At 38.0% G+C, this 72,089-nt stretch overlaps 1 pseudogene; it reads left to right on the forward strand.

Moving 5' to 3' along the window:
- Positions 1-6,711: 6,711 nt before the first annotated feature.
- On the forward strand, positions 6,712-44,105 carry LOC122241898 (annotated as a pseudogene).
- The last annotated feature ends 27,984 nt before the right edge of the window (positions 44,106-72,089 follow it).

Genomic DNA, 72,089 nt, shown 5'->3' on the forward strand with positions numbered 1-72,089 from the left:
ATTTTAAATGCTAAAAGCATTTGCTAAATCTGTGGTAGCACATCTATGAAGAGAAGGAGGAGGCAACCAGAGAAACTGATTTCCCTGTATATTTCCCTTCTATTTCCTTTTCTGCAGTCATTCTATAATCCTCCACAAGTAAGGATTACTTCTTGCAATCTTGGAAGAGATGGATATCATAGGTAAGTATAACAACAAAATATGGCTGATAACAATGGTTATTATACAATTTACATACTTGTAAAGTGTTTTCTTAGAAGGCTATATGCTCTATCTTTGTAGATATCCAGAGTTTCTGTAACATGTATAGAGGATGCTTTAGAAGACATTTTATACTGAATGTGAAATTGGGCATCAGGACTTTTAAAAGCTCCGTATAATCCTCAATTAAGTCAAGCCTCCAATATATGGGGAATCAGTCTTATTGCAATAATTTTCTCTGTGATATCTTTGGGTGTGTGCTTTAAAAAAGTTAAATAATGCTAGAATATTTTGCAAGAGATTTACCATTTAAAACATATTAAAATAATATACAAATATTTTAAAGTTTATTTATTTTGAGAGAGAGAGAGAGAGAAAGAGAGAGAACATGCATGCTTGTATGCATGCATCAGCAGGGGAGTGGCAGAGAGAGAGGGAGAGAGGGAGAAAGAGAGAGAATCTCAAGCAGGCTCCATGCTGTCAGTGCATGAAATCATGACCTGAGCCCAAACCAAGAGTCAGACACTTAACTGACTGAGCCAAATAATATATTAAAATATATTAAAATATATAATATATATATATAAATATATATTACAATAAATATATTTAAAAATTTTTTAATACATTTATTCATTTTTAAGAGACAGAGAGAACAGAGTGTGAGTTGGAGAGGGGCAAGAGAGAGAAGGAGACAGAATCCAAAGTAGGCTCCAGGCTCTGAGCTGTCAGCCCAGAGCCTGACACGGGGCTCGAACTCACTGAGCCGAAGTTGGACACCCAACCAACTGAGCCACCCAGGCGCCCATAAAATAAATATATTTCTAAAGCAATTTTCTCTTATTCACATTTAACTTAATAAATGCTATTATCAGTATTATTGTCTTCTTCTTATGGTCGTCATGACTTTTTGTGAAATCAAAGACCAGCTTGTGCTTGACCCCATAAGGCATGCCAATGTCTTGGCAACATGAGATGCTATGCTTGAAACCCATCTCAAAGAGGTGAGGATTTATAAACCTTAACTAAGCCAAGGTCTTTCCCACCCTGCAGCTTCTTTAACGATTCCCTTCTCAATTGTTCCTGGCCTCATCACTTATGTAACCCATATCCCATAAATAGAGTGCTCTCAGGGAAACTCTCAGAGTTGGCATTGGACTTTGTCTTTGAGAATCCCATTTGGTGATTTCCTGAGTCATTGCTATGCCAAGTACTCATCATCAACAATCGGTATTTGAAAACTTCCGTGTGTGTCAAGACACTCTAAGAGTCCAAGTCCTCTGAGCACTGCACAGAGCTATTCGCATCCCCCTAAAAATGTGACGTTAATGCTAAGCTAGGATTGCATAGATTATGCAAAACCAAAATGAAGACCACATATTTTCAATACTAAACTAGACCTGACATACAAAATGCAACTATAGAAATTCTGAAGTCAAAAGATAATGAAGAACGTCAGACAGCAGCACTAATTATCTGAAGAAAATAGCCAACAAATGGTAATGGTAACTATCATTACTATTAGTAGAAAATGGACAAAGATAACTATTTTCTAATTTTGCTTTTACCAATCCCTAAATATTTGGGTGCCATCTTTGATGTTTGCTTGATTTCTGCCTTTGTAACAATGAAAATGTATTTTTAATGAAAAAGAGGTTTAAAAATATGGGTTGTTAGAAATTCATCATTTTGAGCAGGGGACAAAGCTTTTAGGAATATATAATAAAGACATCTTATCACCCAGTGAAATTCCTGAAATGCAGGAAAACTTTCTGAGATACAAACAAACAAACAAACATTTTAGGGGTGCCTGGGTGGCTCAGTCCATTAAGCATCTGACTCTTGGTTTTAGCTCAGGTCATGATTTGGCTCACAGGTTTGTGAGACAGCCCCACGTCAGGCTCCATGCTTGGTATTCTCTCTCCCTCTCTCTCTGTCCCTCACCTGCTCTCTCTCTCTCTCTCTCAAAATAAATAAATAAGCTTTTTGTTTTAGAAAAGAAATAAACACTTTGAAGACTAAACTGTGAAAATACTGATTATGAGATAGCTTTTGTGATTAGTCATCTTTAGATCATGAAACTCAAATCTGCTTACAGATACTTTCTCAAATGGGAGATTTCAGTAAATTATAACCCTGAAGAGTCATGAAATGTATTTCTATTTTGGAAGAAGCAGAAATGGCACAAATATCACTATCTCGTTTGACAAAACAAGAATAAGCTGAAGAGTTTTCTAGGTGAGACATTAACATATTAAGAGCCACTCTCATGGAACCACAGGCATATTAAAAAGCCCAAATCTTGTTCCTAATATTTTATTTCACTTTTAATTATGTTATTATTAACTTATTTTTAAATTATAAATGACATACAACACAAAATTTACTATTTTAACTATTTTTTAAGCATACAGGTCACTGGCATTCACATTTTTGTGCAACCACCACCACTATCCATCTCCAGAACTTTTTTCATGTTGCAAAACTGTCACTACACTCTGTACTCATTAAACACTAACTACCCATTCGTCCCTCCTCTCTGGCCCCAGCAACCACCATTCTACTTTTTGTCTCTATGAATTTGACCACTCTAGGTACCTTATATCATACAATATTTATTCTTTTGTGACTGGCTTATTTCATGCAACATAATGTCCTCAGGGGTTATCCGTATTCTGGCATGTGTTAGAACATCCTTCCTTTTAAAGGCTGAATAATATTCCATTGCATGGATATACCACATTTTGTCTATCCTTTCATCTGTCAGTGTGCACTTGGCTTCTTTTCACCTTCCAGCTCTTGTGACTCATGCTGGTAGAAATATGGGTGTACAGATACCTGAGTCCCTGCTTTCACTACTTTTGGGTATATGCCAAGAAATGGAATTCTGGATCAGTGGCAATTCTATATTTAACTTTCGGAGGAACCACCAAACTATTTTCCAAAGTGTCTGCATCATTTTACTTTCCCATCAGCAGTGCCCAAGAGCTCCCATTTTCCCACATCCTCACCAACACTGTCATCTTCCTTTAAAAAAAAAAAATCTTAATTAGTGTGAAGTGGTATCTCATTGTGGTTTTTATTTGCATTTCTCTCTTCATTAGTGATGTTGAGCATCTTTTCATGTGATTATTGGAAATTTGTATATCTTCTTTTGAGAAATGTAGATTCAAGTTCTTAGTCCATTATTTAATTAGGTCGTTTTGTCGGTGTTGACTTCTCTTTATATATTCTGGATGTTTTATCAAGACCGTTATCAGATAGATATGTTATTTGCAGATATTTTCCCCCAATCTGAGGTTGCTTCTTCACTCTGCTGATACTGTCCTTTGATACACAAATATTTTGTGTCGCTCTAATATTTTAGCAAAATGGCAGTCAGTTAAATTGGCCTTGGTTAGGGTCAATTATACCAGGATGGAGTGTTGCATATAGACTAGATCAAATTGAGCATATTTTGATTGCACATTCTGTTACCCACACATTCTGCAGAATTGGTATGCAGTTTCAGCTGAGTACAGGCAGTTCTTATTTTTTGTAATTTTTTTCTTTTGATTTCTATTTTATTTAAAAATCTTCATTTAGGTCAAGAAACACAGATTCTGAAGCAGATATTTTTAGTCACCATCATACTTCTTGGAATTACTATATATGAATGTCCAGAAATTTACCTCTGAGGCTGGACACTATTCAGATCCATTTGTTCTGCAGTTACTTCGGTTTCCAGTCACATGTTGTTTAAGTACAGGAGAGATGCTAATATCTCCTGGAACTCTACCCTGCCCAAAGGATTCCAGATTTTTAGGAAGAGAGTCCATTTCAAAGATCTCATTATAGTTTAAGTCCATTGCATAGTGCTTTAATTACACACAGGTAAACAACTCCTAGATTAAAGCAAGTACTTGGTCCAATCGACAAAGTTGGAAAGCTTCCTCACTGCACATACAGGTGTGCATGTATGTATACATGCATACACAATAAGGAAAGTGGAAATAATCCAGTGCTTTTAGCCAGTAAGCTAACTACAGATATTTACAAAAGTGGTGGATTTCAAGAATGCATTAAAACAAAGAAACTAATAGATTGTCCAATTTTCTACTTGAGTGGGGGTTCCTTTTTAACATTTAAAATGCCTAATGTTTGGCATTGTCTAAATCAGTGTTAAGGCTGTGAGTAGTTTCCAAATGCTCACATATTACATGTAGGAGTTTTGAAAATGTGTATTTTCAGGAGGATTTAATATAAGAGAGAGAAAAATAGCTTGTTTACACACTGACTACTAGTTAGTAGGACTTCAGGATTTCTAGATAAGTTGTCCAATGAAAAAATATGAAGATATTTCCTTATCTTTTGTAACTTAAACAAATTCTTTTCTTATACACCCAGTTGTTTGGGTTTCCCAGCATCCCCTGTTGAAAGCTAACTCTCGAAGAGTTGATATCATTATCAGTTGAAGGAAGCCAGAAGCCAGTCAAGAGTTCTGGTGGAAAAATAGAGGACCGAGAGGTCAAAAAGTTCTAAGATGGAAGAGAGACAGGTTAAAACAGGATGTGCATTTGCACCCCACACAACGAGAATTCAGATGAATTAAAGAGTTAACATTAAAAAAAAGTTAGAATAAGAAAGTTTCAATAGTTATTTTTCAGGTATCTGAGTTGGAATGGCTTTCTGACATAAAAAGAAAATGATATTACTACCAAATAATCACTATTCAAAAAACTACAAGTAAAATTAAAAGAAATAGTGGGAAGACATCACCAATCACCTCAGAGAAGAGAGTTGATGATTTTTAAATTGATTTTTAAAAACCCAAGACCTGAGATTTTAAAAAGAGCAAATTTTCTGAGGAATAAATGTCATACACTTCAGTCCTTGATCAACTGACTTAATCACTGGGAAGAATGCACAACTCCAAAATGATCATCTTGTGTTGACAATAAGTGATTTAAAAAACAAATACGTGATGTAAAAGTCTGTAGTTCACTCATGGGGTCATACCACTTTTCCAGTCAGGATAATTCACTTGGATCAGAGGTGTTTCTAAACAGATCCTTCCTGAGCTATTTCTCAAAGGCCATTAGGACAGAAATAGTAAACAAAGGGTGATTAATGGTGTCATGGCTGTTGTCACTATTGTGACAGTGTAAACATAGAGCTTTCCTGAGGACTTCACACATTAAATTTTCATTGGGATGTATTCTATAGGGAACATGTCTCTTATATGCCTGCATTATTCTGTGTAAATTGGGGAGATAATTCTCAGGGGTTGACTTATTTTATGGTGAAAGACAGCACTTTTTTGTGTTTTCCTTTCTCTGTAGTCTTTTCCCCAATAACTTGTTAAAAGCAATAAGAAGAGTTAACAAAATACATGTGTATATACTTTTTTAACCTCTTCATTAACCTCATTATAGCCTCTTTCTTGCCTCAACTCCACAAAGGTTATGTCCTAGCAATAGACCGCCATGTCAGTTTTCCCCATGTTATCTAAGTTACATATTGTCTGCTCACCAACTATTATCCCTTACTCTAGTTATGTCTAGCTTAATTAACTATGTTCTTTTTCTCTAAGGAAATAAATCTCAAATACTCTCTTCTTCTGTTGTCTTAGCCATAATTTTAATCTTATAGTAAAAGGGAACTATAGGTTGGAACCATATATGTTTTTCTCATAAATAAGCACAAATTAGAATTTACTTTAGACCACATTGTCTCCTATTGAAGCCAGCAAATGGTATCTTAAGGCTCCCAAACTGCTCCCAACAAATTCTGCGTCGTCTAGATTTTCACCTTAAAATGAAACACCCAGTCACATCACTGCCCAAATCTGTACTGGGATATGATAATGTGTTTGTGGAACACAAAAGCTTAATCACTGCACAATGAAGGTTTCACAGCACTTGAAATAGAGGAGACTTGAGTCAATCAGTACATCTCCATCACATCACAACAGTTGCTTTACGCAAATGTTTCTAATACTGACTTGCAATAACAGCAACAGTAAGTGGGCACTAAATGTGCATTGAAGAAATTTGCTGCTCTCAATTTTGCAATTAACAAAATATAGGCATATCTCATTTTATTGCACTTTGCTTTATTGTGCTTTGCAGATATTGAGATTTTTACAAATTGAAGGTTTTGATCACCCTGTGTCAAGTAAGTCTATCAACATCATTATTCCTACAGCATTTGCTTACTTTGTGTCTCTTTGTCACATTTTGGAAACTCTCACAAAATTTCCAACTTTTTCATTATCACTACATTTGTTATGGTGATCTCTGATCTCTGATGTTAGTTACTATTGTAATTGTTTTGTGGCACCATGAACCGTGCCCATGTAAGTTGGTGAACTTAGTCAATAACTATTAACCGTTATAACCAACCTAATCAATAACTATATAACTGCTACAATTACCGGCCATTTCCCCATCTCTCTCTCTCCCTTTCCCTGGGCTTTGCTATTCCCTGAGACACAACAATATTGACATTAGGCTGATTAAGAACCCTACAATGGCCCCTAACTGTTCCCGTGAATGGAAGAGACACACCATCTCTCACTTTAAGTCAAAAGCTAGAAATAGTTTAGTGAGGAAGGCACGTCAAAAGTTGAGATAGGCCAAAGCTAAGCCACTTGTGCCAAACAGCTAAGTTGTGAATGCAAAGAAGTTCTTGCAGGAAATTTACAGTGTTCCTCCAGTGAATACACAAATGTTAAGAACACGAAACAGCCTCATTGCTGATATGGAGGATGTTTTAGTGGTCTAGAGAAAAGAGCAAACCGGCCATAACATTCCCTTAAGACAAAACCCAATCCAGAGTAAAGCCCTAACTCTCCTCAATTCTATGAAGGCTGAGAGAGGTGAGGAAGCTGTAGAAGATAAGTTTGAAGCCAGCAGAGGCTGGTTCATGAGATTTAAAGAAAGAAAACATCTCCATAACAAAAGTTTCAGGTGAGGTAGCAACTGTTGGTGTAGAAACTACAGCAAGTTACCCAGAAGCTCTAGCTAAGATAATTCATGAAGGTGGTTACACTAAACAACAGATTTTCAATGTAGACAAACCAGCTTTATATTGGAAGAAGATGTCATCTAGGACTTTCATATATAGAGAGGAGAAGCCCATGCTTGGCTTCAAAGCTTCCAAGGACAGACTGACTCTCTCTTTAGCAGCTAATGCATCTGCTGTCTTTAAGTTGAAGCCAATGCTCATTTGCCATTCTGATAATCCTAGGACCTTTAAGAATTATGCTGAATCTGCTGTGTCTGGGCTCTGTGAATGGAACAACAAAGCCTGGATGACAGCACATCTGTTTACAACATGGTTTACTGAATATTTTAAACCTACTTTTGAGACCTACTGCTCAGGTTAAAAGATTCCTTTTAAAATATTTTTGCTCATGACAATAAATTTCCTATATTAAAAAAAAATAAAATATTTTTGCTCACAAAGTGAGCCTGTGTGGCTCAATTTGTTAAGCTTCTGACTTCGGCTCAAATCATGATCTCATGGTTTGTGAGTTCAAGCCCCGCGTAGGGCTCTTTCCTGTCAGCGCAGAATCTGCTTCAGATCCTCTGTCTCTGTTTTCCTCAAAAATAAAATAAACATTAAAAAAATAAAATATTACTGCTCACAATGCACTTGGTCACCCAAGAGCTCTGATGGAGACAAATAATGAGATTAACATTTTCATGCTTGCTAACATAATAATCATTCTATTGATGATCATGGTGTAATTTTGACTTTAAAGTCTTATTATTGAAGAAACATATTTCATAAGCTGCCATAGATAGTGATTACTCTGATGGATCTGGGCAAAGTAAATGGAAAATTTCTGGAAAATATTCACCATTTAGACACTATCAAGAACATTTATGACTTAAGGGGAAAAGTCAAAATGGCAACATGAACAGGAGTTTGGAAGAAGTTGATTTCAACTCTCATGGATGACTTTGAGGGATTCAAGACTTCAGTGGAGGAAGTAACTGTAGATGTGGTGGAAATGGCAAGAGAACGAGAATGAGAGGAGGTGCCTGAAGATGTGACTGAATGGTTGTAAATCATGATAAAACTTGGATGGATGATGAGTTGCTTCTTCTGGATGAACAAAGAAAGTGGTTTTGAAAAAAATTTTTTTCGGAGCGCCCGGGTGGCTTGGTCGGTTAAGCGTCCGACTTCAGCTCACGTCATGATCTCACGGTCCATGAGTTCGAGCCCCGCATCTTGCTCTGTGCTGACAGCTCAGAGCCTGGAGCCTGTTTCAGATTCTGTGTCTCCCTCTCTCTCTGCTGCTCCCCTGTTCATGCTCTGTCTTTCTCGGTCTCAAAAATAAATAAACGTTAAAAAAATTTTTTTTAAAAAGAAAAAAAAAAGAAAAAAAATTTTTTCTTAAGTTTATTTATTTTGAGAGAGAGAGTGTCTGAGCAGGGGAGAGAGAGAGAATCCCAAGCAGGTGCCATGCTGTCAGTGCACGTAGTGCTCAAATGTGGTGCCAAATGATGCAGGGCTCAAACTCACAGACTGTGAGATCATGACCTGAGCTGAAACCAAGAGTCAGATGTTTAACCAACTGAACGGCGCCCAAGAAAGTGGTTTCTTGAGATGGAATTCACTGCTGGTGAAGATGCTGTGAAGATTGTTGAAATGACAACAAAAGATTTAGAATTTTACATATACTTAGTTTATAAAACAATGACAAGTTTTGAGAGGATTAATTCCGATTTTCAAAGAAGTTCTACCATCTATAAAACGCTACTAGCCAGCTACAGATGATGTAGCCAGCATCGCATGCTACAGAGAAATTGTTTGTGAAAGGAAGAGTCAATCAATGCAGCAAGCTTCCGGATGTTTTATTATAGCTACCCCAACCTTCAACAACCACCACCCTCATCAGTCAGCAGCCATCAACATTGAGGCAAGACCCTCCACCTGCAAAAAGATTATGACTCACTGAAAGCTCAGATGCATGGCTAGCATTTTTAACAATAAAGTGTTTTTATTTTTTTATTTTTATTATTTTTAAAAATATTTTTAATTTTTTTTAAATCTCTGAGAGACAGAGAGACAGAGCATGAGCGGGAGAGGGGCAGAGAGAGAAGAAGACATGGAATCCTAAGAAGGTTCCAGACTCTGAACTGTCAGCACAGAGCCTGACATGAGGCTCGAACCCACGAACCATGAGATCATGGCCTGAGCCGAAGTCGTACACTTAAGCTACTGAGCCATCCAGGCGCCCCATCAACAAAGTATTTTAAAATTAAGGTATGCACATTTTTTTAGACATAACGCTATTGCACATTTAATAGCCTGCAGTATGTGTAAACATAAGTTTTATAGGCCCTGGGAAACCAAAAAATTCACTTGCCTTGCTTTGTTGTGATATTCATTTTGTTGTGGTGGCATGGAACCAGATCTGCAATATTTCTGATGTGTGCCTGTGGAAGAATATTAAATGTCTATTTCAACAGAGCCACAATCTTAACCTGAACTTTAAGTAAACACAACAGGTTTACTCATTTTTCATGTGTTACATTGGCATTTGAAGATTGCTTGTTGAGTAGATTGTCATTATTCTGAGCTTGAAACTTTATACTTCATAAAATATACATATGGGAATTGACAATTCTTACATTTTAGGATTTATGTAAAAATATACAAACAGATCAAATCTAGAACAAATCTAAGGCTGCGTCTATTACTCAGTATCATCTGTCATTAATCATGATTTTGAATATTTAAAATATTGGTTTGGTTGTACTTAACTTGAAATTTTCTTTATGTCTCAACATATGCTATAAATATGATGTATCTTTAGTTTTATTCCTATTTAACACTATATCTAAAAGATTTTAGTTCAACCATTTTTTAAAAGTTGGATCCAAATATTATTCAGAATTGAGAAAAAAAAAGCTTCTGCCAAAAAAAAATACATCTCTTCTCTTTCATTATTATTTCATTACTAAGAAGAAATTCCAACTCAAAAAAAATAAGTAGCCTTGGGAAAAGATGGAAACATTCCACACATTCAAGCTGTATTAACACTTGTGTTAGCCAGATAAAATATACATTTTTGAAAATAAACATTTTGTTTGGTGATTTTCCAGCATCACAAGAGTTGATGATGGTAGCCAGAGATTCTTTTTGACTGTATATTTTCAAATGACAAGTAACCCTGTAGTATCCCAAGTAGGAGAGTGACAGGAGTTTAGTTATTGAAGCATAATAGAATGGCCAAAATTACTTTACATCAGCTTCATACATAGCAATGTCTTAAGAAATCCTTTTTTATTTTTGAACCTAAATTCCTATTTGCTTATTTATGGTTGCTGTGTGGAGAGACGTGCCTTGATTATTACCTAATGATGCTTCAGGCATTTTAGTCGTGATAAGTTTAAGCCAAATACAGGACATACTAACATTGCTCCTGAAAACACGAGGTGCTTTTACTATTTTATGCCTGGAATGTCCTCTCCTCCCTTTTTGACTGGCTGGTTTCTCCTTAAATGCCAGCTCAACACTCTGGTGATTTCCCACTAACTGCCTTAGGCAGGGTTAGTGTCTCTATCCGTGCTCCCGCTAAGCATTTTGTTCAGGCCTCCAGAAGATCGATCATTCCTTGCGTGTAATGTTCTCATAGAGTTGATAAATATAAAGAAGAGAAACAAATCATCCATTATTTCCTTACTTATAGAAAACCCCATTATTGTTGTTTTGTTTTTCATATTATGGGTTTTTACGGTGTAGAACTGTTTGAAAAAAAATCCAGTAATCCTAAAATACGTATAAGTGCCTTCTGCTTCCTCCTGTCTTAACTTAGTATCAAGTAGTTTCCCATTTCATGTCTTTGAAACGATCAGGTTTTAATGTCTGCATAGGATGCTATCAAGTAACTATAACCACCATTTATTTAACCCTTCCCAGATCATCCACAATATGTTCTTTTTTTAGTTCTGTCTTAATCATATTCGCAACTCCAATATTGTCACTGAGCGTGGACTTGTTAAATATTCAATAAATGAATGTTAAAAAAATCTTCTGTCTAGGAAACTTAGCTATTCCTCTATTATCTTACCGTTTTGAAGAATTTTAATCTCAAGCACATAATATTAACTGAAAATTTGCCATAGAGTCAGGGAGCATGGGAAAAGCGGAAAAACCATCTGAAGATTTTAGTTTGGAGCTTTTCTTGTGGAAACGTGCCAGATTACACTTCCTGTGGTTATCATGCCCATTCCAGATAGGTTATTGATGTTTGCAAGTGTTTACACTTCCATGAAATACTTAATTTGACTCTGTTAATAACAGAAACTATCAGTTCTGCCGAAGGAATGGAAAGGAAGAAACACAAACATCTTTTCCAAACCATCGAATAGGTTATGTGTGGATATATATCAAGCTTGTGGCATGCAAATATTAAGAAAAACTGTTAAATTATTTGGAAAAGGCTTATTCCTTTGGAAAGGGCAGAACCATCTTGGAGCTCAAGGAAATGTCACAGAATGAATAAATGAGAACTAATTATAGAAACTCTTGCTTCAATTTCTGACTTTTTTTTTTAACATCAGGATTTGCTTCCGCACGGCAGTGGAAGGTAAGGGGGAATGGGGTAAGGGTGAGTGGGGGACGCACTTTCCATTTGACCATATATATACGTGTATATATATAAACGGTTGTAAAGCTAGCTGAGCAATAACGGACAAATAAGTGCTGCAATGATTTATATGGAAAAATATTGACATTGCATTTTATACTTTGGTTTTCATCAAATAACAGGAAACGATGTGGCAAGAAAGTCCACAAATAATAGGAATCTCTAAAATGAAACCCTTAATTGCATAAAGTTTGAGACAGTATCTGCCATGACAGTCTACACTTGATTTAATTCTGTCTGAAGGCTCTAATCCAAGTCTTGTAAACTCCTCTAGCAAATAAGGTCTACCAACCAAAGAGCATAACTGTGCTTGCATTCTTTATGCTTAGAATATTTTTCTTCCCAAAGATCTCAGTAGAAAGAGCTTTGGTTATTCAAGAGAGAACAGCGAGTTCGCAAATAAAGCCTCTTCCTCCGTGCCTTGTTCTTTCATCTGGACAAAATACTAATGAACATAAGGGAATGGCAAACCCCTTTGGAAGCCAGCAAAGGCATATTAATGGTATAAAAGTGGAAGTGGGAAATTAGACGAGAGAGAGAGTGGGTATGAGTTGGGTATTTCTTTAATTAAAGTATACCATCAGACTAAGTTTGGGGATTCTAAGAGGAGCGTTGGATATTAACTTTCTTCCCAAATGGAACACAGAGAAAGTAAAATCAATATAATTTGTCAGGGATTAGTTTAGTATCGTGTGAATGACTGTGACTGATTCTAAAGAATGATTCTGAATTAATTTCTATTAAAGTAAGTGCAGTATCTTTTTAAAAACTATAATTTTCTTTCTTAAGTTGGGCTCCTTTAGCAAATACACTTAAACCAGAGAGGGAGTTTGCTAGCTGGGATACATAGGAAATACCAAGAATGGATGTTTAATCTGAGAAAACAACTAAGGCCCTTTTCCCGAAAAATTCCCTCCCTCAGATTTCTGTGAATGTTGGTATCATCCCATCCTGCCCCTATCTCTTCTCCAGAGTAAATAGGACAGGCATCATTTTCACCATTATTCATAGACCCCTAGTATTCTGCTGCTGCCTTAAATAACATCTTTTCATTTTTGAGAAGATAAGGCTTTTTCTCATTTGGTGTCCCTAATCATTTAGAATGATGTTGTTGTCTGTTCCATGACTAAGTTAAATGAGGTCAAGAGTGTTTAAGTGTGTCCAGTGGCACACTGTTAGTGAGTAAGGAATGTGATAAATGAAGTCTTCATAAACCCTAGTCCATATGCTCACGGACTTATCGAATCAACCCATTTTCTTCTTTGAGGGCTTCACATAACAGCAGCAAGGATGACATATGGGCAGGTAGACATTCATGTTGGGACATTGGGAGTTACGATGTACACAAAAAAAAAAACAAAAAAAATGAAAAACAAAACCAAAAACGGCAATAAATACTGTTGGCCTAAATTGGTAGAGTTAGCCCGAATAAAGACAGCAAGTTTGAGAACATCAGGTCAAGGAAGCAGAATCAATGTGGTTGTTGTTAGCCGGTGGTGAGAAAGATCACATAGAACAAATAGGATTCCAAAAACACAGAAGGCACTCTTCGGTAATGCCTCATATTGATCTCAGGCCAGCATGTAAGGAGACAAGAATATCTTTTCTATTTTCTAGTGTGAATGAATGTCAAGCAGAGTCTCAGTGGTTAAGATGATTTTGACTATTCCACAAATACCTAAACACAGTCATTTGTTGTCAGTCATCTTCAATTTGGCTGAGACATAAATTTGATCACACAATATGAGCTGAGACAGTCCTTACCTGGTAAATGATTCTAGGTCACTACCCAGTACTCCCATCAAGTTTTGTTCTTTCTTTCTTATTTTCTACCTCTTGTGGTAACTTTCAAGGATGGCCAAATATTGTTGAGGCCTTCAGGGGAGAGTTAAACTTGAGTACAAAGTAGATATTGTAATAAACAGAAATGACATGATTTTTGAGAAAAATGAAATTTCTGAGAAAGCCAAGAGACTGAATTAATATGTATTTATCTGGGTTTTTCTGGGGATTTTCTGAGATATTGGTACACAGCCCTTGACAAAGTCGAGTTTACAATATCACCATCTAGAATACACACTAGACTTCTTTGAATTTGGTTAATTTATATAAAGTTCTCTTTCTCATACAGAGGAGAGAGGCTTAAGGAATTGCAGCAAAAAGACAGAAATGAGTTTCGAGGCCCTAAGATACAGTTAAACACGTAGCTGACTTCATGGCAATCACCCTGCAGGGGCTGTAATAAGCATTACATGATCAAGAAGTGGCAATTTCTATTCAAAATGACCCCCTGCAGATGACCTATTATACATTAATGTGAAAATGATTTCCTGCGTCAAACAACTGCTTTGATTCAGAAGATGACCAACTTCTGCTTTTAGTGCCAAGACACGCCTGCTCAGTGATGAATGACCTCCCAGTCCATTTCTCATAGACAGATGGTCGGCCATGGCCTGACCTTGGCTCCATATGGTCATATGGATACTTCTTCACACCAACCATAGTGGGGTCAATTGAAGATTTAGAGGCTTACAACGATAACATGTGAAACTTCATAATTTTTATTTGGTAGATCTTTATTAAAATGGAGAAAATTGAGGTATAAGGGGGAAGGTGGGGGGAATACCTCTGTTTTCCTAGGAGTACTGTGATGTGAAAAGAATTTTATGACATCCCTCAGAAAACTCCTATTGGTCATGTGCTCCCTTGAAAGATAACCAAACAAGTGATTCCCAGTAATGTTTATATGAATCAATGATCAGACAAGACAATTCTCTTAATTCTGAGCTTTAGGCATTTTTAATGATTGAATTAATTGATTAAAAAACATCTGTATTTGAATCAAGTGTCGTGCATAAGTAACCTCTGACTCTAGCCATTTCTTGGCTGTATTTTTTCAGAGTTGTATAGCATGTTTTGTGAACTCATTTAATAATGTTGTCTTCTTTACACATTCCATTAAGTATTCAAGTGCCCCATTTTCCTGTCAAACTTCTTTTCCTTAAAATGGATTCCTGGCATTTCTAAAATTAAATACTGCCAGGGGAGAAAAGAACTTTGCATTTATCATGTAGAAAATTATGTGCTCTGACTGCCCAATAGATGTTGTACTGGCACCTACCCAAGGTTCACATTTGTGGTCTCAGTTTGGAATTTGGATTCAGGAAGACTTCATGGTAGAATGGTCTACTCCCAAGTGTCTTCCCCAACCCTGATTGTTAGGATCACTATAAAACCCCAACTGTACTCATTATAGCATTTACCATATTCATTCTTCCAACTGTGCTCATTTTTTACACATGAAATAAAGTTCTCCAGAGTATCTTTGTCATCTTTGCATTCCTTCACTGGACTTTTGACCAAATAGGTGCTCATTAGTGCTCTGTACTGTTTGTCCTATGATAGGTGTGATAGAGCCAAACTTTTTATTTCAGTCTACTCCTTCCTTGGTTACTCACATGCTCTCAAGTCAACCAGCAAATGGTTCCAGAATATGGCAGATGTCTAGTTAATTCAGAAAAATGGGGAGCTGTGGTATAAAATAGTGCATCTGAGTTTTGGGAATCATGCTGTGAAAACACACTTTTTCTCCCTTTTGCTATTGGCCATGTCTCCTCCCTGAAAAGTACTCCATTGTTGGTTGTATGCATTGCAACAATTCGCTTGTTTGAACTCTTGAGCTCCAAGGAGGTCAATTATTAGAGCAAAAAGTACTGTTAAATTAGAGGTTAATGTTTCTCCCTAGCTTTTCTTCTAGTGACTTCTTTGTTACTTAATGGTGAGCATAAGTTAAGTGTTATTTTAACAGCAGTCCTATGTTATAATTCCTGACATCCTGGCATTCTAAGAGCCAAAAGTGCATTTTTCTTTCATTTTTAACGATGGTAAATGTGTTCAAAACATGCCACCCTACAATATGCCCTTTGACATATTGATTATTTTGAGCTGAAGGCATTTGAGAAATAGATGGAGGAAGGACTCTCTGATGTCCCCCTTTCTACTTAAAAGCAGGTCATAATATTTTCCATGAGAAAGGGGCCTGGACTACACTAGGAAGAAAAGAAGAGTATTATCACTGGCGACTGGGAGTTGATGCTAAAATGGACCCGGACAAACAATTCTACTAAAGTAACTCTAATCTTCCATTAGTTTTCCCTGTATATTTCTTAGTCACGTTCCCATAATTTACTGCCCATCAAACTTCAGCTCTTTGCGTTCGTCTTGTCATTTTTCTGCAAGTTTATCATTCTTTGTTTTAAAAAAATCATATAAGTTTCTAGTCTTATTTTTTTCAAGTTTTAATCTTTCCTCTATTTTTGTGAAGGTTCCTGTGTGCACATGAAAATATTAAATAAAACGTCTATGCTTTTCTTCTCTTAATCTGTCTTATGTCCAGCTAATTCTCAGACCGGCCACAGAATCTAAGAGGATAAAGGAAGATTATTTTTCTTCCACTATATTGGCCATGGTTCAAGTTCCTTACCATGGCCTTTTGAATAAGAGACAGAAATGATATACTTGAGGAGATAAACAGCCGGAATGTGATATTGCACATGCTATTCCTAATTAACAAAGTTCATAGAATGGGTTCTCTTGACTTCTTAAACACAAATCTCAACAAACTAGAAAGACATGTATGAGCCAACCTAAGTGATGGCAAGTATGTGCTCTTTGTAGAGCCACATTTCCACATCTGAAGAATACCCTTGTCAGATTGGAGATAAAATGCCTCACGTTTGAGCCTAAGAACCAAATAATTAAATTATTTTACCTGGCTATTATGAGGTTAACAGACAATAAATCATCATTATCAACAACAAAATGAGATTCCTTAGAAATCAGTGATAGGCTATTTCTATAAAGTTACTTTGAAGGCTATTTTGTAAGTTCAGGAATGGAACTGGAGCTCTATGTCATAAAGGGTTAGTTTGTAACCACCAGCTAGCTGAATATGAACACTATTTTCCTTAATTATGGGTGTGGATGGAATGTAGCCAATCTTTCATAATAACCTCAAACATTTCAGGAATGCAGCACGACCCTTCTCAAAGATGGGATGGTCAGCAGGGAGCATTACCATGTGGGATGAAGATTCTTGACTTATTTCCCCAGAGGATATCAAATGAAAGGTTTATGATTCCATTTTCAAGGATTCTGCTTTGGCTCAGTTCTGGGAACTCCCTTGTATAATGATAATGGCGTCTTTCCAAAACATGTCGATACTAAGATGAGGTTACTATATCTTAGAACGGGAAGCTCTTTACATCTCCCGTATTGTAAAAATGGCCTGTTCAACCTAACTGGTCCTATGTTTCCTATATTTGGAAAAATTTCTGAAACACCAGGTAAAAATTAGAAATGACACAACTTTTGGAATAAGTAGGGCTTTCAAAATCCATAAAAACCCCGGGTTTGAGTTCTTTCTCTACCACTAGTTACTCGATCTTCAGTAAACCATCATCTATTTATCTTTTAGTCTCTAAACTTGAAGTGAGGATAATAAAGCATACTTAGTCATTGATGTAAGAATTCAGTAGTATGCAAAAAATCTAATGATCCTTGGTATCAAGGAAAAACCAGAGTTGGATAGTAATTAAAACAGTAAAAACATTTTATTCAGAACTATTACTATAGAGGAAGAAAGACTTCCTTGTAGACGTGAGCTGAACTCGAAATACAGCATGGGCAAGTGGGAATCTTTAGCCAAGGAGCGGGGTAGAAGGAAGTGGATGAAGAATTATTAAGAGAAAACATTGGAGGTAAAGGAGACTTTAGACAGACAAAGTGACCCAATAAGATCGTTGCTGAAGATAGGCCAGGGTGATCGGACATAACTTGGGTGACGCTGGAGGATGAGAAACCCCATGAGATATGGAGGCTGAACAGACATAAAGGATGGGGGATTCTTGCTAAACTGGTCTAGTAGGGTTCTTGCTGAAACTGGACTTTACAGGGAAGGACACAGCTAGGAGAAGGTTCCGGAACCTAGCTAAAGTTGGTCAAGCAAAGAATCTTTGTCATTGGTCACAATATGATCAGTAGGTCTTGTTTTCTGCTATATCCTATTATCTTAGTATTTGGGAAATCTTTTTGCATTAATATGTAAAAATAATTTAGTAAGATAAGCGTGTTTTTATTTCTTTGACATACTGACTTATTTTAGATTTCCAAGAAAGTAAGGCAATAAAAAGGCACTGAAAATGAGTTTAATATTTCTTTAAAAAGTTCATATTTTGGGGTTCCTGGGTGGCTCAGTTGGTTAAGCGTCTTACTCCTGGTTTCAGCTCAGGTCATGATCTCACAGTTTCATGGGTTTGAGCCCCGCTTTGGTCTCTGAGCTGGCAGCCTGCTTGGGATCTTCTCTCTTCTCTCTCTGCTCCTCCCCCACCCACACTGTTTCTGTCTCTCTCAAACTAAGTTTAAAAAGTTCATGTTTTTATTTCTAGGATTAATGCCACAAACTTATATCGGACATCTATTAACAAGTGCCACAGTTATTGAGAAACATTAGTAAACACTTTGAAATTTAGATTTTTTTTCTGTTTCAAAGAGTGTGTGCACTCAAAATGTGATGAACTCCTGTGCATAAATCCCTTGCACACTCCCACAGAAGGTTCCCATTATGCCTTGACAACAGCTTGTCATCCATTTGGCAAAAATTTTACCCTTTGAAAATAACCGAATTTCATATTGTGGAGGTGTTTATTTTTTTTATATATTTTTTAATGGGAGCTTTGATTTTATTTCTTTTTCCCCCTATGCACAGAGTAAAAGGAAATTCAAATCCCTAAAGGTAAAGAATTTAATGAGGCTAAATTTTACATTTTGATCTGTGTTCTATGTTTAAAATGTGACACCCAAAGTGCATTGGTTTGCAATTACTTTATAACAAAGAGGTACCACCCATTGAATTTAAACTGAAACATCCTTTTTCATGGGCCTGGCAACAAATTTCATGCTTGAGAATGGCTTTGGATTTCCATGGCCTTGTGTACAATACTTAGTTTGAAATCTTTAATCACAAGAGTTTTTCATCTTAGTTTTTCTCCAATTATCCTCACTTTCACATTTAAGAGTTAAAAAATGGAACACAAGTATACCAGGATGACTTGGAATGAATAAGAATGAATGAGAATGAATGATTTCCAATGACTTCCAATGAATGGAATGAATGAGAAACTTGGAATGAATGAGAAACTAGTTCATCCAGGAACTAGATAAACTTTTAATCACTTTTTCCATACAGACCAGGCACAAGTTTGGCTCATGTGTAAGATTCTAACTTCTTAATTGACTATAATTCTATATTTTGACTTTAATCGGGTCAATGCATACCTACGTTACTGACTTGGTATATTCACTTTCTGTGATGCTACAATAGACTTACTGGGTTCTCTGAATGGTAACCATTGATCCTAAAACTCAAGTTAAGCAAATGACTTAAGTCAGATGACAGAAGCAAACATTTCAGAAATGCTATTTTGAAGGAAAACTATAAACACATTTCATAAGTCTGTTTTCATTTTCATAAAGAATTACAGGTACTTCAAATATCTATAATTACAGTAGGCTCTGTCAATGCAGAGACAAGAGCTTTGACAATAAAAATGTAAAAATCATTAAACATTAAAATAGTCCTCTGGAAATCTGATAATTACACACACACACACACACACACACACACATTGCTTCTCTCTCACTAGATTTTATTCAGAAATAGGTATTTTATCTGCCAGGTGCTAACCCAGTCAAGATAGTTTTTGTTTTATTTTGTTTTGTTTTGTATTTGTAAAGAAGAAAACTGAACTTCTGAGAAATTAATTAATTTTGCTAAGGTCACACAACTAAACGGGGAAAGCTGGAAGGCTACTCTAGGCTTGCCTAATATCACTACTTTTATTTGTTCTACCATGTTCCATGCCTTGAAATCAACAGTTAAGCTGAGTTCTCGGCCTTCAAAAATGCTGTCTAAAGGGAGAGACAAATATGTTAACAAGCACTTGTAAGGGGTGCCTGGGTGGCTCAGTTGGTTAAGCGTCCGACTTCAGCTCAGGTCATGATCTCGCGGTTTGTGAGTTCGAGCCCAGCGGCGGACTTTGTGCTGACAGCTCAGACCCTGGAGCCTGCTTTGGATTCTTTGTCTCCCCCTGTCTCTGCCCTTCCCATGCTCGTGCTCTGTCTCTATCTCTCAATAATAAATAAACATTAAAAACATTTTAAAAATGTAAATCTTTATTTAAAAACAAAACAAAATAAGCACTTACCATATACTTGAAAAGCAGGGTAAGTTTTACTAGTTTCATGGGAACTTTTTAAAAATTTGTTTTATTATTTTTTATTGAGATATAATTGACATATAACATTGTGTAAGTTTAAGGTATATGTTAATTTGATATATTTATATATTGCAATACTCCCTCTGTAGCATTAGGTAATACTTTGGTCTCATCACATAATTGTCATTTCTTTTTTTGTGGTGAGGACATTTGAGATCTAGTCTCTTAGTGACTTTGAAGTAAATAATACTGTATCATTGACTATAATCACTATGCTGTGCATTAGATCTCCAGAATTTATTCATCTTCTAACTGTAAGCTTGTAGCATGGGAGTTTTTTGGTGGGTTCAATTTATTCTGTTTTGAGACCTCAGGCAAGATTTCATTGAGGAGCAGGCCTGAGGAAGAGTAGAAACATTCAAGACAGAATAAGAAGGAGGGCATGACAGCAAGGGATAATAGCACATGTAAACTATTTGAGACATAAAAGAACTTTTCAATGTTATGATCACAAAGAGGTACATGTGATAAGAACCTAGAAAAGAAGAGGATGCATGAAGTCATAAGGTCTTAGACATCATGCTCAGAATTTGGACTCTATACCATGGACGACTAGAAGGCATGGGAGGGTTTTAATCATCAGAGGAAATTTCAATTACTCAAAAAATGTGCTTATTATTACTAGGCACTATTCCTATTCATAAGTTAGAATGATTTCAGACAAAAACATGAAATACAGACCATAAGTGGAAAAGACTAGAGACTATTTTAAAACCTCAGGCAAAAAATGATGAGACACAATTGAGGTAGAGACTAAGCCTATTTCATCTTTGGGTTAGCTATTGTCAGAGGGTACAGTAACACCAAGCGTGATTTCAGTGGTTCTCTCTTCTTATCTTTGTTCCCCTTACCTGCCAAGCCTCCTAAGACTTTCGGTGTCCCAGCAGACCTCTAGGGGGACAGAAGTTTCTCATGTGTGCAGATACTGCTATCTGACTTGGCCCAGTCACCAGTTTTTTTCATTACCTTGCCTGAGATGCCATCTCAAGAGGGAGACAAGCTCAGGAACTAAACTTTTAAGACAATTCACCCAGTACAAACCTCCACAGGCTTCTGTTTATAGTCCAGGACTATAAAGTTCTTCTGCTTCATACAGTGAAGTCCTTTCCAAGAAGCTTAACCAGGAGCACCACTGTATGTTTGGCTCAGTCCTCAGTCCTTTCATGAAGAAATGAGGAAGGTCCTTCTCTACCTCTCCAGACATTTTATGCTACTAACACTTTAATTCATATATTTTCTTTTTATATCTCCTGCATTGTGTTCTCTTCACATTTCATTTATTGAAATGAAAGTTTTATCCATGGGCCTCAGTGCCCAGGTCTGTGGTTAATAATACAGATTTTCAATTTTTTAAAAAATGTTAGTTTATTTATTTTGAGAGAGTGCGAGAGAGCACAAGAGAGTGTGTGAGCTAAAAAGGAGGGGTAGAGAGAGAGAGAGAATCCCAATGTGGGCCTCAATCTCACACACCGAACTATGATGTCATCATGACTTGAGCTGAAACCAAGAGTCAGATGCTTAATCGACTGAGCCACCCAGACACCCCCGATTTTAAATTTTTTATGGGACTTTATTTTTTAGGGAAGTTTTAGGTTCACAGTAAAAATGAACAGAAGGTACAGAGATTTTCCCACATATCTCCCATCCCCATCCATGTACAGCTTCCTCCTTATCAACATTCCCCACAGTGTGGTGTATTTGTTACCCATGATGAACCTACATGGACACATCATTATCATCCAAAGTCCATAGTTTATATTAGAGTTCACTCTTGGTGTTGTATATCCTATGGACAAATGTATAATGCTGTGTACCTAAAATTATAGTATCACACAGAGTACTTTCACTGTCCCCAAATCTATGATGCCCAGGCTATTCATCCCTTCAGACAGTCATCTTTTTGTTGTCTCTGTAGTTTTGTCTTTTCCAGATATCACATAGTTGTAATTATATTGTATGTAGTCTTTTCAGATTGGCTTCTTTTACTTAGTATATGTGTTTAAGTTTCCTCCATGTCTTTTTTTTTTAATGTTTTTATTTTATTTTTGAGACGGAGAGAGAAAGCATGAGCAGGGGAGGGGAAGAGAGAGAGGGAGACACAGAATCTGAAGCAGGCTCCTGGCTTCCAGCTGTCAGCACTGAGCCCGAAGCGGGGCTCCAACCAAAGAACCGCGAGATCATGACCTGAGTTGAAGTCAGATGCTTAGCCAAGTGAGCCACCCAGGAGCCCCTTAAATTCTTATCACTTCTTTCCTTATCTTTACTTTGGATTTAATGTACTCTCCTTTTTCTAGTTTTATAAAGCAAATGCTTAGATTATTGATTCTGGGTCTTCTTTTCTAATATGAGCATTCTAAATGCTCTAAATTTCCCTCTCACCACTACTTTCACTATCCTACAAATTTTGATAAACTGCATTTTTATTTTTATTTGGTTCACATATTTTAAATTTTCTTTTGAGATTTATTCTTTGATCCACGTGTTATTTAGACCTCAGGCGAAAAATGATGAGACACAATTGAGGTAGAGACTAAGCCTATTTCATCTTTGGGTTAGCTATTGTCAGAGGGTACAGTAACACCAAGTGTGTTCTTTTAATGTCCAAGTATTTTGGTACTTTCTAGTTATCTTCCTGTTATTGATTTCTGATTCAATTCCATTGTGGTCTGAGAGCAGATATTGTGTAATTCATGCTATTTTAAATTTGTTAAGGTATGTTTATGGCCCAGCATGTAGTGTATTTTGATGAGTGTTATGGGACCCAGAGAAGAATGTGTATTCTGTTGATGTTGGATGAAGTAGTCTACAGATGTCAATTATACCCAGTTGATTGACGGTGTTTTTGAGTTCAACTGTGTCCTTACTGATTTTCTGCCTGCTGTCTCTGCATTTCTGACAGGGGTATTGAAGTATCCAACTATAATAGTGGATCATCTATTTCTTCCATACAGTTTTATAAGTTTTTGCCTCACATATTTTGATGCTCTGTTGTTAGGTGCATATATGTTTTCCTGGAGAATTGACACATTTATCATTTTTTTGGACACATTTATCATTATGCAATGTTCTTCTTTATCCTTAATAACTTTCCTTGCTCTGATGCCTGCTCTGACTAAAATTAATATAGTTATTTCCTCTTTTTTTGTTTAGTGTTAATGTGCTGTATCTTTCTCCACTTACTTTTATTCTATATGTGGCTTCGCATTTTTGTGAGGGTATTTTTGTAGACAGCATGTCATTGGGTCTTATTTTTTGATCCTCTCTACAATCTGTGTCTTGTAATTGATGCATTTAGACCATTGATATTCAAAATGATTCTTGATATAGGTGGATTAATATCTGCCACATTTATTACTATTTTCTACTGTTGCCCTTATTCTTTGTTCCTATTTTGTCTTCCACTCTTTTCTGTCTTTTGTAGTTTTAACTGAACACTTTATATAAATCCATTTTCTTTCCCTTCTTAACATATCAGTTATATTTCTTTTTTATTTTTAGCTGTTGCTCTAGAGCTTGCAATATACACATAACTAACCCAAGTTCACTTTCAAATAACACTAAACTGCTTCATGGGTAGTGTAAGTACCTTTATAATAACAAATTAATCTAATTCTTCTCTCCCATCCCTGTATCATTGCTTCATTCATTTCACTCATATATGTTTGAATCTATTGTTGCTGTTGTTATTTTGAACAAATTAGTATCTGCCAGACAAATTAAGAATAAGAAAAAATATGTTTTTACTTTAACTTCACTTATTCATTCTCTGATCCTCTTCCTTTTTTAATATAGATCTGAGTTTCTGGCCTGCATTGTTTTCCTTCTTTCTTCTTTCCTTTCTTTCTAATGAACAGCTTTTAACATCTCTTGCATGGCAGGTATACTGGCAACGGATTCCCTCAAGTTTTGTTTGTTTGAGAAAGTCTTTATTTCTCTTTCACTTTTGAAGCATAGTTTCACAGGTTATAGATTTCTAGGTTCATGCTTTATTTCTTCAACACTTGGAATGTTGCAGCCCACTGCTCTTGCTTGCATGACTTCTGGAAAGCCAGATGTAATTCTTTTTTTTTTTTTTTAAGTTTATTTATTTCGAGAGAGAGAGGGAGAGAGAGAGGGAAAGAATGAGCACACATGGGGGAGGGGCAGAGAGAGAGGGAGAGAGAGAATCCCCAGCAGTCTCTGTCTCTCTCAAAATAAATACATAAAAATTAATTTGGGAGAAATTCTCTGCCTTTATTTCTTCAAATACTTACTCTTTTTCTCGTTTCTTCTCTGTCTAGGATTCTATTACATATATATTACACCTTTTGTAGTTGTCTCATAGTTCTTAGATAGTCTGTTCTGTTTTCCTCAGTTTTTTTTTTAATCTTTGCTTTTTAGTTTTGGAAGTTTCTATGGAGATGTCGTCATACTCAGAGTCTTTCCTCAGCCATGTTCAATCTGTGAAGAAACCAATCAAATGTGTCTTTCATTTCTGTTACAGTGTTTTTGATCTCCAGCCCTTCTTTTTAGTTCTTTTTTATACTTTTTTTCTCTCTGCTTATATTGCCTATCTATTCTTGAATACTGTCTACCTATTAGAACCCTTAATATATTAAACATAATTGTTTTAAATTCCTGGTCTGATAATTCTAACACCTCTGTGAGATTTGAGTCTGGTTCTGTCTTGCAGACCATGTGTGTGTTTTTTGTTTGTTTTTTTCTTTTTTTTTTTTTTTTGTCTTTCGACATGCCTTGTAATTTTCTCAATAGTAGGACATGATGTATAAGGTAAAAGGAATTGCTGAGAACCAGTTTTTAGTAATGTAGTGGGAAAGTGTGGAGGGAATAGAAATGTTCTACAGTCCTGATTAGGTCTCAGTCTAGTTTAATGAGTCTATGCACTGGACTATGAATTTTACCCCTAAGGTGAGACAGGATGGCTAGAGTTGACTGGAGTTGTTTTTTTTCCCCTTCCCACAAGTCAGTGAGGCTCTGGTTAAATAGTTTCTCCTGAGGGAAGTAAAGAATGATATGGTTGTTTCATGATTTTTCCCGTCCCCCTACTGGAAGCACAAAGAGATTTTTCTCCTCTACTTACTGTGAGAATTTGGTAGAGCTCCAGAAGGTAACAGTCATAAAATTGTGGGGGCCCCCTGATGGCTGGGTCCCTCTGGAGTTTTTAATCTCTCGGAATTGTCCACACTAAACCTCCAGCAACTCAACAATTGCAGCTCAGTTTTCCCAAACACGAGACTGCTTCCCATGGCGGTTTCTACCCTACTAAGTTGTGGTTCTCTTAATTTGTCTGTCTCTTCAGTTTTGGAGACAGCAGTTTGCTCCATGACCTCACTTCTCTTAGGGATCTAAGAAGGGCTGTTGATTTTTCAGTTGGTTCCATTTTTAACTGTTGTTAGGATACAGTGGCAACTTCTAAGCTGGTGTCACTGACCAGAAGCCAGAAGTCTCTGACAGTAGATTTTATTCAATAAACTTTATTAAGCAGTGTCTTAGGAGTAAGTAACTAGAAATATCTGTACAATTCAATATCATCCGGCATTTGCAAACCCCTTCAGATTCCTAATTATGTGAGAAGGGGGACATCGTATCACAAACCATATCTCCTTCATTGTTTTTACTGACTCCTCCCTTAGCGTTCTTCCAAAGGATCCCGCTACTCCCTGACAACCTTCCAAACAAAGACAATGGAAATACAGTGTAGGCTTCTCCTCTCACTGGGCTTTCTCCACCAAGGAATAGCCCCAGCAATTCTGGGAAATTTGTTTTTCTCCACTTTGTTGCTCACCTGGTGTTTTTAGCTTAAGGGCAAGTCTTCATTATATTATGAATTTCAGAGAAAAAATGTAGTGGTGATACTGGATTATAGGACCTCAGAATCTTTTGTTGTCGTTGTTGTGATTTAAGAATGAAGTTTTAGTCCCATTAGAAGCATGTAGGGTTTGTAAAAATATTTTGGAGAATCTCCTTCTTTTCCACCCCACGTTCCCATAATCTGTTCAGTATGGTACTTGACACTGAGGGATCCTCAAGTGGTAGCGTTTATCAGACAAAATATTAGGTGCTGGAGAATGAGCATGAACCAGTCCAACAAGGCTTTATTGCTCATTCTTTTACACTCATAAAACTCCCCCAGAGGGCTATAAGGAGGGTACCCTGGAGATCATACTGGAAAATGCTACAGTTTATTAAAAAGATGTTTCTTTATTTGTATCACCCCACAATTCAGCTTAAGCTATGGACATAGATAGCACGATAAAATTATCCATTTTATAAGGATTTTTAACTTCCAGATGGAGGTGTGTTCTGAAAACAGAGGCAGTTCCTCTCAGGCTTTGGGCAAAAAAGTCTTAATGCCCCATGTCACACTTTCAGATACTTTTACCTGAATGTAGCAATTTGGAGATTTTTTTCCCCCAAGTGTTTAAACGGGGGTGTAATGAATGCCCAGTTATACATATTTAACTTACAAGGGATCACATGCAACAGATTCAGCTTTGGGGTTCAAAGTTGGGCTTGAACAGATATTTCCAGTAATAGCAGAATACGTCTCCCCCTATGTTAATGAAGGCAGAAACATTTATCTAGCAGTATTACAAGTCAAAATAATAAGAAAAAGACACATAAAGAAAAAAAAAAAACACCTGTTCTCTCTCTGAAACAGAACTTGGGGGAGGGAGCTAACTCATCCTTACCACCACTGCTACCAACAACAAAATTCGTTCTAACTCCTGCTGCTACCTGTCTACTCATTTGTTACTTACTATATGATCTTCTATCCCTAAATATCTCAAACACTTCTCTCTTCAACTTCATCGGGAACAAGTGATGATTCATTTAGGATTCTATATACATGTGTTGAAAAATTATCACAAAGTGTCTGGAAATGTCAAAATCGAGTAAGCAAACGTGCTTTGATTACTTACATATTCAATAAATATAACATATGAGCTACAGCACAGAGTTCAAAATTTTCCCACCCTTCATGAGGGTGTATAAATAAAAGAAGCTTAATGAAACTTCATCAAACGTTTCTGGAATTAAAACAACTGGGCTATTTGCCACGCCCCACGGTTTGGAATGTAGACAATCAGGATCTAGGGGGTGTAAGGCTCCAGCCAAATTAAGATGATGCAAGCCATTGTGTTAGATGATGGAGAAGGTCTGCTTTACTCCTACTCAAAATGCCTGGGAAACAGGAAATACGGGTTCAATTAAGATGGCCCTTTTGTAGTAGAAAGTAATTGTTGCATGCCAGAGAACAGTGAATGGGTATTATTGATGATTCTGTGACTAAAGAAGACTTAGCTTTTGCTATTATGACAGCCATTTGACTGCTGCCTTGCAAATCAACACAAATTAATATGTTCATGACGACTGAACAATTACAATGGAAAAAAAAAAAAAAACTTACTCTTGATCCTTGCTAGGGGGAGGAGAAAGGTCAAGACATGTCCAGGATGGAAGTAATTCAGAGCTCTCTCTAAGACATGTGAAAGTTAGCCATGCTAGAGGGCATTTTAGTCAATGTGGGGACTATGCTGCTATAAAGATACCTAAAATTTTAGTACTCACTTGCATTTTGAGGCTGTCTAGTATCCTATTTGGGGTTAATGTCCCATGGTATATAACCTTGTTGGGAGGCAGTATCTTATTTCCTGCTACATAGGGAAATGAGAACAGGGTATACCCTGGTACTCAGGTAGTGATAACGATTTAATGTTTTCAATTGGATGTTTCCACACATGGCTTGGGATATTTAGTCTGCGATACATACAAAGGTAGAAGCAAGCCATTCTAAACAGCAGTCCCACATCTGGGTTAGATGAGATGTTAAGAGATACCCCTTTAGGTGAGTCTTCTACCAAAGTAGTTAGTTCCTGATACCATGTATGTATATATATATATATATATATATATATATATATATATACATATATGCATTTGTATGTATATATACATATATATATGCATATATATATATATATGCATATATATATATGCTTGAATCTCCTTAAATATATGTACACTTAAATACAGGCATATTCTTGAATATCTATCTATCTATCTATCTATCTATCACCTTAAGCTAGTCTCAACATATTGCTGCTACTTATTGTAAGACAATGTAATTGATACATAGATTACACCAACATAAGCAAAATATTCCTGGGGAAATATGGAGAAAAATGAGATTATCTGCTTTGGGTGCATACAGTTAGAAGTCCTATAATATTCTGGTAGGGGAATTTACTAATCCATGGCAAAGAGTTGTGAAACTTCCACTTCAATCTTCCTGTGTTCATTTGAGGACAAGGTCTAGGAGACGACGTTGCTGCCACCAGAGAGTGACAGCAGAAATTCAAGGACTGCATGGTGGCATGGTTCCTTTTGATAGAATCAGATGGTTTGAAAAATAGGAATTACAGTTTCAAATATCTGAATTTTGAGAGCTTGAAATAGGATACTTAAGTGGTTTTTTCCCACCTTCCATGAAACATCCTCTGTCCTCTGAAGCAGATTCCCCTTTCTTGCCTCATGGTTCATTCCCAGTTGCTTGAAGATTATTCTGTTACCATCTCACCTTAGTTAGTGATTTCATAGAGAGGAAACCTATTACCTGCATGTCAGTCCCCATGCATACTTTATCTAGACCTGTTACTAGAGTTAGGTGTCAGGATAGCAAAAAACATAAACTACAAGTAAAACCTTGCAAATTGGGTTGATGTCATATACATGAAGAAGAATCACAGTCGTGACTCTAATTGGAAAAAACCTGGGGGATCTGTATAAGAACAGATTTTAGGGTGCTCACACAAAGCTGAAACATTTTTAGATCACCAATACCAGCTGCTAAGGTAAAACTCTCTCTTGCCATACTGTGAACATTGATATTTGTAAAACTTTGTTAAAACTTTCTCATGTGTGTTCAGAGAAACTAATGTAGTTAGTTGATCATCATCTCCAAGGGACTATATAAAGAAACATTTGAAAAATTATAAGTCTGATGGATTGTGCAATTTTGAACATTTTGTTAGCTGTTCTCTTTTCAGTCCTGCCGTATCCTCCCTTTGGTCGCCTACACTTGGTTTATTTTCCATCACAACTATCAGTGATATATTCAGTCTCATTAGGTTTCAAGGAAGAATTAAGGAGCAGCCAGACTTGCGTACCTTTTAGAATTCTTTCATCCTATTGTTTGAAACTCATCTTTCCTTCCATCTGGCCACACAGGACGAGAGAGTTGAGAATGAAAATATCAAAACCTGTTCTCATACATTCATCAATAACCTCTGTCCTAGATTTCTCCATTCCAAACTCTTCTTTTTCGACAAAGTATTTTTATTTTCTCACACCACAAACATTGGCCTTGTGATGGTCCTAACACTCAAGTCTTTGCTACATTGCTCTTGATAATAATTCTCTGTGAACTGTTTTAGAGAATGGGCAATATTTCTTTCCATCAATTTAAACATATTGCGATTTAATGTTTTTCAAAATAGAAAAAAAATGGCAGTAGTTGTTTTCATGAATGAAAAAAAGGAAAACCATTGGCCTGAAATCTACAAAGGACCATGAGATACATAATTATAATTCTTTCATTTACTAGGAGAGAAAAAGAATACCCTTAATGCTCTTTAACAATTAGTATGAAAACAAGAGTAAGACTGAGAAGAAACCTAGGAGGGTCAAAAGGACATATCCTCTTGGAGAATTGAAAACAATTACACATATAAGTAGGTTGTAGTATGTGGTATTATGCCCTTGTTTTAAAAAAATACAAAGACATAATTTTACACGATCACTCTGAGAATGCATGCTAGATACATCATATAAATTTACACACTGTATTACAACTGCCTATTGGAAATTTATTGCATGCACCTTCATTCTATAACTTAGGGGGTGCATTAGTGAGTTCCCCAGAGAAACAGAAGCAATAGGATATATACATATTTATATAGAGGGAAAAATATTCTCAGGGATTGACTCACATGATTGTGGGAGCAAGCAGGTCTAAAATCCGTAGGGCAGAAAAAAGCTGGAAATTCAGCTAAGAGCTGATGTAATCTTGAGTCCAAAGACCAGAAATTCAGGTAGAATTTCTATAATGCAGTTTGAAGACAGAATTCCTTCTACTTTGGGAAACCTTGGTCTTTGCTCTTAAGAATTTCAATTGTTTGGGGGCGCCTAGGTGGCTCAGTCGGTTAAGCGTCCAACTTTGGCTCAGGTCATGATCTTGTGGTTCATGAGTTTGAGCCCTGCATAGGGCTCTGTGCTAACAGCTCAAAGCCTGGAGTCTGTCTTCAGATTCTGTATCTCCCTCTCTCTCTGTCCCTTCCCTGCTCGTGCTGTCTTTCTTTCTCTCAAAAATAAATAAAACATTTAAAAAAAATTAAAAGAAAAGAATTTCAATTGTTTGCATGAGTCTCACACTCTGGAGGATAATATGCTTTACTCAAAGTCTACTAATTCAAATTACATCTAAAAAATATCTTTACAGCAACACCTAGATTGTTGTATGACCAAACAACGGCGCACCATCGTCTAACCAAATTGACACATAAAATTAACCATCATAGAAGGTTTTGGGGGAAAGGACACTATGTTTTGACAGAGAGAGAGAGGAAGAAAGAGAGCGAGGGAGCGAGCATGTGTGCAAGTTGGGGAGGAGCACAGGGAGAGGAAGAGAGAATCTTAAGCAGGCTCCACACTCAGTGCAGAGCCTGACTGGCAGCTTGAACCATGAAATCATGACCTGAGCTGAAATCAAGAGTTGGGTGCTTAACCAACCGAGTCACCAGGTGCCTCAGAAAGAAAAATGTGTATCTAATCTGCTCATAGTTGCTGGTGGTCTTTTCTCTTATAGTCATTGTTCTCAATTGATTTTATTAAATATTTACAACTGTTTTGAATCTGTTATATACAGATGAATGTTTAGTACATTGTACTCTAATATTCATCCACGGCAGATTTTTCTACTGAATGTACATGAATCCATTAGGTCCATGATTTTCTGCAACTCAGCATCTGGTGGCTCGTGCTTTGCTTCATCACTTCAGCAGCCTACATACAAAAATAGTGTAAAGAACAGAGTAGACAAGTACTAATTAAAATTATACAAATAAGAATTGTGTCCCCAAAGATGAAAGAATGAGAACATTTTGTTCTGACATATTGAGAATCAGAAAAAATGAATTCAACAGGAAGACATAGCAGGATATTTTAAGTAGAGTAGCAGATTATAAACCTACATAGTAACCGTCATGTGTTACAAGCCACTTCTGTTGCTTAGCAGAGCCTACTCTTAGTTATACCTGGAGAATTGTGTATCAAGAACTTCTGCAAATATCCCTGTCTCAAGAAAATCCACCTCCGCCCAAACTAATGGTACAAGGCTAACTGTATTGTTTCTTCAGAAACCGGATCGGCTTCTCTCTGATAGGACTTGATAATTCATGTGCAACTCAGAATTATTTTCGTTCTACATCTTGCAACCAATTCCCACATACAACACGTTAGGAAAGTCATTTCAACAGATTGTCAAGTAAAGAAGATAACAAAAGAAAGCCAAATATATGAATGACTCATGTTTGGATTCCTATAAAATAGCTTTATTTTTGTTTGTTTTTGTTTTTATAATGAGCAAAGATGCAATATTTTGCTCTGAATCCTTTCGTGTGGTAGCTAAAATTCTCTTTTGCAGTACAAATGGTAAGACATTTTATATTATCTTGGGAGTTTCATGAATGTCTTTTCTCATTGAGATTCCATCTGTATCCAGTAGAAGGAGCACTCAGCTAAAAGGAAAACAAAACAGACTTCAAGCAAAATTTCTAAAATGCTAGCAGCCCTAGACACTATTTCAGAGACAGCTGCTCTGAAGAGAGGCTGTAGTCTGTGGATGGACAGTTTTACTTGAACTTGATTCAGGATGAAGCTATTAGGCAGCAAATGAAAATGTGGGCCTGGACTTTACCTTTGGTGACTTTATCCCTGGGAGGCTCTCGAAACTGCTGGTCAGGCTCTCAGTAGTTAATGTATCCAGAGGAAAACTTGTCCCCAAAGGTAGGGTCACCATTCTGGACTTTTATCTTCTTTTGGATACTGACTTGATTAATTCTTTACTACAGTAGTTCCCCTCTTATCTGTGGGGAATATTTTCCAAGACCCCCAGCAGATGCCTGAAAACGCAGATAGTACTAAACTCTGTATATACTATGTTTTTTCCTATACACACCTACCAATGATAAAGTTTAATTGATCAATTAGGCACAGTAAAAGATTAACAGCAACAAATAATAAAATAGAACAATGATAACAATATATACAGTTATCAAAGTTATGGGCATGTGCTCTCTCTCTCAAAATGCCTTATTGTACCATACTCACCCTTCTGGTGATAATGTGAGATGATAAAATGCCCATGTGATAAGATGAAAGGAAGTGAATGACGTAGGCAGTGTGACAGATCAGGCTACTGATCTTCCGATGACATGTCAGAAGGGGGGTCATCTGCTTCCAGACCGAGGTTGACCCTGGATAACTGACACCATGGAAAGCAAAACTACGTGTAAGGAAGACTAAGTATTTTGTGAGCTTTCCAGTGTTGTGTAGCTAATGCTTTTATATTGCGTTTCGATTTTTTCTGTTAGCAATCTTGGCTCAAAATATGTAGTCCTACCAGGCACCTGGTGTCTCTGTCGGTTAAGCATCTGACTCTTGATTTTGGCTCAGGTTGTGATCTCACAGTTCATGGTGCGGAGCCTGCTTGGGATTCTCTCTCTCCTTCTCCCCCACTCTCTGTCTCTGTCTCTCTCTCTTTCTCAGAATAAATAAATAAACTTCAAAAAATGTATTCTTACCTTACCAGAAATAGAGTTCATCTTCATTTCTTAACTCTTTTATATGCTTCCTGTGTCTCTTAAATTTGGATGTGCACAATGACCACTGTATTGAAGATCAAAGTCAAGTTTTATGAAATCTAATTTGCACACTGTAATGTGGATAATGTTGGTTTTAACATTATTTATCTCATTTTGCTGAGTTGTAATTGTGCTTATTAATTGATTGCCTTTGAGCTTTGGTTGGGGCTTTCTTCCAATTTAAAGAGCCTCCCTATCTGAAAGTTGCCTATTCTCTCCTGCCCATATTAAAAAGGCTTATTTCCAAGCCAATTCTATCCACGACTTCTTCTACACCTCATTCTTATTTGATCACTTCTTATTCTGAAATACCATTTAATTATTCTCTCTGATATACATGGTGTTTCTACTCATTAAGGGTTAACAATTGTGGCAGGCAGGATGATTTTGTTTGCAGCCCTGGGTTGCAAACTCTCCTAAGACAGGGTTTAAGCTCTTAGTATCTTTCTATGAATTTATTTGTGTGCTTTAGTTAAAATAGGGAGCCTAGATTTATTAGAAACATCACTTTGAATATCGCACTACATGTTAGAGTTTTCTATTGCTCTCTGGACCCTATAGAAGCTTCTGAACATTCATTACCTTAATTCAGTGTGTTTCACTAGAGAATTTTAACTGGTATGTGGTGAGTTTCTTTCCTCCATTTTTAACTGTTATGACTTTTAGTGCATATAAAAATAGCATGAAACCCACGATTTCACAAATATGGTTATGGTAACATGGGCATCATGAATAATAGACATGTTAGTGAGAAGATAAAGGGATTTTTTTTGAAATTCACGAATAGGTAGATGGATGTGTAGGCTGATGATAAAAACAGTTCCCGTTTGCTCACAATGTGACTTCACCAGTCCTTGCATCAGGAGGCAGTGTTCATTTCCCCGCCTTTGAATCTCAGTTATCCTTGTAATTTGTTTTGGCCTATAGAACGTGGTGGCAATGACAAGACACTGGTTCCAAACTGAGGCTTCAGAAGACTTGCTTCTTTGAAAACTTGCCAAGAAATTAGAACTTGCAGAAGTTAGTTTGGTGGATTATGAGAGAACAAATGAAACTGAGCTGCGTCTTCCCAGATATGGACATGCAGGGCTACCAGCTCTCGGGTGTCCTTCCCCCCCTTCCCCCGCCACCCCAGCCCCCACCAGCTGCAAATGCATACCTGAGCCCAGCCAAGGTCAGCTGGGACTTGTTTCAAATCAACAAAACCATCCAGCTGACTCACAGACTCAAGGAGGGAAAACAAATATTTATTATCATATGCCACCGAGGTTTTATTAAGTAGTAGTATGGTCACAATGGAGAATGAATGCAGAGAATGACCAAAATTTGAGGAACACTGACTTATGTACTTTATTAACTATAATCTTTGTTGTTTTTTTGAAAAAAAATTATTTTTATTTTATTAAAAAAATGTTTATTTATTTTGAGAGAGATAAGAGCACAAAAGGGGGAGGAGCAGAGAGCGAGGGCGAGAGAGAATCCCAAGCAGGCTTTGCAGTGTCAGTGCAGAGCCCAACGCAGGGCTCAAACTCACGAACTATGAGACCATGTCCTGAGCCCAAATCAAGGGTCATACGCTTAACCGACTGAGCTACCCAGGCTCCCCTAAGACTTTATTTTTAAGTAATCTCTACACCCAATGTGGGGTTTGGGCTCATAACCCCAAGATCAAGAGTTGCATGTTTTAGCCACTGAGCCAGCTAGGTGCCCTTATTGTCTTTGATCTTTTGATGTGTATTTATAATATCGCATGCTTCAGAATCAATTCCTGAGCAGATTGTGGAGAAAAACAGATTAAAGTAAACTTCAAGGTCTATTTCTTCTACTTTTCTTCCCTATGGAATTCTCTTCCAAATACCTTTCCTGACCATTACTCTAGAATTTTAAAGCACTGGCTAGGTAGGGATGGATAACTAGTGTGGTATAAAAGAGACCATCAAAGGGCAGGAGACATTCCAACCAAAATTGCTTCAATAAATGTTCATTAATCTCTGTAATTGCTTAGAAGTTTGAACTCCAACTATGATTGGTAGTGACCCTTCTGCTTCTACAGGAGATCTGAACTATTATTTCTCTCTTTAACTAGAACTATTATTTTGGAGGTCCCACATTTATTCAGATTCTTGTAGAAAGGGGGAAAGATTGAGTTTGGAGCCAGACATGTCTGTTTTCTGTCCTGGATTTACTATTGCCTCTGTGAGTTGGGGGAGTTACTTTAACTGTGAGCTTCAATTTCCTCCTCTGTAAAAGCAGGATCATATGACTTTTTAAAGGATACTTAAGATACTATACACAAAATATCTGGTACAAATATTTATATAAAAGATTTAGCTACTTCCTCCAAGGCAGCTGATTGTATCTTAGACACTGAATACCTATAGGTACTCATTCTTGACTGGGTAACCTACCTCTCCAACCACCCAATCTTAGTCCATTTGGGCTCCTGTAACAAAATTCCAGACTGAGTGGCTTATACACAACAATTTCTTTCTTTCTTTCTTTCTTTCTTTCTTTCTTTCTTTCTTTCTTTCTTCTTCAAAGTTTATTTATTTTTGAGAAACAAAGACACAGCGTGAATGGGGAAAGGGCAGAGAGAGAGGGAGAGGGAGAATCCCAAGCAGGCTGTGTGCTATCAGCACACATAGAGTGCCACCCACAAAACTGTGAGATCATGACCTCAGCTGAAACCAAGAGTAAGACGCTTACCCGACTGAACCACCCAGGTGCCCCTGGAAATTCAGTTCTCACAGTTCTGGAGGCAAGAAGTCTGAGATTAGGGTGCAAGCCCAGTCAGGTTCTGGTGAGAACCCTCTTTCTGGTTGTTGGTTCTCTTTCAGGTTCTGGAGAACCCTCTGCTCTCCTCTCTCTGTATCCTCAGATGGCGGTAAGAGGGCAAGAGAACTCTCTGGGGTCCCTTTTATAAGAACACTAATTCCATTCATGAAGCCTCCACCCACATGACCTAGTTACTTCTCAAAAGCCCCACCTCCTAACACCATTACTTTGGGGGTCAGGATTTCAACATATGAATTTGGGGGAAGACAGACATATTCAGTAGATAACTTGTCTCAAAACACAATATTAAACTGATCAGAACTCTCTTCTTCCAAAGTCACTTTTATGAGATTAGGGACAGGAACTTGGACTTGACTACAGCCATATCCCCAATTTACCCTGCTGAGACAGTTCACTTGTGCTGCAGTATCCATTTTATTGAAGTTGTTAAATTGACCACATTTCCCACTATTTTCCTAGGTTTGAAGCTAAGTCAAACAAGATGGTTATCCCACAATGATTATTCTTCTTTTAATATTTAAGGGATTGCTACTGTCTTTATCTTTTTGTTTAACTGCAGATATGTCTTTCCAAAATCATCTTGGGTTCCTATTAACTAAGGTTTTATTAGATGCAATTGCATTTTGAGACCGCAAACTTAAATATCAGTATAAACTAGAGCTTCAAGACTGGAAGGAATCTTAAAAGAACACTCAGTACCATGTTGTCTGGTCAGCATTATTTAGAAGCTCGCAATTCAAAGATTTCAGATCCCCTGAGTTCAACCTCCTTGTGTTGGTTGAGTTCTCCAGACAAATAGAACCAATGAACAGATTATCATAAGGAATTGACTGACAGATTATGGAGACTGACAATTTCAAAGTCTTCAGAGCAGACACCCCAGTTTGAAAGCCTGTAGGCAAGAGAATCCTCTCTTACCCGGGGAAGAGTCCACATTTTGTTTAACATGGTCCTTCCACTTACTACACAAGTCTCACCCACATTATGAAGGACAATCTGCTTTACTCAGTTTGCCAATCTAAATGTTAATCTCATCCAAAAACACCCTCCCAGAAACACCTGGTATAATGTTTGACCAAATATCTGGCCACCCTGGGGCCCAGGCAAGCTGACACATAAAAATTTAACCATCACGTTGCTCCTTCTTCAATGAAGATCTGAGGCCTAGTGAGGTGTAGAGATTTTCTCAAGATACAAGTAGTGACATGTAAGATCACAACCATTGATGTGCTGATACATGTGTGAGGCTGGATCACCAACAGAGGAAAAAAAAGATAGGAAAAAATAGTGTTGGCTTGGAACATTTGCCAATGTCCATGGTGGAAATGAATGATGGGAGGGAAGGGAAAAAGAATAAAAAAAGAGAATTTTTTTCTTTTTTAATTTTTTTTTTTAACGTTTATTTATTTTTGAGACAGAGAGGGACAGAGCGTGAATAGGGGAGGGGCAGAGAGAGAGAGGGAGACACAGAATCTGAAACAGGATCCAGGCTCTGAGCTGTCAGCACAGAGCCTGACGCAGGGCTTGAACTCACGGACCGTGAGATCATGACCTGAGCTGAAGTCAGACGCTTAACCAACTGAGCCACCCAGGCGCCCCCAAAAAAGAGAAGTTTTGCAAGAATAAAATGTGCCATTTTTATTAATCTTATGCCATTGGATTTCTTCTAGAAACAGAAGACAGAAAGAAAAAAAGCTATAGCTGACGTCTAATTACTCAGCCAGCATTAAGTGATAAACTACATCACATCATTGCTTGAGGGGTCTGAGGATATGACCACAAATTAGAGACAGGAATCCACTGGAGTGGTTTTTACTATTAGAAGAATGGGGTTCAGGTCAACTTACAGAGCACATCAGTGCTTTATCACTAAACAACTCTTTATGAGCAACAAAGTCAGTCTCTGTAGGTGTGACTTAACATATCATTCCCCACCCATCCCCCCGGACCCCCCACTCCCCAATTCATCCAGATAACATCGAGGTTTTTCATGGACCCTGGCAAGTGGGCCTTAGAGGCGCTTTTGAAGTAGGCAAGCCCATTCTCATGACCTCTAACCTTACTATTAGAAAACAGACAGAACAAAGTTGACTTCTAATTATAAATTTTAAATCGTCAAAACTAAAAACTGGGAAAAACTATTCTAATTTTAAATATGCAAACTCAAAATCATTAGATTTCATACCAAAAGTGAGAAGGAATGTCACAGATTTGAGAACCAGTCCTATTGATGTTTGAAGCTTAAATGATTACATAACTCACCATGCAAAATGTAATATATAAAATGTATAGAAATCCACATCAAATAATGAATTCCAGTATTTTCTTTTTTTTTTTTTAATTTTTTTTTTTTACGTTTATTTTTGAGACAGAGAGAGACAGAGCATGAACGGGGGAGGGGCAGACAGAGAGGGAGACACAGAATCGGAAGCAGGCTCCAGGCTCTGAGCCATCAGCCCAGAGACTGACGCGGGGCTCGAACTCACGGTCTGTGAGATCATGACCTGAGCTGAAGTCAGACGCTTAACCGACCAAGCCACCCAGGTGCCCCCAGTATTTTCTTGAGCTATTCTTATTTTCAGACATTTTCCCAATGTAGAATTGTTGCAAACAGGAAGTCATTCAGAAAAATGTTTTGGAGTTCAAAGGACTAAAGTTCCAGTTTAAAAAACAAATACCTGTTTAACTGTGGATAGAATCCATTGTTCTGTGTGTTTGCATTCCGGGAAGGATCCTGTGGTATAAACATCTCTTCTCCCAAAGCAGAGCATCATCTCCTTGCCAATATGACCTCAGAGATGGTAGTGAATTAGTAGACCTGTGGATCTCAAAATGTGGTCTACTGGCTACCAACGTCAGCAAATTCTTGTTATATCTGCAAATTCTTGCTCCCACCTGAGACCAAGTGAATCTGAAGCCCTGGGGGTGGGGCCCAGAGTAGCTTAACAAGCCCTCCAGGTGATTCTGATGTATCTAAAGTTTGAGAATCACTGCATTAGGTGACACTTTTCCTTTGTAAGACCAATGCCCTCCAGAAACCAGTTTCTCATTCTCCTCTCATAAGGCAAAACTCAGCAAAACAGAATTTGTAAGGGAAAGAGGGTTGTATTTTATCCAGGAGTTAGGTTATACATTTTCAGCTTATCACTCACCACTTGCCCCTTCTCTCTCCTAACCAAACAAGTTTGAAGGGTCACAGCACTGTCACGTCATTTCTCCTGAAGGGCTTACAGGATTCAGCATATAGCTGTACTCACAGGTATGATTTATTGCAGTGAAGGGAAGTGATTCGCACAATCAGTGAAGAGAAAAGGCATCTGGGACAAAAGTCTGGAGGAAACCAGGTGCAGGCTTCCAAAGGTCCTCTCCCAGGGGAGTCACACGGGATGTACATAATTCCTGCAAGGAACTAGTTGGGACAATACATGTGAAATCTTGTCAAATATGGAAGCTCATTAGAGAACCCTTGCTCAGGGTTTATATTAGGGGCTGATCATGTAGGCACCTTCTCCCTAGCATCTGCTAAAATTCTAGGCTCCCAGAAGGAAAGCAGGTGTTCATCAAAAGCCAGACTGTTTGTGTAAATAGTTAGGCAGAGTGAGCCACCCTTACCAGTTCTGGGAATGGTGGGAACCCTTCAAAACACAAGTTTCCAGATGCCAGTCAAGAGCCTTTTCAGAAAATAACCGGCTTGTTATGTTAACTATTTTCTGTACAACTCCTTTCAGTTTCCTTTATCCGTAAAATGGCATAATGATTAAATGAGATAATAGATATAAAACATGTAGAATTCTGGCTCAGAATGATCCCTTAATAAATATTAGCTAAAGTTAATACAATTTGTGTTGAAGAATACATCTAAGCCACCAGAACCAGATGTTGACAGTCAAGCATGGGTCATAGTTAATCTTTTTTCTCCTCCCAGGTCTCACTCTCTTGTCCACCACATGGCCGCTACTCCTTAACGTGATGATGTGTTTTCTAATCTCTCTGTTTGACTTTTCAAGTCCTCCCATGTGGACTTTCTTAATAACCGGTTGAGTCTTGAGTCAGTCTCTAGAATGTACCACTGTATAGAAGACTTACTTTCCATGGTTACCAACAACAGACTTTTCTCCAAAATTATACAAAAAAATAGGTATCGTTTTTGCCTTGAACCTTCTAGCTCCTGCCGTAGTTCACGCCTCAACCTTTTCTGAGCTCATATTCAGGTTATTGTCTGTCTCTTGCCTGAGACTTTCTAAGTCTAAAACTGAGATAATCACCATCATATTTTTTTTTTAAGTTTATTTGTTTATTTTGAGAGAGAGAGTGAAAGCAGGGGAGGGGCAGAGAGAAAATCCCAAGCAGGCTCCATGCAGTCAGCACAGAGCCCCATGAGGAGCTTGATCTCACGAACTGCAATATCATGACCTGAGCCAAAATCAAGAGTCAAAAGCTTAACCGACTGAGTCACCCAGGTGCCCCAATCACCATCATTTTTAAAAGAGCCCCCTTATTTCTGTTAGTCATACCTTCGTTTATAGGTGTTCAGATTTCCAACCTTGGAATTGTTTTGAATTCTTCTTGACAACACAAAGTCATCAGCCTGGCTTACCACTTATTGTGTGGACCTCTTTTAGTTTTCAGCCATGTCACTGACCATCAGATTGTAAAACTTCAGAGCAAAAACCTCCCACTTGTTAGCATTTTTACATTTCAGTGCATCTCGCACACACCCTCTTACATAAGGCTGTGTGATCATCACAAAATCCCTTAGCCGTTACTACAAATATCTCCTGAGGGTCCAAGTTGTATATTAAATAAACCTTAACTCCCTGGCCTGTCCTTAATTACCTCTATCAAATTTTTTTTTTCTAAGAATTCCCTACCTTCAGCCAAGAAGAGCTTCTAATGCCATCTGTGCACAAGCTATTCTGTCAACCAAGTGTTGGAACAGGAATTGCAGTCCACAAATGTCAGAGTAAAAGGCAAGTCGCCAATGAGGATATGGATGCTAATTACAAGTCATGATTAGGGAGGAGGAGCCATAGTGGGAGGACCAGCCTCTGAAGTACTATGGTTAACCAATCGCCAGGGCTCAAGGTGCAGGCTGGCTGTGAGAAGTCAGTGCAGATGATCAGGTGGTCACATCTGACCAAGGGAACAGGCGTTGAAGACCCACATTTAGTCTGATCAGGAGCTACAAAAAGTATGTTCATCTTTTTCTCCATTTACCTTCTCTCCACAGCTAGGGAGAGCATCTGTACAATATTAACATAGTAAGTCAAAAGAGGATTGACAGAGGTCATTGAAAGACTAACCCATTCATATTAGAGGCAAAGAACCCGAAGCTCAGAGAGATCAGGGGATGGCAGCTCTCTCAGTTGCCAGATTGGCTATTTTGGGAGAATTCTATTTTATTTATTTATTTTTTTTAATGTTTATTTATTTATTTTGAGAGAAAGAGAGCACGGGCAGGGGAGGTACAGAGAGAGAGGGAGACGGAGAATCCCAAGCAGGCTCCACACTGACCCAGGCCCCTTGATTTTTGTGAGAACTTTAATAAGACCTATTATATTTCAAGATATTTCACTTTCAGGGGCACCTGGGTGGCTCAGTGGGTTAAGCGTCCAACTCTTGCTTTTGGCTCATGATCTCACGGTGAGTGGGATTGAGTTCCGGGTCAGGCTCTGCACTCACAACACAGAGGCTGCTTGGGATTCTCTCTCTCACTCTTTCTCTCTCAAATGAATAAACATTAAAAAAAAGAGAGAGATTTCCCTTTCATTAGCCAGAAGTTCTCACAACAACGATACTAATGTAAGACAACCATTCACAGCAGAGTCCACAGCGGCCTGGATCGGCAGCTTTGTGGGAGCAGAGCCAGAACTAGAACATGGGCTTCTTTAGAGTAAGGCCAGTGCACGTGCACAGTGATGTCACCCTGGTTGGGCCATTGCTGCCTTGGGATTTTTTTTTTTTATAGCCCATTTCTGCAGGTATTTATTTATTTATTTATTTATTTTTAGAGAATTTTTTTTTTAATTTTTTTTTTAACGTTTATTTATTTTTGAGACAGAGACAGAGCATGAACGGGGGAGGGTCAGAGAGAGGGAGACACAGAATCTGAAACAGGCTCCAGGCTCTGAGCTGTCAGCACAGAGCCCGATGCGGGGCTCCAACTCACGGACCGCGAGATCATGACCTGAGCGGAAGTTGGACGCTTAACCGACTGAGCCACCCAGGCGCCCCTCTGCAGGTATTTAAAGAAAAATCTTCAAACTGAATATGTTACTTGAAAGGAGGAATCATTTCTTCCACTTTCTTTGCTTCTCTGATAGTGGCGTTGTGTTGTGGGCCCTCAATAGGTTTGTCTTGAGCCATTACTGCCTGTAATGCATTATGCCTCAGGGGCTTTTCCTCAACCCTTTGGCGATATTACCCTCCAGGTCTGTTCCCCTCCTGGTGGTTCTCATTCTCGTTCACAGTAGTAGCATTAATGAATTGGTGTATCCCTAACAGACAGGATGCTCTCAAGGTTCAGCTGATCGTTCACTTTGCTTCTCCTCATTGCTCTGTCTCTTGTAAGCTGAATATCCTAAGTGTCCGTCTGTGTCCAATCGTTAGTTGAGTGCTGAGGATTCTTCCTTCAACTTGTCTTTCTCATTAGGCCCTTTATCGCCTTTTTCACTAGCATGCCATATAAAGCTCATTCCTTTTTCCCCCTGAAAAAATTCATTCACTGGCCTGCAACAAAGTAGATTAGAGAGGGAATCTATACACCAGTGTAAATTCAGTTGTGACACTGCCCGTCATGTGACTTTTGGCAAGTCACTTACATGTAATATCCTTACTTTTCAAATGACTTGAATTGCATAACTCTAGGGTCCTCTCCAGACCTTTCTACCCACTGATCTCTGTCTGAAACACATTACTCCGCCTCACTCTGTTGACTGCTCGTGCCTAGTCACACCTTAGTCCAGTTTCTTCCTCCAGACAGACTCTTGCGGCCTCTCAATTTGTGACTCGGTGTCTTGTGACACCTTGTACTGCTCCATTCATTCATGCATCAATAATTGGGTCTTTACCATGTGTGAAGCACTTGCTGGCCTCTTGAGACACTCACACGAATAGGGAGACCCCGGGGGCACCTAGTGCCATTAAGTATCTCAGTCCATTAAGTATCTGAGACTTCTGGGAGGAGCCCGCTTTGGTTTCTCTGCCCCTCCCTCTCTCACTCTCTCTTAAAAAAAATAAACTTAAAAAAGAGGGAGACCCTGTCACATGACTATTCCTCACATTGCAAATGTTGCACTGTGTCTGTCTGTGTTTCTGTTTTCTGTAGTGAATAGTAATTACTTTGATGGCAAGAACCTGCGGCATTTACTGTACCTGCAGCACCTCACCAGAACTCAACAAACATTTGCTACATGAGCCATCAAATGTTCCTCCAACTCATGCTTTGAAACATTTGAATCCAAAAGCTGTGGTTTCTGTCCTTCCTTGTGGATTGTCGTGGTTGGTACTGGTGGTAAACCAACGAATAAAAAAAAATGTCTGAACAGACAAGTGGAACAAAGCCAGCCAATAATGCAAAATGAAGTGTGTGCATTAATCTACATATGATAAAAAATTCAAGGTGCCGTGTTCAACACTACTGTCCATGCTCTGAGAACCAGTGACCGGATGGTTTTGCACAGTGTGTACACATCGATCACCAAGACATCAGCACTGCATTCACATAGGCGATTTCAAAAATGATTTTGAAACGTGTAAGCTACCCCCAAATTGTGTTGAATCAAAAAGTTTACAAAACTCAAAGAGAAATTCACAATTGCAGAGGTGTGTTCGTTTTCTTTTATTCATGTTTGAAAATTGTTTAAAGGGCTCTAACGCTAACATTTATATCATGCTACACACAGAGTCACTTAATTCACTTTGAGGTGGTTCAGGTGCAGGGTAAATAATAACTTCTAACTTTACTACCAAGCATTTCCTTTCAACCTCAACATTTCATTTCATATTTAAATAATTGCAGTAATGGGCCTTTGCAGCCATGGAACATTTGCCATGTGTTTCTCTCGATGGCCACTGGATGGCAGTGGTTTATCATAATTTCAGTAGCATTTTTCTGGTTTCGTCATTCTTTTGTTTTTGTTTCTCCTAGGTGTAGAACAAGTAGATTTTGAAGAACAAGAAATTAAAGACTTTTTAGAATAAAGATCAACAACCAAATCTTTTTTTTAAAGTATGAATTGAATATAATTAAATCATTCCTACTTGAAATAAAAGAAATTTTATCGTATATTTTCTTCCTCAGTCCTACATTTCTTCATAGTGGCCAACAGCACATGCTTTATAATGAGACAGATATGAGATTGATTTTCTTCTTTAGAAATAACCAACAATTTTATTTTAGGCAAATTGCCAATCCTCCTTAAACCTTTGTTTTCAAATCTGTAAACAAACACCTATTAAAGCATCTGCCCCTCTCATGTATTAAATACGAGGATGTTTGCAAAGGGCTTAGGCCATATAGTTCTTCAAAAATGCTGCCTTTAATAATAAAATATTTTATTATTAGATTCAGAATCTTGGCAGGCAGGAAACAGTTGAAATAGAAAAGCCTTCACCTTGAGCTTAAAGAAAGAGAAAGACAAGTACAAAGGACAGAGAGAAGGGGACTATCAGATGGGTTTTTTGCAAGAGAAGCAGTGATATACAGTGAAAGAACATCATTTTCAGAGGCGTAAAGACCAGAGTGGGAATGCTGATTTTGCTGTTTAACAGCTATAAGGCCATGCATGCATTACTTAGTATTACTTAGTCTCAGTTTCTTTATTTGTAAATCAGAACTCTTAACACTTTTAGGGCTAATGTGAGATAAAACAAGCAAAAGCACGTAAAGTGCTTGGTAAATAGTAGGCCTTCAAGGTTGCTATTTTTCTTCTTCACAGACTTTTATAAAAACCAGAAGAGAACTTTGAATATTAAATTTTGATTTATGTTCCTCAGGTTAGAGATCTCGCCGAAGTCTATAGAACACACATGTCTAGCGAGCCCCTGTGTGTTTCCTCCTGGAAATGTTAATGCTGCAGCTTTTCATAATCTGGAACCTATCAATTATCTTCAGTGAGTAACAGCTTTTTTGAAACTTCCTTCCATAACATGTTCATGTGTATTGACATGACACGACAAGGTGGTCTAAGGAATTAGAAAAGACATAGGTTAATCTACGAAATGCAAATACAGTCACTACATGATCTACCTTCATTTACTTATTAATTTATTTGCTATTTTAAGTATTTATTTAATTATTTAATCATTTAATATTGAAAAAGAGAGAGAGAGAGAAAGAGCAAGCACGAGCAGGGTAGGGGCAGGGAGAGGATCCTAAGCAGGCTCCATGCCTGGCGTGGAGCACGAGGCGGGTCTTGATCTGAGGATCGTGAGATCATGACCTGAGCCGAAATCAAGAATGAGACGCCTAACTGATTGAGCCACTCAGGTGCCCCTGTGGTCTATCTTTAAAAAGGTTATAGGAAATAAACTCTTCCAAGGTGATGTCTAAGGACTTTTTTTCTTGAGGTCCAAGGGAATTACATTATGGACTAAAGTAAGTCAAAAAAGAAACAAATTGTACCCAGACTAGTTGATCAATGTTGACTACACAGGTGATGCAAGTCAAGGCAAAGAGTACTAATAGCGGGAAGTGAGGAAGGTTCTCTGCCTACTCTTCAAAACACAAACGGAACTTTCATGGATTGTAATCTGTGTCCAGTGGGAAGATAGATAGTATAGAATACTATTCCCATTTACAGGTGAGGATCTGTGTCCAAAAAAAGATAAACCATGGAATGTTTTCAACAGCAGTATCAGCTACTTACTCATTCGCCATATCTTTCTTCCTTTTCAAAGAGGCAGTCTATTTCAAAATGCTGGAAAACTGACACAGCATATTTTCCAATCAGTTCTTTTACCAAGGATGAGACTGAAGAGTTAGAGAGTGAATGCATCGTTCCTGGCCGCTGCACAGCTTGTTAGAAGCAAAAGTCGCCTAATTCCTAATCCAGTATTTCTTTGATTTTTGCATTCTGCCTCAAGAAAAACCCCATAATTAGATTCAGCTTATTTATTTGTCTTTAACTAATTGCTATGCCTTCTTTTACACAGCAGCCCAAGGAGTCACTGATGGGAAAAGCAAGCAGACCATAACATGAAGGTCCCGCTTCATGAAGCCAAATTAAAAGGATACTTTCATTGGACAGTGTTAGAAACCTGGAGGGATTCCTGGTCTTTGTATTTCTTATTTATTCAGGAGACAAGGGTTCAAACAACATAAAATACCTTTAAAAGGCTTTTTCAGTGGCTGCTGATTTTGAAAACCAAACTGAGGGAATAATGGAGTAACAGCCCGATCTAGGGGATCACCGTGAGGAAAGCCAAACACTTAACTGAATTGGTTGTCCTTTCAAACTTGCCTTTCATTCCCAGGGTGGTAGAAAGGTGTTCAGATGTCTCCATTATCTTGCTTACTCCCACTGGCCAAAAAGGCTGGGGTTTCTCATTAATTTAATGGGGAGCTGCTGAGTCCTTACCATTCTTACCACGAAATGCACCACGGTCAGCACTATCTGTCATTCCCGATTTATTCTTGTCTGATTCCAAGTGCTCTGGTGCTTGGAACATCTTAAGGAATCCACTCTCTTTTGGTAGGCTTTGAATATAGGAATTTCAATATAGGAACAGCTCATTTTAAATGCCAAATAATAAACAAAAACATGTTAATGAGGTCTTTAAAAATAATGGCGTTCTTTTAAGAAAGGGATTTTGGAGGAACATAATCTAAATGACATTAGAGTATAGTTGAGAGACTACGATTTCCTTTTTTAAGGTTATGGGAAATGTCCCTACTCTGTAATTTACTAATTAGATTCTAACTTAAAGGAAACTCACAAAATATACCTACTCTCATAGAAATGCAGTTATAAATCAAATTATAATATTGTATGGAACTGGATGGTTAACCTTCTCATTTATAGATGAAGAATGTGAGGCTAAGAATGTTAAGCAGTTGGGCACAGTGCACACAGCCAGTTAAGCCTGGGGTGGATGCAACTAGGTCATGTAATTCCTCAGCTGGCACAGAGCTTCCCACTATATCCAGCTGCTTTTGGCTGTACTTGTTTCAGGTTGGTGCACTTGGGGGATTGAAGGAATAAGGCAAACAACTTTCATACTCTGGAATTCTTGTTGGGCACGGGAGTGGGTGAGGAGGTGGAGGCGGGGGGAGCAACACCTAGTTTGACCATATTTTATAAAGAGGATGACATTTGAAACTACCATGGGTTGGATCAACATGGAGGTAGGTTTGGTACAATGGAAGGATCATGAACTCTGATGGGGCTTCCAACATGCAACTTTAGAATTGTTTGGCTAAGGGTGGGGTAGGGGCAGTTATATGGTCTCTTAGCTTTTAGTTTCCTCAGTTACAAATAGGAATGAAAACATGAGCCAGGGCGCCTGGGTGGCTCAGTTGGTTAAGCATCTCTCTCTTGATTTGGGCTCAGGTCATGATCTCATAGTTCGTGAGATGGAGACCCGAGTCGGGCTCTGTGCTGACAGTGCAGAGCCTGCTTGGAGTTCTTTCCCTCCCTCTCTCTCTGCCCCTCCCCAGCTTGCTCTCTCTCTCTCTCTCTCAAAATAAATAAATGAACATTAAAAAAAAATAACCCATATGCCTCAGAAGGGTTATTTAAGGGCATTTGGGTAGAATATGTAAAGCATGTAGCAGAATAATTCACTTTTATTTGGTATTTAATAAACATTAAAACTAACGAGCCTTCTAAGGCAATTAACCATTTCAACTAGGCCTCAGGTTAAAGTCCGGCCTGGAGTAAGAAGTGAGGAAGGATCTGAATCTGGAATATTCTACCATCTGGCAAATGAACTGCAAAACTTAAAAAATATTGGGAGTGTATTAAGAGTCCTCATTTTGTTTTGTCCAGAAGAAACAATGCATTTTAATAAGTTAACAAATCATAAGGCCCATGTTTCCTAAACATTCTGTTTCACTTTAGAACATCTCAATCTTAGCAGTTGCTAGAATATAATAGAAACAACCACAGAAGGCACCAGAGAAAGCTCCCTAAAAGCAATGCATCTGAACTGAGAACATTTGACAAAAGTCATATCCTTCTCTTCCTTTTGTGCTGTGGTTGGAGGCAAGATGACATTCATTTGTCCTGTGATTGTATTTTCTGCACATTATTGACCTGAGGCAAATAGCATTCAGAGGAGAGAGTGTATTTTTAGGCTCTTTTCCTTTCGTGTACCAAGAAAAACCACCAAATGAGCAATTTTGAGATGTTATTCTTCCCACAGTTTTGTCATGTGGATGGACATTGAGAGAACACGTGCCCGTCGGTCTTTATGGAATATATTCTCAGTTAAATGTAGGCAATCGTGCCTGCATACTATTCCAAAGGCTCTTGGAAAACATCACTGAATAAGACACAGTTGTTGTCCCCAGGGAGCTCACACTGAGTGCTTTTTTATTAAGCTCCTACAATTCATGGAGCTGACTTTTTAGTCAAGAAAATAAGTCTATAAACCAGTGTTTGCAGAGAAGTAGGTCTCCTGCTTTTAAAGAACAAATCTGTATTGTACATGCTTGCTGTGTACATAGAAGCTTATTGGAAGAGAAAGAAGTGTAAGTTTGATTCTATGCTTTCACTTTCGTAAGGATTTACTTTTAGCGTCAGGATACCTTTTTGTTTTTCTCCTTGATCATTCATTCCCTTAACTCAAAGTTTAGATGGACAGGCTATTTAGAAGTTTGAATAAAATGGTTTTGATGGAGTTCAGGACAGACTGCTCCAAAATACGGCACCTTGGCATATTGAATACTTTAAGCTCAACAAGTTTGAGAAAATGGCAGAAGCAGGAAGGTCACCGTGACCTCCCACAGTCTTGCCCTTCTCCCCTGGAACTGGTCATAAACTTCATTTGAGAGGTGCCCTACCTATACCTAGAAGAAAGGGGCATCCTATATGTGTCTTTCTGTATATTTCTATTGCATGGCTCCTCTTTATAATATAATATTCTAAATAGGAGATGAGTGGTTTAGTTCTTAGAAGTTTGAAAGGAATTGTCTGTTACCATAATTACCAGGGAATGAATAGACAGACAAATTAATGTAACAGTATAGAAAGTGCAGGATTTGCATATTTTGATAATGAGAACTTAATAAAAATTTCAATGTCTTTGTTATTTGTTTATCGAGCTTTTCTACCACATTTTCAATCAATTTTTCATAATGCATATTTTCCTAGAAAATAGGCTTTTTCATTCAGATGTTCAATGTTTTTAACATAGAGTTGTACATTCTTTAACAATGTGATTTATGGCAATGCTTCTTAACTGGGGGTGATCTCCTTCTCAGGGGACATTTGGGAATATGTGAAGATTTTTGAATGTCATAGCTGGGCGTGGGCATACTACTGGCATCTAGGTGGTAGGCTCCAGGGATGCTGTTAAACATCCTACAATGCAGAAGACAGCCCCTTCTATAACAAGGAATTGCCTGGCCCAAAGGTAAATAGTGCCAAAGCTGAAAAAACCTGATCTGTAATAATATCCTCTGTCTCCCTTGTCATGTTTCAAATTTAGGTTTTGCCTCTTCTTCCATTTTTTATTTTTGTTTTTTCTCATTTTGCATTTCTAAAACTTTGTTTATCTTTTTGTTTTTTCAAAAATCTAAGGCTTGGATTTATTGATCAATTTCGCCTTTTAATATTTTATAACTAATTTAATTATGGCTTTTAATTTTTATTAACTCCCCTTTTCTGCTCTACTTCTTAGTTTCATTTTGTTGTTACTTTTACTTTATTTTTAAAATGTTTATTTCTTTATTTTTAGAGACAGAGCATGAGCAGAGGAGGGACAGAGAGAGAGGGAGAGAGAGAACCCCAAGCAGGTTCCACGCTGTCAGTGCATAAAGAAAAGTGCATATGCTGTGGCTGTAAAGCTCAGTGAATTCTTACAAACTGCACATGCTCATATAAGCAGACACAACTAAATAAACCGGTGTGACCTCCATGTAGATCAAGAAATAGATACACCCAGCTTCCCAGAACCCTCCATTCTAGTGACAACCCTCTCGTGAGTAACTCATATCTTAACTTTTAACAGCCAAGATTAATTTTTCCTTTTTTGTACTCTATATAAATGGAAACATACAGTTTATGGTCTTTTTGTGTGACTTCTTTGGCTCAACAATTATTTGTGAGCTTTGGCAATATTTTTATGTGCAGTTATAATTTACTCATTCTCATTGTTGTACAATATTCCATTCTGTGAACACATCACAATGTACCTATCTATTCTACTGTTGATGGACATTTGGATCATTTTTTTTATTTTTGGATCTTTCTAATTACAGAGTTTCTTAAATAGTGTTATTATACCTTTTAGTGAACATATAGATGACTTTTCATTGGAAATATACTTGAAATATACATATTCAGCATTAGTAGATACTACCAACCAGTTTTCCAAACGAATTGTACCAGTTTCACTCCCACCAGTAATGGTCGGGATATTTGTTTTGCTCTACATTCTTGTCAAATTTTGGTACTAATTGTCCTTTTTAATTTTAGCCATTCTGCTAAGTGTGAAATGGTCTCTTATCATGAGTTTAACTTGCATTTTTCTGATGATTAACAAAGTTAGCATTTTTCATAGTTTATTGGCTATTTAGGTATCTTCTTTTGCTAAGTGACTGTTAAGTCTCATTGAGTTTTAAAAGTTATTTTCTCTGGATATGAGATCTTTGTTATATACGTGTATCATGAGTATCTTCTGTAGTTTTTTTTTTTTCATTATCTCAATGGTATCTCTTTGATGATCATAGTTCTGTAATCTTAATATTATCCCATGTATCACTTTTTTTTCCTTTGAAGAGATGCTTTCATTTCTTGTTTAAAAATCTTGTTCATTATAAAGTCACAAAGATGTTCTTCACTGTTGTATTATAAATGTTTTATTGTTTTACCATGATCACCTAGGTTTGATGTACATATAGACATATCATATCCTATCTACCTTGTTTTGACAGATAACATTATATTAGTTTCAAGGGTACAACATACTGATTTGACATATGCATATATCTCAAAATGATCACTACACTAACCCCTTTTAACATTCATCACCATAAATAGTTACACATTTTTTTCTTTTTTAATGTTTATTTATTTATTTATTGAGAGAGAGAAGGTGAGCACAAGAGGAGCAGAGAGAGAGTGGGAGAGAGAGAATCCCAAGCAGGCCCCACACTATTAGCACAGAGCCCAATGTGTGACTCGAACTCACAAACTGTGAGATTGTGACCTGAGCTGAAACCAAGAGTTGGTTGCTTAGCTGAGTGAGCCACCGATGCTCTACAGTTTTTTTTTTTCTTGTGATGAGAACGTGTAAGATCTAATCTTAACAACTTTCAAATAAACAATACAGTATTATTAACTATAGTCACCATGATGCACATTTCTTTCTTATGACTGACTTATTTATTTTATGACAGGAGGTTGGTACCTTTTGACCATTGCCACCCATTCTTTGTTTCCCTTTTTTACTTTTGCTGCTCCATCTGTTAAATTCTTCCCTTTTAGACTTCTTATAAAATTTATTTTAGCTTTCCTGGATCTGTCTTGTAAAGTTTTAAACTTTTCTGGCAAAATTTTCTACTTTTCCTAGAACTGGAAGAATTTCTTGGGCTTATTTTTTTGGTCTATTAATTCATACTCTACAGAATTTCATCTTGTGTTCATGAATTCCACTGCGTTAGAAAATTTAATAGTCAGGGTGCCGGGGTGGCTCAGTCGGTTAAGTGTCCAACTTTGGCTCAGGTTATGATTTCGCGGTTTGTGGGTTCAAGCCCCACATTGGGCTCTGAGCTGACAGCTCAGAGCCTGGAGCCTGCTTCAGATTCTGAGTCTCCCTCTCTCTCTTCCCCTCCCCTGCTTGCATTCTGTCTCTCTCTGTTTCTCAAAAATAAAATAAAATGTTAAAAAGATAAAAAGAAAAAAAATTAATGGTAATATTTTTCATCTCAAAGCAATTTTTCCTGGCCCCAGATTATACCTTTAAAAAAAAATAACTTCATGTTTTTGCTAAGTAGATAAAATATCTTCTTGAATCTTTTAGAAAATTACACATTAGAGATTTTCTATAGTTTTTCTTGACTTGCACTAATAAAGCCATTTTTAAACTAATAGTTTTTTAATGTTTATTTATTTGAGAGAGAGAGAGAGAGAGAGAGAGAGAAGAGTGTGAGTGGGGGAAGGGCAGAGAGAGAGAGAGAGAGAGAGAGAGAGGGAGACACAGAATAAAAGCAGTCTCCACGTCGCGCAGTGCCTGACATGGGTCTTGAACCCAGGAACCGTGAGATCATGACCTGAGCTCATGGTCATTGATGCTTATCTGACTGAGACACCCAGGCACCCCAATAAAGCCATTTTTAAAGGGCACATTTTCTTGTGCCTACTCAGCTTGATTGCCTTCTTTTAAACCACTTAATCTTTATATTATAATTTTGTCTTTGCTTATCCTTAGGAATAAGCATGCGTGGGTGGGAAAGGGGATGAGGGAGTGATTGGAAAAGAAAGATGGGAGAGATTATAAGGTTGGCCTTATTTGGGGATTTATGTGATCTCTCTCAAAGACTGTTTTGTTATAAATCAAAAAAAAGTGGGAAATAAGGGGGAGAGGAAAGAGGGAAGAAGGGAAGGGAAGGAAAGAGAAAGAGAAAGGGAAAAGAAGGAAGGAAGGAAGAAAGGAAGGAAGGAAGGGGAAAGAAAAATGAAGGTAGGGTTAACAGTTTTATATAATCTAATTACAGGGCAATTACCTCTGAAGGGCAGGGTGTGAATTAAATCCGGGACAGTCACATCAGGGAGTTTTGCCCCTATGCCAAAGAGAGTCTATTCCCTCTTTGTTTGCGGGGATAATGTCCCTCTTCTCTAACTGGCACAGCCTGTCTCTTTAGAGGCCAGCTGTGGCACTGCCCCTATTCTACTTGGCTTACTCTATAGTTCAAGGGTAAGACAGGAGCAAATTATGCAGAGTAATCTCACCCTTGTTAGCTGTAGATTTGCAACGCCCTCCCCAAACCTATCATTGTCCCAATGCCCATTTTTACTCTGGGCAGTGCTGCTCTGTGCTTAGGGTTTGGTTTGTGAATTGTGGGTTGGCCAGCAATTCTCCCAATCCAGTTGTGGTGTTACTGTTGTTTTCTCTTTTCAGTTTATTGCATGAAGGAGTTACACCAGTCCAAGTTACAAGCAGACCCCAAATGGTTACATTATACAAGCTGTGAGGTTTTTAAACTTGACAAGGGACAGAAGGGAAATTCTCATGGCAAGGAAATCCTCACTTAAGTTTCAGTGAGCCAAAAGCCCTTAAACCCATGAACCTTCAGCTGGCTGTCCTTTACCCGTCCAATCTCTAGGAGGAACTGGCATATGTTCTTGCTCTGGTCACCCTGTAGCGGAATCACTTCTCCGTCTTCTGGATGCTCAATTACAGTACCATTGCTGGCAAATTTCTTCTTCAATGGCTTCACTAGTTTCTTTTTTATCGTAAATCATCATCCCTTGATTTCTTGAAGGGTAGTAAGAGTCTTCCCGATGTTTCTCTGTTGACTTTTTATATGGATATAATCCTTACTTGCATCAGCAAAGAGGTGGAAAGGGTGGACGTTCCGGAGAGCTAAGTCCATACCATTCTGCGTCCTTGGTGGAACTGGCCTGCGGAAGGCTGTGGCAGGAGAAGGCCTTCTGGATGCAGGACTGGGGTGGGAACTGAGTGCTGGGAAACCCATGGGGGCACAAGAGGGGAGGCTGCTGAGAGTTTCGAGTCTGTTCAGTGAGTGGGACATCTCCTGGTCCAGTCTCGTTTGCAATATATTTTGCAGAAATGCCTTGACTTTTCCCACAATAGTTTGGTTTGTTTTTCTGATTTTTCAGAGCTGGTAACACATTTTCCACAACTTTCTAATTCCTCTGGGAATTAATTTGGGAGAATGAAAAGTTAAATGCAAGGATTCAGATCAAAAGCCTGTCTTTTTAATTTTAAGTAGTTAGAATAGCTTATTATCAAGATTACATTACAGCTAATACTCTGTCAATCAATCAGATGTATTGATAGATCTCCTAATTTTTGTGGTTCCTAAACTCTGGTTTATAGACTAGCTGCATTGGAAATACCTGAAGATTGCTTTGGGAATGGAGATTCTCTATCCCACCTCAGAAATTCTGATTCAGAAGGTATGGTGTGGGACCTGGGAATATGCATTTTAAACTTGTTTCCAAGCAATTTTTGTGAACAGCCCCATTTGGGAGTCACTGCCCTTGTCTAGAACAGCTGGACCTTTTGCAATTATAGTATCTTCTTTTCTATTTCTGATTTGAGGACTCCTCCCCTTCCAACTCCTAAGGATAATAGAATACATTTTAGTCACTTCTTTATGAGAGCAGATTTAAATTAATTTTTCCTTTAGACTTTCATGACAGTTGTTAAGATAACTGGATACCCCCTGAGGTGTGGCAACGAAAAATTATTGCTGTAACTGTAGGGTAGTTGTAGCTACATCCGAATAGAGCACTATTACAAAATGAGATAGTAATCCCCTACAAATTCTTTGCTGGAGTTTTTAGATCTGAAGGAGTAATTTCATCATGTGTTGGTGATTATTTGGGAAAATCCTATTGTGCCTTTTTAAGATGATAGTTGGAATTGATGGGAGGAAAATTAAGAGAAACAGCTGGAGGCTTTGCAAGTACTTTCATAAGCAGGATGTTCATGCCAGGGGAGAATGCATTTTATGGAAATTTTAAAATAAAAATGTTCTATTTCCTGAATACATTTTTTTTTATCAGTGTTATTTAGAAATTTTAATACTGGCCTTATTCTCTAGGGTAACACGCACAGATATGCCTATTACTAAAGGCTTAGTTGGCATATTTTGGTTTTATTTGGAAGGGGAGGGATTGGCTAATTATATCAATTAATAATTCAAATCTAGCGATATTGATTGGAGGTGGTCATGCTTAGATGGGCACACGCAAGTACCAGAAAACGAAAGCCATTAAAAAAAAACTTCTTTAGCTTAGGAACTCTGCCCTCCAGCATTCGAGCATCTGGTTCCCTTCTCTTGCTTGCCAAAGCTAACAGCCAGAGTCTCTTAAGAAGAAGGATTAGATGTAAAATCCTGATAAATCCCATTTGGTTTGAGCTGTGTACCAATAACAGAAGGACATTTGCTGTCCATCTGTCTTTGGATGAAACGCGGGAGCTTTGATACTGGCACTACAGTTGAAATAGAGGGCTCTGTGTCTATCTTGCAGTGTATTTTTATTCAGGCTACAGTCGGATGACACAGATACATACCGCTCTGTACTCTGAAATCACCAAAATAAAATTGCTTAAGGCCTCTATATAATTCTGGGCTAACTAAACAATAACACCCACATCTAAATGGCCTGTGTGATTACGCAGACAAACTACAGATTTTCTGTGAGGTTTACCACTCCCCTAGGAACTCTAAATCCCGCTGCAGCCACTCTCTAATTTCTTCTACTTCTTATTGTGTTTATAAGTGCAATTTGGGATTCAAAGCAGAAAAGCATTTGCAAGGCTTTGGGGTAGAACTCTACCTCAGAGGACAAAACAAATTAACGTGCAGATCCTTTGTATAGATCATCATATTATCATCAAGGTGGGAATAAAAAACATTTATTACATTTAATTATAGAAGGTGTGCATATAAGATAGGTAGACAGAGAGCTATTTAGACGTGAAATGTAAGTCAAGGATAACTGTACCAAAGGCAAATAGAACAGTAAGAATATGTGTCAGGTGCTGCCCAGTGTTTCAAAACCACTAGGTTCTCATAGGGCACAAAGTGTGCACGCCCCCATGTGCTATGGTCTTTGGCAGTGTATTAATTTTGTATTGCTGCCTAACAAATTGCAACAGCACATAGCATCTTACAACATTAATTTGCTGTCTTCCGGTTCCCGTGGGTCAGGAATCTGGCAGGTTTTAGTTGGGTTCCCTCCTTAGTGTCTCACATGGGTGGAATGAAAGTCTTGGCTGGCTGCACCCATATCTGGAAGCTCAGCTAGGGAAACTGACTTCCAAGCTTTCTCTAGTTGATGGCAGAATTTATCTTCCTGTAACTGCGTAACTGAGGTCCCCATTTTCTTGCAAGCTGTCGACCAGGAGTTACGCTCAGATCTTAGAGGATGCTTTCTATAGGTCAGAGGGCTCCTTTGATAGGCCCTCCCACCACTTGACAACTTACTGCCTTAAGGCCAGCCTTAAGGGTTCACTTGATTAGTTCAGGTCTACCCAGGATCATTTCCCTGGTAATTAAGTCAAAGGCAACTGATTAAGGACCTTAATTATATCTGTAAAATCCCTTCCCTTTTGTCATATAATGTAACCTAATCATGAGATTCATTTCTCATCATAATCACAGATTCTGTCTGTACAGGGGGAGGAATTGCACAAGGCATATAAATCAGGGGACAGAGATCTGGGAAAACCATCTGCCTTCCGCAAGCACCCGAGTATTCATAGCCTCTGTCTTGATCCATATACCCTGACCTATTCTGCATTTCACCCCACAACCTATTTTTTTATTTTTACAAACTCAGGCCATTATTTTATTTATGATTTCACTATACTCCTAATCATTGGCCTTGAATTCTTAGATCACCCCTTATGATCTCTCACAGTCAGTTAGCTGTTGTTGCTTTAGTTGAAGACATTAATTTCCCTTTTATACTTTATTAACTTCCCTACTAGAATAATCTCAAGTTAAGGGATTCACCTGGAATCAGGGAACTCTCTGGTTATTGAACATTTGCCTGACGAGTATCTCTGATATGTGCAGGGTCTGTGATCCCATGCAAAAAGGAGAAGAAAGAGAAGTGGAAATCCCTCAAGAATTAGATGTATGTCCATGAACTTCCACGTATATGTGTGGTGGGTAGTTAGAGCCTGTTAGATTGTGAAGAAAATGAAGAAAGAAGAATCCCATCTACCCACTCAGCCTTGCAATTCCAGATTGCTAGAGTCCCTTGAAGCTGCTGGGTGAGAAAGGGAAGGTGAGCCTTCCTGGTCGAGTGGCCCCAGGGGCTCTGTGAAACCAGGCAAATGCATTTTTCTAGAACTCTAATTTTAACTCAGAATACATTTCTCCACAGAAACAAGGCTTTAAGCAATATTTTGCTTACTAGGTCAGTTTACAAACACTTTGATAAAGAAAATAGATAAGAAGATGTCCTCATAAGTGCAGAATAGTTCAGAATGATCGCGTGCTTGTATTACATGCCTACCATTTCTTCTCTTTGGAGACTTGACTCAGGTACTCAGCCAAACCGAGCAGGGATGTCCTGTTTCAGAGTGTTAGGAAGTATTTATCCTACTTTCTAAAATTATTTTCTTAAGAGTTCATGACTGTTCATGACTGTGTAAAGATCAGTTTGGCTGTTCCTCTTATGACTCAGCAATTCCACTCTTAGGTACATACCACAAAGGATTGAAAGCAGGTACTCAAACAAAAACGTACACAAGAATGTTTACAGTAGCATGACTCACAATAGGCAAAACGTGAAAACAACCCAAATGTTCATCAACTGATGAACAGACACACAAAATATGTTATATTCATCCAATGGAATATTATTTCCCCTTAAAAAGGAATGAATGAAATTCTGATGCAAGCTGCAATATAGATGAACCTGGAAAAGATTGTATTTTTCATAATCTGCTAAGTGAAAGAAGCCAGAAACAAAAGACGATGTGTTATATGATTCCTTTTATATGAAATATCCAGGATAGGCAAATATATAAGAACAGAAAATATATTAGTGAAATAAAAAATAGAAAATAGTCACTTAGGAATAAGGCAATAGGGGTTAGGGAGGTGATAGCTAAGTGGTGTCAAATTTCCCTTTGTGGGGTTAAAAATGTTCTAAAATTGCTATGGTGGTCGTTGCACATGTATGTGAATAGGCTAAAAACCATTGCATTACACACTTTAGATGGTTCAATTATACCGTATGTAAATTGTACCTCAATAGAGTTGTTAATAAAGAGTTACTAACTGCTGGAAGGAAATCACATTGGGTAAATCGAGGTAAAGCATAAACTTCAAGACACTTTTCTCAACACCTAAGTAAGAAATGGAGTCTTATTTATGACAGAATGACTCTCCCCTGGCCAAATCTTTTTCATTCACCCCAACCATACATTTATCTTTAGTTTTTGATCTAAGGAACTTCAGTGAATCTGTGCTGGCTCTTAACTTAGGAGAGCTCTCTGGGAAGTGCCTGTATGGACTTTGATTTTAGACCCCAGAAAGAACAGTCTCTCATCTTTGTTGTTTGAGGCTATTTGCTTGTTTCTCTTATTGAAAAGTACCTTCCTGTGGATGGTTCAGGAGGGGTAAAGGTGAACATTCACATTCAAGTTCTGGGGGATCATTGGCAGCTTTACAGATGCAGTATTGCCTCAGCACAGTAGCTACAAAGTCAGACTCCAGGTTTTTTGGCCGTAAGAGAAAGAGAAGTGATGTTCTGGAGTTTTGTGGAGCTAAATTGGACCAGGAGTTGTGGGGGAGAGAGGAAAGAAAAGGAAGCCAGTAGCAATGGGCACTTAGGAAGGGAGGCACATGGAGCGTTTTCTCATTAATGGAGTGTCTTCCACAGTAAATAATTGCTGCACTCCTACTTAGTGAATTATACAATGTCATTTCCATTTTATAGATGAGCAGAGTGAGGCCTGAGGAGATGACCACAGTTCCTAGTGGTGGGGCTATAATTTAATCACAGGCATTTTTGATACTTTGAGGCTCTTTCTTCTCCCTCTTCTCTTTTCACTCTACATTAGCGATTCTAACTAACGTCTGGAGACACTTCTGGTTGTAAAAACTGAGTGGAGGAATTCTACTGGCCTCTGGTTGGATACAGCCCATGGAGGCGGCTAAACTTTCTGCAATGCACAGCGCAGCCATCCACATTGAATTCTCTGGTCCCAGGTCTCAATAGTGTGGAGGATGAGCAACTCTATATACCGCTTAATATCTCATGAGCTTCCATGTGTAAAGTGAGAATCTATAGATGATTCCCATTCCAACATTTATATCCCTAGTCCAGATGTGTCTCAAAAGCTTTGGACTTACTCATGTAACTGCTCCCTAGAAATATCTCCTCATATGTCCCAAACTCAAAATATTTAGCCATCACATATTCTGGTGAGTGTTTGGATTTACAGTGTGGCATCATTACCACAATTTTGTCTTATTGTTTATTTCTTTAAATCAGAATATAAATAAAGTCTACCCATGGTGATTGGTAGATATGCCCCTGAATACTTTTCCAATCTATAGTTTTTTTTCCATTTCTTTTTTAATATATGTCAATTTTGCTGTTTGTAATCTGTGTCTAAATTTCCCATCCATTAGTAACTGTTCTGGAGGTTTGATTAGTGTCAAGTTTAACTTTTTTTTTTTTTTTCAGAATTAATTCACGGTTAGTGTTATGCTCTATCAGGAGGCATTTCAAGCCTAGGTGCTTTTCCTTTGTAGTTTTAGCAGGTATTGCTGAACAATACCTACCTCCATTAACTCCAGTGGTGGCACACTAATTAAATAATTCATTCCTCATTTATTAGCTGGATATTTCTATAAAGAGAAACTTTCCCTCATCTAGTATTGTTTACTCCTTCAAACAGTTCATATAGGAAAGGCCAAAAACAAAACAAAACAAAACAAAACAAAACAAAATCCTTGATTCTTTATTTAACAGTTTTAAAAATAATTCACTGATACTCTTCAGTGGTAACCAATTAGTTTTATTACAGTATCATTATAGATGTATATACTGAAACTTATTTGATGTGTTTTAATCTATTGTAGTTACTATCATTCTTGACATTCAAGTTGTCCCCTCTTTGGTGAGTGAGAGCCTTTGAACTTAGCTCCTTAGTCATTCTGGATGCTGGGGGTTTGTGTGCTTAACTATAGTTCCTTTGTTTATCTGATCCTACTCCTGCTTGATTTCTGTTTTTGTTTTTGTTTTAATTCTCCATATTTCTTTTTTATAGATGAATTTCTTATTGTTTTCCAAGGACGTTACTTATTTGGACTTTAAAACAATATTCTTTTGTCTGTGGGGGAAACTGAGAGGGTCGGCTGCCTTGATCAAATTTCTCTTTTTTTAAAAAAATTCAGCTTGATTAAGGTGTAATTGACAAATAAAAATTGTAAGTTATTTAAACTGTACATCGTGGTAATTTATATATATAATAATGTAAAATGATTTCTCCCTTCCAGGTTATTAACACATCCATCACCTCACATATTTATCATTTTTTTTCTTTTAGTAAGAATACGTAATTTCTATTTTCTTAGCACAATTATACCATACTGTGTTATCAAGTATAGTTACCATGTCTTGATCTAATTTCTGAGAGATCTTTCTAAAATGAAAATCAGATTATGCCATTTCCATGATTGAAACTTATAATGACCCACACCTGCCTTCAAACCAAATCCGGACTCTTTAAAGAACCCCGTTAGCCTCTAAATACTTTATTTTTAAACCCTGGGCATTGAGACTCATACAGGGTTTGAACTCATGACCATGAGATCAAGACCTGAGCTGAAATTAAGTGTCCAATGATTAACCAACTGAGCCACCCATCTTCTGAATCCTTCTTATCTTGCTTCTTTTCTGGCCCCCAGCCCTTGCTAAACGTCAGCCACGTGGAATCTCTTGTAGTTCCCCACAAATGCCATGTTTCTCCAGGTTTCTGTTTTTTGCTTATGACATTCCCCACCTGCTTATCTTTGTCTTCTTGACTTCTATCCCTCTTTAGGTCTTGCCTTAGATGTTATTTCCTCCATGAGGTCTCCCCTGAACAGAGAGTCTATGTCTCTTACTTTCCCAGGGCAGTTCTAGAGTATGGCTGATAGAGATCTATCAGTGTATGTTTATTTATTTTTACTTTTATTTTTTAAAATTCAAGTCAGTTAACATATAGCACACTCTGGGCTTCAGGAGTAGAACCCAATGATTCATCTGTAACATATGACACTCAGTGCTCATCCTGAGAAGTGCCCTCCTTAATGTCCATCACACATTTAATCCCTCTACCCACCCCCTTCCAGCAACCTTCAGTTTGTCCTCTGTATTGAAGCATCTCTTATGGTTTGCCACCCTCTCTATTTTTTTTATCTTATTTTCCCTTCCCTTCCCCTATGTTCCTCTGTTGAGTTTCTCAAATTCCACATATGAGCGAAATCCTATGATATTTGTTTTCCTCTGACTGACTTATCTCACTTACCATAACACCCTCCAGTTAGGCACATTTCCATGTTCACAAGTGTCTCATTTTGTGTGATACATTATATAATTATCCTATCTCTGAACCCACAATCCCAGAACTGTGCTATATACCCATCTTGTGGCCTTCCATGGCATTCTATAATTTCACCTAGCATTTTTCATGCAATAACAGTTTCCTGTGTACTTATTTCTTTGTTATGGACTGAATTGTGTTTTCCCTCAATTCATCTGTTGAAGCCCTAACCCCTAATGTGGCTGTATTTGGAAATAGGACCTTTAAAGAGGTAATTGACATTAATTTAATGAGGTTATGAGTGAGGCTCTAAGCCAATAGGACTGGTGTCCTTATAAGAAGATGAAGTGGTACCAGAGATAAACATGCACAGGAGAAAGACCAGATGAGGACACAGTAAGAAGGCAGCCATCCAAAAGCCGAGGAGAGAGACCTCAGGAGGAACTAAACCTGCTGACACTTTGATCTTGGGCTCCTAGCCTTCAGAACTGTAATAAAATAAGTTTCTATTGTTTAAGCCACTTAGTCTACGGTATTTTGTTATGGAAGCCCTAGCAAACTAATGGTCTTCTTTACTAGATTGACTTATTCGTGTTTTAAATCCCTATTACCAGTTGTAGTGATATGTATCTGTATCATCAGGATTCAGTCTGAGAAACAGAACCACCAAGAGTGATATAAAATATTTTATTATGGGGAGTTGACACATAACTGTGGGAACTAGTTAAACAGGCTATCAAAGTCTCTTGTCTATATGTCCGAATTAGGCAAAAACCTAGGAAGAAAACCTTGGGGTGAAGCAGCAAAGAGCAAGGACACACTGCAACCCATAAAAGTGGACTGGAACCCGTGTCAGTCTTTCCAAGTCTCCAATTTTGATGGTGCAGGTGACCTGCAATGGAAACTTGAGCCCTTTATCACAGAACTATTCATTCACCTGTCCCAGGAGTAGGAGAAGCAGAAAGGGGTATTGATGGGAGCAAGAGGAGGGGCAGACTGGGATCTGTCCCACACCTTCAAGGGGAAGTAGCAATTGCACAACGGGTGTGAGTTCCAGTGGTGCTTGGAGAGAACCTGCACAGACCTTCCAAGTGCTAAAAAAACAAAAAGGCTGCTGCTTCACTTCCATCTCTCAGAGATCCAAATGTTACTTGTGGCTGACACTAAGTTGAAACTACACAGTGAGGAGAATTCTGGGAGATGGGGTTCCGCCTTAGCTAAGTTAACACAATATGAATGACTATGGCTGCTCGATACTGTTTGTTAAATAAATAAGTGATACCGAAGCTTGTGACCTCATCATAGGATCGTGATCATTCTCCTAGAATGGAAGGGACCCAGAGAACCCATCGAGCATCTTGTCTAGGAGCCCCATGTGTCAGATTTTCCTTGTGGATTTGGAGGGTATTCAACATTTTATTATGAGGTTGGTATTTTATTACTAAAATAATGAGGAAGAATCAAACCTACCAGATAACAATGCTTCGAAAAGAAGTTTGATCATGAGAGTGGGCTATAGGATGAATCTGTAATGTAGCTAAAATATAAAAGATTGACAAGGAATATTAGGTGGCAGTCCTTGTTGCTTCATAGCCATCCTTAAACTAATGCAATTAGATTATCTGGTTCGTGAATTTGCCAGTTTACTTTCTTGTTTTTGCTTTGCCTCTTCCACTTACTGGTTGCCTTTTTATTCTTTCAACATGAACTGAAGAGGGAGAAATGGGAATTTCTGAAACACATACTGTGACATTGAAACATTTTGTTCTCTAAATTTCCCAGGGACCGGCAGTTTGAAGTGGAACAAAAAACACCGCTGCTGTTGATTATTTATATTGAAGGACAATGTATGTTTCAACACATTAACTCACAAAAATGATTTATTGCCAGAGCATCCAAACAATGCTCTGTAACCGATGACTGTAGTTTTTAGATAAGTGATAATTTGCATGAACAATGCTTAGTCTCTTTATCTGGGACACTTGAAGCTGCTCAGCTGTTATACAAAGGTCCTATGGACATGGGGGATTTTTCTTTTCTGTTCACCAGGGTCACTTCAGGAACCAGCAGATCGGAACTGTGGATCTGTCACTCATTCTTAAGATCTTCCGCTTGGCCACAGTTGAGGGGAGGTATGCTTGCAGGAGACAGAAGTGCTGGCTCAGGCTAAACCGTGACCATTCAAACACTGAACACCAAACATATGAAGTACTTGGCCAAAACATCTGCAGTGGAATAATTGATTAAAATATTATTGATATATGAGTTGATTTTATGTATCCAATTAGATCTCAGGTATCATTTTCTTAAATGTGTATAACTGCAGGTAGCTAGCATTCTTCTTTTAATTGGTTTTGACTATGCAGAATGATTTTTTGTATCTCTCCAGCTGCTTCACCAGAATTGAGGGGAGGGAAAATGACCCCACGACCCTCTTCTCTCATCCGAATGAAGTAATAGCCACAAAGCTGGAATAATTTTGGATTTTCTACATGGATTTTCCTGACTATTTCTTTTAATACAAACATAAGAATGATAACCAACTCTTTGTCCTCAATTACTTCCATCCAGAATTATGCGTGGGATGCTGTACGTGAACTTGGCAGTTATATGACAGGGATTTGCATCCTCCCAAAGCAATGCAGGTAGGAGAGAAATGAGCTTAAATGGGACTGAGAAAATTATAATAAGTGATAATTTATATAATATATATTTTATATATTATACATAATATATAATTAATAATACATATATATCATTTGTATAATAAATGGTAATGATCATAAATGATAATTGGAAAGATCCTTATAGATCCATGGCAAGGATCTAACAAGACTCTAAAGGTCTATAAAATTCCTTGATTGCTGTCCATATAACAAAGAAAGGGATCTTGTCATGTCTCGTTTCTTTGTGTCTTACTGTTGCAGTTCACCTCTCTCTCTTCCCAGCTCATCAACTCACACAGCTCTCAGAAACTAAACAGGCTCTCTCTGCCTGTTATCCATTTGGTCACTGAAAAATACAGACTCACATGAACCACTAGAGGGATCTCTCTTCTTGGGAAAAGGAAAAAAAATAATAAAAAAAATTCCAATCCAAGTTGTATAATAAACTCTGAACTTGAAATGACACAGGGAAAAGCCAAGCAGGACCACAAATTAACTACTGCAATTTTCAAAGATGTTTCCATGTTGCAGAGGGGCCCTGACCTTGGGGAGTCTGACCTTTCTAAGGTCCTGAGAGAATGTGGCAAATGTGGACTTTGTCACACAAACACACTTTGAACTACTCGAGTGGGCTTCCATGGTAACTTGAAGGGAGAAGGCTGCAGGCTGCAGAGAGGACAGTGAGAGGCCAGATCATTAAGGCCAATCAAATATGTAATTCCTATTTTATGGTAGTTTTGAAGAACTTTACAGTTTGACATTTCAAACCCTTACACACTTGAAAAAACATGAGAGTGAGGTAATACACACACACACACACACACACACACACACACACACACACACACGCAAGCCTGCATGCACCCACACACCATTATTTAATTTCACAGTTTATGAAGCAGTTATTTGTATCACCATTATATATATATGGAACCAGACTTGGAGGAAGTTAAGTCATTTCTTTAATCACTAAAGTGGAAACACCAAAATTTTAACTCAGTTCAGGTACTTTCTCTTTTACTCAAGCTTCCTGTGGAAATAACCAGAATTTTGGAAGAAAGTGACTGTTCTACTGCATGTATCTGATAGCTACAAAATATAGAAGATAGTCATATAACATAAACGTTTGGAAAAAAGACCTAAGGAAGTTCAGAGAAAATGTTTAAGAATTTTATAGACAGAGATTTAAAAGGGAAGATGGCTGGAGAAAGATAAAAGGATCACGATAGTGAATTTTTGACAAAACACTCAAAATTGCAAGGGAAAAAGATGCACCTAGAGGAATCAGATAGTGATAAGAAGGGTCTAGTGTGGGGTTCCTGGTGGCTCAGTGGGTTGAGCATCTTACTCTTGATTTCGGGTCAGGTCTTGATCTCACGGTTCTTGGGATTGAGTCCTGTGTCAGGCTCTGTGCTGACAGCGTGAAGCCTGCTTGGGATTCTCTCTCTCCCTCTCTGTCTGCCCCTCTCCCCCTCTCAAAATAAAATAAATAAACTTTAAAAAAAAAAGAAGGGCCTCTAGTAAGCTCAGATTTTACAAGATATGTGAGAAAGATGGCAGAAACCATAAGTCACTAAGGGCCATGTAAAGGAGTCAAGCAGATTTATGGAGAGCATGTGAGGTAGTTGAACCTCTAATATAAGCCCATGCATGTGAAAGATGCTAAGGACAGTACAGGGTTCAGGCTACAGGGAGAGGAAGAATAATAAAGGATAAACTTGGTATGTAGGACAGACTATTTAAGGAATGATAGATGAGAGCAAATCAACACTCATTTTTATGTATATTATCAACCTTTTAAAAATATATTGAATGTTCTATCAGGAAAATAATATCGAATTTGGAAAGCTACAAAAAGAGAACTTGGAAGAGTGTGAAACAACTATAATTAAGGAGGAATGAAAGCCTAGGGAAGACTGAGCAGGTACAATCATTGCCTGCTCAACAGCAATCCTGGGCCTTTCTCAAGCCCTGTTCTGTGGTGACAGAACCCTGATTTTTGTTAAGTTACTGGGTGGTTGTTGGCTTCAAGGGTGAGTGTAACTTTCCTGTACCCTAAGAGTTGAATCTTGATTACTTTAAATGTATCCCAGTTATTCCATTCATGTTTAAAGGAGTGGTTTAAGGATGGGCACATGATGTCATTTTGGCCAAAGAGACATGAGGGGAAAGTCTTGTCTAGGGAGTGACTGAAAAATGTTTCTCTGTTTTAAAAAGAGACACGTGGAAGGGAGGCGCCTTCTCCTCTCTTCTGGACTTTAGATGCTGTTGTTAAACATGGGATGCCCAAAGCTGCTGCAGTCATTCAGAGTCCTTACTGGAGGTGCCATCCAGTCTTGATGCTGTAGTTTAGCACCTGAAATAACTAACCATGGAAATGCTTCCTTAGGTCTTCTTTTTTTTTTTTTTTTTTTTTTAATTTTTTTTTTTTCAACGTTTATTGATTTTTGGGACAGAGAGAGACAGAGCATGAACGGGGGAGGGACAGAGAGAGAGGGAGACACAGAATCGGAAACAGGCTCCAGGCTCTGAGCCATCAGCCCAGAGCCTGACGCGGGGCTCAAACTCACGGACCGTGAGATCGTGACCTGGCTGAAGTCGGACGCTTAACCGACTGCGCCACCCAGGCGCCCCAACTTCCTTAGGTCTTCTTATGCAGATTGTATTTTCCTTATCTGTGCCAGCCATTTTTAAATCTCCTCTTCCTTGCTGACCAAAGTATCTTAACTGAGACTCAAGTGATCACTTCACTTTAAAAAGAAAAATCCTATACAAAATGAGAAAAGATATGACTTAAGCAAAGTTGATGTAAAGGTACTTATTGTTTTATTTTTTTAAATGTTTATGAATTTATTTTGAGAGACAGAGAGTGTGCATGCGTGTGTGCATGTGCACGTGAGTGGGGGAGGGGAAGGGAGAGAGAACCCTAAGCAGGTTCCACACTGTCAGCGTACAGCCTGATGCAGGGCTCGATCTCACAAACCGTGAGATCATGACCTGAGCAGAAAACATGAGTCTGATGCTCAACCAACTGAACCAACCAGGCACCCCAAAATACTTAGTGTTTTAATGAAGAGTAAAACAAACTGGGTTAAATAAAAAACACAATTTTTTGAACATAAGGAAACTAATGGTATCAGTATGTGATCTCAGAGGCAGGAAGAGTGTTCAAAACAATGACTAGGCATTTTGAAATGGCAATTACACTTATATTTACTGTTATTTCCAGAGTAACTTGGATGTGGGTCAACAGCTCGTTTGCATCCATCCACAAAGCATCTGCCATCCTAACAAGAACCTTCTGATACTTCCCAGGTGCACCCTGAAGTATGAGTGGTCCTATCTCCTTTGCATCCCCCCAAAAGTCAGTATGATCATTTTTGCCTCTTTCTCTTGCGTACGTTGTCCTTCAGTCTGGAGTGCCCTCTTCCCTTGTTTTTCTCCTGTCCCTTTTGTCTAAGAAATTTGTATTATCCCTCAACATCTATCTCTTGTCTTGTTTTTTGATACTTTTAGTCTCATTCTTTCCTCTTGTTTATGAATTCCAAAGTTTTCACTGGGAGGTTTCTATCATTAGTTATATAATTAAAGAGTATGTGTTAACATTGTCTTTCCAAAATAATTATTTCTGTGACTACTGCATTGTTTTACATAGTGATTGCTCAACCAAGACTGTTGAGATTGAGATTGCTGACTGCGTAATTTGTAGCCAACCAAAGACCCCTACTCTGAGATCCTAAATTCTAGTAATCTAATGTCTTCCTTTTTATTCTATCAGTACTGTGGGTAGTAGCTGCTTGTTATCGCTGGGTAATCCTTAATGTTCTCTATTGCTCTTTCAGCTCTCAAACACCTGTATAATCAGCCTCTAAATGAAATCATTTTTGTTAAAATGCTTATTGTGGTTTCTGTTTTCTGAAGGCATCTGACTGCTACACTGCTAGAAGACTATAGTAGTTGGAGGGCTACACAAATAGAGTGGGATTCTCCAATAATTCAGTGGGGAAGATAGGGAAGGATTTATGTTTAAAAGTAGCATTTGCAAATGGCCTTGAATATGAGTGGGATTTAGAGGTGTAGAGATGGGGTTGAAAAAAACTTTCCAAGACAGGAAAGCACTACGAAAAATACTCATTAATAGGAAAAATATTGTAAGTATGTTGGAAATCATCAATATGGAAAAGTTAATATCTAGTATGAATTTGCAAAGGTAGGATTTGATCAGATCTTGGTAGGGGAGGATCTTTAATGCTAACCTCAGAACCATCAAAGGCTTTTGAGTAGCAGGATTATAATATTAGGTCAGAGGAGGACAGAAAGAAAACATACTTGTTGTATACTTATACTTTTTTTGATTTTCTTTTTTTAAAGTTTATTTATTTATTTTGAAAGAGAGAGAGAATGCAAGCAGTGGAGGGACAGAGAAAAAGGGAGAGACAGAGAATCCTTCTGATGCGGGACTTGAACTCACAAACCATGAGATCATGACCAGAGCCAAAATTAAGAGTCGGACGCTTAATCAACTGAGCCATCCAGTCACCCCTGAACACTTATACTTTGAAAAATAACGTAGTGAGTATGAATAAATTCTGTGTTACCCCAGGGATAATGAGGTTGTCATATTCTTCTATTTTTTCTAAATCATATTTAACTTATCTCTGAGTTCCCAATCATCTGACTGGCAGGACATCCATTATCAGTCATTTTCAGGGCTCACTCTTTACTTTCTTCTAAGAAGCTGGAACTTGAATAATTCCATAAGAATGGGGAGGGGGTCCCTGGTCCTTTGTTTATGATAGCCACCATTGTTTTCTTGTTAATTTACTGTTGACAAGTCTGTGGAGACAGACCAGAAAAGCTTCTCTTGTTGAGGTCCAGAGACAGACATCTTTCACGTGGTTCTCTTTGCCACAAGAAACTCTCCAGGTTGGGGTGTTTAGTTTTCGGCCTCTTTGGATCCTTATATTCATCACCTTTTGGAAGTTCTACCTCCTCCTGAGCTTTGCTTAGGGTAGAATACAGACCTATATGTTCCTTGTAGAGGCAGAATAGTGGTGTCCCCAAGATGTTACATCCTAGTTTCAGAACTTAAATATGCTACATTATATGGAAAAGGGGAACCAGAGTTGCAGAAACAATTAAGGTTGCTAATCAATTGACTTAACATAAAGATATTTTTCTGGATTATCTGGGTGGGACCAATGTAATAATAAGCACCCTTAAACGTGGAAGAGTTTAGCAGAAAAAAAGATTGAAGTGTTGCAATGTGGCAACTGGCCTTGAAGATGGAGGAAAGGGACCAGGAACCAAGGGATGTGGGCAGTCTCTAGGAGCTCGTGAAAATCAGGAAACAGACTTTGCTTCAGAGCCTCCAGAAAGAGCCTGCTGACATCTCGATTTTGGACTTCGGGCTTCTGGCCCCATTGAGACCTCTGTTGCACTTCTAACCTACGTAACTGTAAGATAATACATTTGTGTTTAGACCATAAGTGTGTGGTAATTTGTGACAGTAGCAGTAGGAAACCGATGCAGTCCTGAGGCTGCCACATCTCTTTCCCTTGAACATGAGATGCTTCACTTCATATCTATGTTTCTGACACAGTTTGCCTTCCTTCTATCTCAGCTCCAGAATATCCACCCTTCCCTCTTTCCGGGTAGCTACAAAAATATAAGAGTGTTTCTGTAGTACAAACGCTGAAATACAAATATATTTTTGGTTTCCCCAAGAAAAGCCTAGACCTTATAATAAGAGTCAACAAATTTCAGTCTACGGGCCAAATCTGGCCCATTTATTGGTTTTGAAAATAAAGTTTTATTGGAACACATTCATTTGTGTATTGCTTAGGGCTGCTTTCACACTATAATGGCAGAGTTAAATAGTTGTGACAGAGATAATATTAAATAGTTACAAATTTTACTTTGTAGAAAAAGTGTGCTGATCTTAGAAACAAAATTATGGCTAATCTTAGGGTGGGTATAAGGATAAGTGTGAGAGCTACAGAATCTCCTTTTCAACTGTTATTCTATAGTAGCAATAAGTAAGACAGAAATTAGAATCTCAGTAGATTAACTCATGGTTGGTGTATAATGAGCTGAATGGTGGCTTCAGAGATACCAGGTTCTAATCCCTGGAAACTGTAAATGTTACCTTATTTGAAGAAATGAGTCTTTGCAGATGTAAACAATAAGTTAAGGATCTTGAGATGAAGAGATAACCTGGGGTTATCCTGGTTAGGCCCTAAATAGCATCACAAGTGTCCTTATAAGAAAGAGGTAGAGGGAGATTTGAAGTCAATGTGAAGACAAAGGCAGAAATTGAAATGATACAACCCGCAAGCCAAGGAACACCAAGGAATGTCAGCAACCACCAGGAGCTTGAAGACGTAAGGAATAGAGTTTCCTCAAGAGTCTCAGGAGGAAGCATGACCCTGCTGCCCGCTTGACTTTGGACTTCTGGCTTCCAGAATTGTGAGAAAACAAATTTCTGGTATTTTAAGCCACCAAGATTGTGGTAATTAACAACAGCAGTTGGAAACTAATGCAGATGGGAAGACCATTTTGAGGAGACAGCAACCTTTTAACCAGCCCATATGATTGAAACCAACAAAAATTTTATCTGCTTATGAATTCTAGACTCATTACTTCACATAATATCTGGTTTTGGTGGAGGAAATGCAGGGAAATGCAAAAGACCATGCTTTGGGGACTTATAGATTTTGTGGGTATTCTAATCATTTAACAGTGTATAAATGATTTCACAGTAATACAGTCAAAGTTCTTAGAGTAAATCATTTTGATTCCCATTTCTGTCTGGCATAGAGAAATAATCAGCATTTTAGAATGAGCACTTGGCTGTTCTATCACTGCCTCAATAACTGCTTGTGGAGCATACGATATGCCAGCTCACTTTCCCTCTCTTTTTATTATAGAATTTTCAGATTTAGTATATATACATACATATATATATATATATATAACCACATGATATATTATATTATATTATATTATATTATATATATTTACGATACTTCTACACCATTAACATAATAAAGGAAGGTCCTAAAATTCACCTAGATGTGTGAATAATCCCTTTTCAGGGTAGCACACACATCTGGTACACTGTATTGAATTCCTTTGTCCAGCCACAGATGCAGGAACAAGTTCTGGACAGGCTTGACTTCTCACAGGGGTCACCTGACAGGGTATGGATTCAGGTACCACAGGGGTACTACTGCTCACATCCTGCTCTGGGGTCTCACTGAGGCTGAGAGTACCTGCTTCTGAAGTTCATTAGGCTTCTCAGAAAGTCCCTCCATTTGAGCAAGCTCTTGTGGTGGCCAACTCAACAATGCGCCTTTGTGAGGTCTCTCCCTTCCTCCCTGTTTACCATACCTCTTCATCATTTCTAAAGAGTTCATTCATGTGGCAGCCTTTATCTTAGGCTTTGTTTTGGGGGAAACCCAAGCTAAGGCATTAGAATACTGCAGTCACAAGAAAACATCAGTAGATACCGATTGTTAAAACCTTTTCATCATGGATATTTACAAATAATCACTAAAGTAGAGAGGAGGAAATTGGAACCCCATGTACCCTTCACTCATATACCCTTCCCCCAGAGTATCTTTGAAGTAGATTTCTCGACAATATTTTTATTGCGAGGTGATCAAAAGATTAATACGCATGCAGTGTTGCTTGTTATTCCCAATTCCCTTCATAAGGACTGTATCCTTGTAGATCGCTCTTGCCAACAAAATGTGAGAGCTTATTTCCCTACAGCCACCCCAACAAAGTAGGTTGTCAAACTTTTGGGTTTCTGCCAATCTCGCCTAGGCAGTTTTAATTGCATTCTCTCATTATGAGCAAGATTAAGCATGTTTCTGTGTTTATTTGTAAATTCTTTCTTCATATCTTTTGCCCATTTATCTATAGAAGTTAGATTAAAGGGAAGCTAGTCTTTTTTTTTTCTTCTTTTCAAAAGGTTGTATTAGGGAAATTAACACTTTATCTGTAATATAATTTAAAAACACAATTTTTGCAGTGTTTGTCGATTTACTTGTTTCTGGTGTTTTCTTGCATTTTTTTGAACCATGCCTTTTTAAGATGAGGT

The sequence above is a fragment of the Panthera tigris genome, chromosome C2 (genome assembly GCF_018350195.1).
Source record: "Panthera tigris isolate Pti1 chromosome C2, P.tigris_Pti1_mat1.1, whole genome shotgun sequence".
Taxonomy (NCBI): Eukaryota; Metazoa; Chordata; class Mammalia; order Carnivora; family Felidae; genus Panthera; species Panthera tigris.